Raw genomic sequence first — 72089 nt, forward strand, 5'->3', positions numbered from 1 at the left:
TAAAGTTGTACCAAGAAGAGTCCATAGAGTACGCCAAAAGTGGCTAATAAACTTCATGTCTCTATCTGATACTATGCATTAAGGAACACCATTCAACCTTAATACCTCCCGGAACAACAATTTGGCAATCGTTGTGGCATCATTGGTCTTATGATACGGGATGAAGTGTGCCATCTTGGAAAACCGATCCACAACCACAAAGATAGAATCCATACCTCACTGAGTTCTAGGCAGCCCAACACAAAATCCATAGATAGATCTTCCCATATTGATTCCGGAACCAGTAATGACATAAGCAAACACGCATTGGTGGCATGTCCCTTAGACGTTTGGCAATCCTCATATATCTCTATAATGTATGCTATACCTCTCCTTAGTCTTGGCTAATAGTAACGGGAACTCACAGCTTCAAAAGCCTTATCCCTTCCAAAGTATCCCCCAAGGTTCCTCCATGAAGATCTCGGATCACTCACTCTCAGATAGACGTGCACGGTAGACACAACTGATTTCCCTTCATGAGATGCCCATCTGTGAGCACGAACTTTTCTAACCCTTATGATGAGACTTTATTACATACGCACCATATTGTAGGTGATTTTTACGTCACATCTTACGGGAACACGAGTCAAGATCCGAACAACGACTTCGGGCTGTAAAATTGCATTTTTTAAAAAGTGGTAGCCAATCAGCTACACCCATTGCTGATCGGAGACCGGTCTTTAGAATCCAAAACTCTGTCGTTTTACATACAACAATGGTTGAAATTGCTTCTACCACGTCAGTAGCCGATCGACTATAAGCATCATTGGTCGGCTACCACCATAGCCAGTCAGCTACGAGAATAATTTCTAGCAGTTTAATTTCGAACCTTAGGCAGTTGTGTGCCTAAAATCAATAGAAATAGGCAGAAAACTACCAGAGTGTTGGAATATTTTCGGCTTTATGGAAAAAAATCATTTGAGAGAGAAGAGAGGATTAAATATTGTTCTTAGGTGAAAAAAAGATAAAATCAAATGCCGGAAGTGCGTTTCTATGAAACTGCACTTTGAGAACTTCATCTTTGTTCTTCTGACATTTTCCAAACACTGTAATTATCAAAACACGATTTTCGAGTTCTTACTCTATAACATAGTTACAAACTCCATTCCAAACATATTTGGAGTGAGTTACTTAGATTTCTAGTTGCTTTTTAACCTGTTGAAGTCGGGTTCAAACCGCTACTCGAGTTCTCTGTTCGTTTGTGCAGAAATTCTACTGTATCACAAACTGGATAACAGCCTAGAATGTAATTTTTGAAGGGTTTTCAAAGCCTTTCCTATCATTTCCAATTTGAAGTCGGGATGAAGTAATGGTACGCATAAGCAAGGAGAGGCTTGCTAGTGTCCCGAGTAGTAAGACTATACCAAGGAAGTATGATCCATACAAGGTAACTAAGAAAGTGAGTGCCAACACCTATCATATACCAGGAGAGGCTTGCTAGTGCCAACGCCTATTATATAGCCCTTCCCAATTGGCTTCAGAAGATGTCAACTTCTTTTAATATGCGAGATTTGAGCTAGTGGAAACAGGATGGTCCTCTTGCAACTACCAAGGACGCATTAGGGTCCAACTCCTTTGACGAAGGGGAGAATGATGCATACATCTCCAACACGAGGGCAAGGAGTGGAGTCAAGGTACCTCACACGTCGTTTGCCAGTAGCCACACGTCGTATGAGGCTGAAGGAAATTAAGGGCTATGAGATTTTGCTCCCACACGACATGTCACTAGGGGCACATGCCGTGTGGGCATGAAGATTTTCCCCTCAAAGTTTTCGAGCTAATTCACACAGCGTGTGGCAAGACACATGTTGTGTGAACTTCAAAGGAACATGAAGGTGGGGGCGCTGAAAAAGGCCACACGCCGTGTGGCTAGGATCAGAGGCAATTCCGAATTTGGGGACAAGACTACTAACTTCACTATTTTGTTCTAAAATTACTGTTTTGCCACAACCTGAATTTACTGTCTTACTATTTAGGATTATTATCATAAATGCTATTTATCCCCTTTGTCCCATCCTTACCCCTTTATTTTCTTATTTGTGTTGTACCCCTAGTTGGGGTACTTAAGTCTTTTGCTTTGTTTAGGGAGAGGTATATAAGCCTGATTTTCTTTGTAATGAAGCATCTTTTCATGAATTAATCAAAATCAGCCTCCATTGGAGCTTGTTCATATTTTCTCTTGGGATTAACCCCTTCAAGCTAGGCTTGAGAACAATGACGGATCCATGATTTCTAAATAGGGGGGCTAATTTTAGCTCAACATTAGAAAAATATTTCCATGTATATATGAAAAATTAAAGGCAAACTATATAAAATTTTAATTCTAACAACAGATGAGCTACCAATATGTAGCAAACTTGTTCTTCGAGACCCCAAATTTTGGTTTTTGAGACCCGATTTTTTTTACAACAAATGAGCTACCGATAGGTGGCAAACCAATGTGTTAAAAATAAATAAATCCCCAAATTAAAAAGTAATCAACAAGTTAAAGAACCTACCATAAAAAAACAAGTTAAAGAACCTAAAAAAAATCTCCAAATCAAAACCCCTAAATTAAATCCTAAATTAGATCCCAAATCAAAACACCTTAATTAAATCCCCAAATTAGAACCCCTAATGAAAATACCTTAATTAAACCTCTAAATAAAATTAAGGTAACTCACAATCTAATTATAAAGTTAGTACAACCTAAATTAAAACCTTTAAATTAGTTTAACTCAAAATCTAAATAAAACAAATCTAATTTATTAAAACCTAAATAAATTAAAATAAATGAAAGAAAGAGAGAAAAAAAAGACTTATTTGATTGAAGGTGGTGAAAGATTGAAAAGGAATGAAATAGAAGGGATTAAAAAAGAATTTCTTAAACAAAATTAAGAGGGGCGAACAATACTAGAATTTAGCAAGAACAAAAAAGTTTGTTTTTGTTTTATGAATTTGACCCTATAAAGAGACAAATTCATAAATAAAGTGCCAATCCCAATGGGTTGGGCACAAACCCAACCCTAATCTCCTTCCCCTTCTCTTTCGAGAAGGAGAAGGAAAACACATCACCTAGAGAGGTTAATATTTGGATAATCTAAATTTTCTGGAGGCAGTGCCGGTGCCGGGCTGCTTCCGCCACTGCCGGAGAAGAAACTTCGGCACTGCTTGAGAAGAAACTCTTTATTGGTTTAAGATCAAAACCATCTAGTTCGTGTTATATCCATATCACCTTTTATAACCAATATGTCTTGTACTTATCAATTGTTCCATCTGCTTCCATTTTCTGTATGAAAATTCATTTAAAACATAATGATTTTGTTCCTAGAGGAAGGTCCAATAGTTCCCACACATAGTTATGCATGATGGAGTCAATTTCATTGTGGCTGACAAATGTTGCCACTAGTACATGTGGGCGTAAAGCTTCTGAAGTAATCATGTTCTTAGAACCGGATATATCTTTAGTTTCAACATTTTTTTTTGAAATTCAAACGGATCAAGTTATAATAAGAAAATACAATTTATTTAAACAAAATAGAAACGACAAAGATAAAGTTTGTTTATATTTGTAATTTAGTCCAATATGTCCACATAATTTTTTATTCAACATCTGAAATTATATTTTCTTCGCAAATGTAATCTGATATCGAAATATCCTTAGATGTGTTTAGTTGCTACTTTCAATGATCTGAAAGAAAGAAAACGATCAAACAGGGGGTCGGAGACCGGCGAACCCTCTCCGATGGCTAAGTCAATATAGAGAATATGTAACTTAGGAAGAATGTAGTAGTATTCTGTTATTTAGAATTATGTGCCTGCCTTCTTGGATTTGGCGTTATTTATAGACATTTGAGCTTGTGCTTGGATACATGTGTCATCATTAGATTGGTCCGAAAGCTAAATTCCCGCACTAAGTGACTTTGGCGTGTGTTTTGAGATCTAAGGTCTTTTCTCCTTGCTGCTTCAGTAAAAGCCCTTGGGATCCTGAGTGGGCCGGCTGATAGCATGGGATAATGGGCTTAAGTGAACTTCTCGGGGCCCATTCCATATTTTATACTATATCATAATCCAATCAAAGTATTCGTGTACGCTTCTTTGAAAAAAATAAATAAAGGGTTATCTTAAACTTATTAGCAATATTAATCCAAAAAGAAATGAAATACAAATAACCATAGAAAATATTATAAAACTGAAATTACAAGAAATCAAATTAAATTATAGAATTTTCTTAACCTTTAGGCGAACTGAAAGTCGAACAAAGTATGAGGCCTAATAATATCAATTTCTTAAAATATATTAGCCGCAATTGGCTATCATTTCATATGATACAACAAGAACGTGAGCAAACTCGAACCATGTATAGAAGTTATTACCGAAATCGGAACACAAATTGAAGAGAGGGAACAAAACGATTTTTTTTTTTCTTTTGGTAATGCATTGTTCTTAGTCTAACTTAAGAAAAAGGAAAATATAGTTGATAAAAGACTTGGTATTCATTTCTTCCCGAAAAAAAAAAAGCCATATATATAGGATATATGCTACGGTTTGAAAGAGCTGCAACATTTTAGATTTTAACTTTCAAAGTTTGGGTTGCAGCAAACAAAGACAAAAAAAGTTAGAAATGTTGCAACTTTATCCCACTAAATCATTGTTTTATATATATTTATCCAACACTTAATTATAGGACAATAGATCCCGAAACTAAAACTTCAAAGTCAATTAGCACTCTAAACTAGACCTGGCAATTATCGTGTTCGAGTCGTGTTCGTGTCGTGTCATTTCGAGTTCGTGTCAAAAAGAGTAAACCCAAACCCAACCCAAAAACTTTCGTGTCAAAGTCGTGTTAATCTATTCGGGTTAGTGTCGATTTCGTGTCGTGTTTTCGGGTTACATGTAATTTTGTTATGCGTATATATTAATAATAACTCTTAAAAATAGAAGAAGATTTGGTACTGTTTTTAAACATTTTATATCATTTTTAGATTAGTATGCTAACAATAATTATCGAAAAGTTCGATAATATCATGTTAGAGGGTTATGTAATGTGTTTATAACAATTTAGGAAATTCAAATTAATATTTGCAATTAATAATTATAATTTTATTATCTTTATTAATAAAGTGACATAAAAAAACATGAGAGAATATAACAATAATTTTCAATATCCGTGTCATTTCGTGTCGTTTTCGGGTTCACATATCAACACTAACCCAACCCAAAAATTAGCGTGTCAGTTTCGTGTCAACCCAAAAATGACCCATTACCTATTAAGCTCAACACTAACACTAAAAATCCGTGTCGTGTTCGTGTCGTGTAATCGGGTCGTGTGTCATTTTGCCACCTCTACTCTAAACTATCAAAATCTTCAATCAGGTCCCTGAACTAAGTCAAAATCAGCAACTGAGTCCTCACCCTATCCTAAAATAAAAAACTATGACTATTTGATATAGACTGCAATAATCTCTGTATTGGTTCAAAATGAGTTTAGGGACGAGTGTCTGAAGTTGTTCAACCGAATGATTTTTGATGAGGACTCAATTGATGATTTTTGTTTAAAATGGAGACTCAATTGATGTTTTTGGTTAGTTTAGAGACCTGATTGATAATTTTGATAGTTTAAGGTCCTAATTGACTTTGAAGACTTAATTTAGGGAGCTAAATGAGCATTATGCCCTTAATTATATTAACTTGTGGACTCTTAGTACTGTATATATTTTAGCGAAATGACTCATTCCACTATTTTGGGAATGAGATTCTCATTCCACTCCAACTCTAATTTCATGTGAACAAATAATAGCAACGTGAATCTTTCATTATCATATCCATATACTTTTTTACCCAACCAAACACTCCTTTAATATTACCAGCGGGAGAATTATGGCTTTCGGTTTATCCATAAGATATATATATTTTAATAAAGAGCATATACTTATTTATAAGGCACCAAAATTAGAGAAAGTCATATAGAGATGTTTACCCAATTCACAGTGGCGTTCATCTGATCCTAAATATTTGGTTATTCACCGTTAGATCTATGTTCATTAAATCTACATCTTAGGATGCTTTCAATCTCCTCCGTATGATTTTAATAAGCATAGATCTAATTGTAATTGACCAAATTCATTTGGTCATTCAAGGTCCACGTGAACGCTACTGACCCAATTCATCAGCTATATAATTGCCATATTCTACCAATGTAAATTAACCAAACTAGGAACCCATGATCCCAATCCAACTAAGAATCTGAAACCCAATACTATTCCGAATAGGAAACCCATGATTCAAGGCATTACGATAGTTGTGATATATATTTATATATAACCCACATGAATGAAGAACATAGAAAAATAAATAAAATAAATATTTGAGAATATAGATATAGAAGTACATGTATATACAATCTGAAGTATGGTAGGAAAGTACATAGATTTGTCTCTCCAAGAAAAAGATTCGTTTGATCTCTTAATTAAGGCCTATCACTATCTTGTCTTACAGTCACAAGTCACAGGAACAGGAAGGACACTTGAAATCTCACTTTCAAGCATGGAACGCGAGTCATTTCCGGGTCCCATTAATCGGATAATATAGCAAAATGGGTATCCCCAGAGAGAATCCAAAAATAGAATGCAAATAAGGGCTTGTCAATGGATTCTTCACCTTATTATCTTTCATTTCTGATAACTGACAATTTGCTAATACTTTTGAGTATCAAAGCAATGACGTTTTTGCTTGTTTGGGTACCTTTTGATAACGAAAGTTTTATGGAATCTTCTCCATTTAAAGCTTCCTACCACACACCAGATGGGCCAAACTCCAACCACCATAATATTGCACTTTCAGAAATTCCTCTCTCTCTGCAATCCTCATCTCACCATATTTTACACTTAAAACAGCTAACAAACCTCTTAATTTAATGCTCTTAATGTATACATTCTTTCAAATTAAGTGTTGGTTTTGTTCTCTTTTTTTTATATATATTGAACGGACACCTTAGAAATGTTATTTCTAAAATATAGCTTTCATAATATACCCTTCAAGTGGAAACGGAAACGGAAACAGAATTCGAACGCAGAAAGGCTACTAAACCATTGTCTGTGCAACATAGCTTTGTGTAGTTCCTTATTGCTTTTTCATTCTGAACGGTAGAATAAAAGTGTTTGGTTAGAATTGAGAAACACTTGTTGATAGCTATTCCAGAAAGGAAAATCAACTAACTTCTATTATCTACCAAGAACAACAAAGACTAAATATAAAGAGTTGAATCAAACAGATCTAACTTGATTAATGAATATTATACTCTTCTATTTACATTTTCTTTTCACAAAGATCATGCCATGTGATTTTTCAGAAGAATTAATTATGCTTACATCCTTGTTTACTTTTAGTTGTATCGCTTTTCAAATTTGTGATGTTTTAGCTATGATATTACCATCATTTTACTAACAGTGGCTTGACAGTGATGTGTTGAAAATTGCATATTCTCCCAAAATAAGCAAATTTCAAAGAATTATACAGTAAAGTCTCTATATATAAATACTCTATATAGGAATAACCTCTATTTTGTTATAAAAAAAAACTTGGTCCCAACTTGGTAATAACCTCTATAAGCAAACTCTATTTAGTAATAACCTTCCAATTGTTATACAAATAGTCCAATCACAAACGTATTGGTTTTACTGTACAAGTAAAATGCCTATTAGTCCAAATTAGATAGGAAAGGTTAAAATATGTTTTAGTTTTCCTTTTTATCATCTGAATATATGATTTTCATTTTTCTTTGTTTAGTTTCATCTTCTTTCCTCAAACGTGGAAGGACCAGGAAAAGTGAACAGTGAGAAAGGGGCTCAAGAAAGATTGAGATATGCATATCCATGTTTTCATCGTTCCATAGATTAAGCCCTGAAGAAAAGATATGCCCGAGAGATTAGATTCATTAAATAAAGGTTCCCAAATAGCTAGTACAGACTATTTTACTGTTCTATTGATATTCTTATACAACTCAAGCCTAGTGTTTCAACTGGCATTGCAGAAGTCCATAAAAAGATTATTGGTTCCATTTTGTTAATCTAAATAGCTTTGTCAGAATATATAGACATTTAACATAATATGATTTACAATACATCTGACATTTGGCACGACACATTTGACACGGTTATAATTTTTATTACATTTATTATCATAGGGAATATATATATATAACATAACACAAGATTATAAAACAACCTGAATTAACACCTCTACAATATATGTTGTGGCGTGGATGTCCATCTTATAATATATGTGCTAGATGTAACGACCCAAGCATGTGTTGGAATGGAAAGTCTGAGCATTGAACGATACTAAAAGATGTTGTAGAAATGAAGTCGATTTTACATCGGAAATTGAGAGAGAGTAACGGTGATATATTAGTAAAATATGTTTATAGATGTTTTTTAAAACCAGTGAGAATAAAAAAAGTGAGACTTGGAGCAAAGGCATGTTACACTACAGATATAGCAAGATCTAATTCAGTAAATGTAATCCTATCCACCAGATGTTGAAAGAGGAATTTTTGTTTTTTTTTTCTCCAAAGCCTCGAAACCCAAGCAAGTTCTGGAAAGAGGCGAAATTAGAAAGCAAAGATATCAGAAGCCAAATTTAGGGGGCAATTAATTGAATAATAATTAGGTTCAGATCTATGAATTTATTAGTTCATACCAGAATATATGAAAACTTGAAGATGCCAACTTAGATCATGCTCACGAAAAATGCAAATCTAGAAAAATTTCCAGGAATAAATTAATGAACAACAAGACTTTAAGAACTTTTCCTCAACTATAAAAACTCATTATCATTCCCTCTTGGAAATGGGAAAAATCTTTAATAAGATAAACCCTAGATTGTGAATTTGCTCTTTTTTCTTCTTCTCCTTCATTAGTTCCGACTAATCAATTCGAAGTTGTTCAGACATTTCATAGGTGGACCGGACTCGAAATCGAGATCCCTAGTTTAAACGAATTGAGCAGCTTACTTACAATTCAAACAAACCTCAATTGGTGCTGAAAATTTGCTTATAAATGAGGGGTTTCCTACACAAAACAAAACATAGGCTAATTAACATTTTGAAATTTGTCATATAAAAACCCTAACATTAACCTTAAATAAACAGAAAACAGGAAGATGCATATACCTGGCTCAATCACCAAGGTATAACCAGGGGGGACCTTGAAATCATTGAACTGGACCAAGACATATATACAGATGCTGTCTCTGAAAACCCTAGCAAGTCCAGGGAATTTAAAAAAGTTTAGTGCTTTAGGGTGAAAAAGGCGAATTCGAAGAAACCCAGATAAGCTTAAATCAAAATCAAGAAGGTGACATACCTCTTTTAGGGGATTAAACCCTAGCTCATGTACAAAAATCAAGGGTTTTTTTTTGGGTGGAAAATTAGGGTTTGAATCCGTGACACCAACAACAGGTGAAACTGCCAGATGATCTTCGTCTTCTTCCCGAGGGAAGGAGGTTAAGATCATGCTGGCAGCTTCAACTGAGAGTGATGCACGATAACAAGATTGAGAGTTACTTGCACTTCTTGTTCTGCTGCTATATACAACTGTGAGGGATAAAGGACTATAAATAGAAGAAGAGGGGAAGGGAGGGGAAAAGGAAAAAGGAGAAGAATATTATCCATTTAATTTAATTTCATTTCTTTTCATTGGAAGAGAATTAAGAAGTAAATGTTTTTGGTAGAGAAATGTTTAGGGGGTAGGAGGATACGTGTCAGGGAAAGCCTCAAGTTTATAGTGCGGTTTATGATAGGATTTACATATTAGCGCGTTACGATTCATTAACGATTCACTAAAAAGAGGTGTTTGGGGTGCTTTTTGGTGCTCTATGGATGCTCAATTCATTTTTTTCGGTGCTTTTGTATAAATAAAAACTGGTGCTTTTGTATAAATAAAAACAGTAAAAAAGTTACTGACGTTGATAGTTAAGAGCAATTTTACCCCTACGTTGGCAAATTGAGTCAATTTTAGACATAAAAATACATATATTTTGTTCATGTATTTTGAGTCAGTTGCATATTAATTTGTTCAATTTTTTTTACGTTTTTGTAATTTAATAATAGAATGAAATATTAATATTTTAAAATTTAATAAAATATTTGGATTTTTTTTAATCCAATTGATACAGAACACATTATAACTCTTTTTAAAAAAAAAAAATCACATGTATATATTATATCTGTGATCTATTACTGATGATTGATAAAATGATATACATATGCCATGGAGATTACAAGATTCATCACTGAAAAGACACAATTCGATTAATTAATTTCAAATTGACCAAACTTGTCAATGTTAGGAGTAAATTACTCTTAATTGCCAACATTATGCGTAAAATTGCATCATTTATTGCGTTAGAGGTAAAATTGGTCTCGAATGACAATTAGTGGATGCTCAACCTCGTCAGCCCATCCTTAGATCTATCTCTGTAAGACTCCAACAACGACCGTGGGAATTTATAGGAGTTTCACGAAAATCGATTCCTTAACGATGAAATCACGCTAAAAAAAAAAAAAAAAAAAAAATTAAAGTGAAAGAAATAAAATTGAAAGAGTGGTCCCAATTGAGAGGAAAATGAAATAATAATATCACGCCATGCAGCTTGTATTGCAGACAGGTAAGTGAGTATTTCTAAATAATATTGTAAGAGCATTAAATAACTTTTAAGGTTGGACCAATGGACCCCTAACCCTAAGAGTGGGGGGACCTTTCACCTCTTTACCTCTATGTGACTAACTTAGTGTTATTATAAGTATAAAGCATCAAACCATAAGCTAAAAGTATTTAAACCCCTATTAGCTAATTCTGAGGGGACCAATTTCCATTATTTATATTTCTTAAGATTCACCCTGCAAATCTTAACAACAGCATCTCAATACCAAGAAAAATATATACAGCCATAAAGTATGAAAATACATATAATAATGTTGTCAACTAATAATAAATTTATCTCGTATAATTGAGAGTCTAGATTAACTGTATTGCAATTAAAAAAATATAGATATTCTTAAATTTTTCATTCAGGCTTTGGTTTTTTTCAGTCGGAAAATAAACCTATTTCTTTGCGTTGTTTTGTTTTTTCTTTATTAATTACAATATTTTTTATTGATCTATAAGAGATTTGACAGTTTCTTCTTCATTTAAATTTTCTTAATTCTTTCTCTCTATATGATAGGTTAGTGTTAAAAATAAGGTCGTCTGAACCACTTAGACCCCGTCCACCTAGACGTTTAAACTTGAGAATCCATTTCGATTTTTTCCACTTAGGCCCTCTAACCATTTTTTGGTTCATTGGCCCTTTTTTCCACTTAGACTTCACTTGAGTTGCAGTCAAAATGAAAAACTTTTTTTTACTTTATTATAATTCATTTTTGAACATACATCGTTTTGAGTAAATTTTGTTTATTATTTTAAGATAATTTTGATTAATTGTGTCCTTTATTTGTTCCATGATATTGTTTAACACTTTAAGAAAATTGTTTCATAGTTTTTAAGGAATTATATTACTTATGCACATTATATTTTACTTGTTTGAGTTGTTTTAATGATATTATTATTTAAATATTGTTGTTGACATATTTTTAAAGATATATGTCACAAATATATATGTATTTTTCTAATATTAAAATTATTTTCTAATATTATTTTTACATAGTATAATACATATTTTAATTGTATTTATATAATAATTTATTTATTAAAAAAATACAAAAATACAAATTTGATTAATCATTGTTTCTATCCACCAGACTAGCAACTAACTTTTTACAACATTGTTTCCTCTTATATAGGTGGTTGTGGTCTCTTTCTACATGAGTGGTCGTGGTCTGTCTGTCTCTATAGGTGTGTTATCATATTTACATTCATAAAAAAAACAGAAGTGTTTTATCTATTGAAACATAGATTTGACTCATTAAAAGATCATGGAGTTATTCCTGGAGAAAAAGCTTTGAAATCGATCCTAGGTAACCTGTGTTTCTCGCTGTTATGCCAAAAACAGTGTCTATTATTGCTCTACAATTTATGATATGCAGATTTAAACTTCTCTCATGTAATTATGAATTGTAATTTCTTAATTACTTATGTCGAGATATATTATATTTCCTATGAATGAAATAATTACATTTCTTCTAAAAAAACCCAGATATTGCTTACGAGGGTGAGCTCAATGGTAAGAAAATGACACCTCTACATTGTTTAGATTCTCGTTTCTAGAATTGGACTGGAGATACCTTTCTCCCCCTAAATTTTTGTAGCTATAAAAAAAACACATATTTTATTTCGATATTTGCGTTGTTTTGCGTTTTTTTGCAATTTAAGAACGGATTTAAATATAAAATGCCTTTTATACTCAACGGAACATTTGGATTTTAAATTTTGTTGTCTAACCCATGCATAACACATACTGTATTTTTTCACATATATACACATGTTTTTAATCTATTACTGATTAGCGGGAATATAATGCTTAGAAATTTATAATTGAGAAGATTAACTCAACTTATCAAACATTATGTATTAAGAATAAAATTGCTATTCACCTACTATTTTTGCCATAAGAAAGGTAGGAAAGAAAGAGCATCTCAATGTATACCAAGAAAATTAGATATATTCATTAATTTCTGTGTTTTGATGTGAATTTAAACCAATTCCATATAAGCATCTTTGCTTGGGGGACTGATAATAGCTTTTTCTTTGCAAAATTTCCATTTTTTGGTTACTTGACAATTCTATCTCTGATTTCTGCCAGCTGCATAACTATCACTTGCTTATTATTAACAACTGATGCTGACAATTAACAAATTAAATACCTACCTTCTTCTTTAATTTTTTCAATCTTTTCTTATATATTGTCTCTTTTATACTTTTATTTCTTCACTTTTGTCATCTTTCTTCATATCTAACCAACAAATGCAAATTACTCTTTCTCTACAATAATTAACATTAATCATATTGCACTTTACTTTTACTTAGCACTGCACTTTGATTCTAATTCACATATGTATAATTTGATAAAAGTTTTTCCTTATGCTTATACCAGAAAAATAATGATAAAATGTAGGATTTTATTTTTTAATTTGAGCCTATAATCATCCGACTAATTACAGATTTGCCTAACATTTTTAGATATTATATGTTGATCTCAAAATCTGAATGGAATAGTTTTTTCTGTTATTATTAATTTAAAAATACATTGATAATCTCAACGATATCATATTTATTTGGAGGAACTTATTCCTTAATTCGGTTGTTATATTCCTCACAGCATCAACTATGATTAGGAACTTAATTATCTTAAATTATAACTTGAATGTCTTTGCTGCAGTGGCCAATAAACATTAAGCACTTTAACCTTAATTATACTCTTACACAGACCTAGCTAGCTTATTCTAGCTTTTGCTAGGGTTCATAGCTAATATTCTCAGCATATATTAATTATCCTACATAATTATATATATCTGCCTATTTCATTATTCTAATTTTGTTATATTATATTCCTTAATTAATTATTGATAAGTGTTCGTATGGTTAGTTTTTTCGTAGCTCCTATTGAAGATATAAATGTATTGTATATTTACTCTTGAATGATGTTTATAGAACATCTCTAGATATAAATAGATATAGAGAGAGTAGAGTTGAAGATTGTGTAGAACTATAGGGAGATAAGAGAGATAGTTGTAAACCCTAGGATAATATTAGTAAATATATATAAAAGATAAATAAGGAAAACTGATTTGTAATCATCTCTAATAGTCCTCCTCAAGCTGATGTCGAGGGCACATTTGAAGACGCGCACATAGTGTAGGGAATTGTGAACTCAATAGAGGTTTGGTGAGAATGTCTACGGCCTGGTCTTCAATCGGAATGAATAAGATGGAAAGAAAGTCATCAGATGCAACCGTTCACGAACAAAATGGTAGTCGAGTTCAATGTGTTTAGTATGAGCATGGAAAATAGGGTTGATGGTTAGATAAATGGCGCCAACATTATCACACCAGAGTTGAAATGGTCGTGGAATCGGGAATCGCATTTCCTGTAGAAGTGATTGTATCAAGAGAAGTTCAGCTGTGGCATTAGCGACTGCTTTGTATTCGTTTTTTTGTTGATGATCGAGCAATAGTTGGATGCTTATTAATGTTCCAAGAAACAAGACTTTTCCAAGATAGATGCAAAATGCTCATGTCGACCGTCGATCATCAGGACATCCCCCCAGTCACTATCCATGTAGCAGTGAACTTGTGGGATGGGACTGTTTGAAAAGAGTATCCTTAGATCCTGAGTTCCCTGAATATAGCATAGTACGCGTTTGACACTCATCAAGTGTTCGTCTGTAGCGTATTGGAGAAATTTACATTATTTGTTGACTGAAAAAGCTAAGTCCGGGCAACTTAGAGTTAGATATTGTAATGCCCCGACAATGCTTCGATATTCGATGCCAGAGGTGAGTGGAGTATTGATAGGCTCGAAAACCCTTATCTTTAGGTACGGTTTTTTCGGATAGTTTTGATTAGTTTTCGTTCAATAAGCGAGCATTTCTCGCACTTTTATGCATGTGTGCGTGTTATTTAGTTTTAGTACATATTTTATTTACTTTTATAGTTTCTAGCTATTTCTGATTGTATTCAGGCAAAATATTACCAAAATAACACACACGTGAACTACACCTTATTTATTTCGGCTAATGGATCCACCAAAGGTCGCACCAAATGGAGTTTTTACTCAAATATAATGACTAGTGGGTCAATTTAGCCTTTGGACTAATGTTTTTTGGAGTTTATGTGCGTGTGCAGGTTAAACGGGATCAAATTCGGGCTAAAATCGCATCTCGGGGACCCCCGACAGTCGCTCGGCGAACTGGGCATCACCAGCCCGTCGAGCTGGGCTGCGGGAATCAGCTAAAATGCTGATTCCTAACCCCACAACTCCACGATTTTGCCTCCGCTCTTCCACCTGCATTGGGAAACAAGTTAGACTAGGTTTTAGACACGAAACTACAACTATAAATAGGACTATGTAACATTGTATTAGATATCTTTAGTTTTGTAAAGAAACCCTAACCTCCACCCTTGAAGAATCCTCCTCCTTCCTCCGTCTGCCATTGAAAAACACCAACCTCCGTGCTCCAAGAGGATTATTCAAGGCTTCCATCCTTCAAGTCCTAGGAAGACGTCTGCACTGGTCGACAGGTTCCCTAAAAGGATTTCTTTCTCTTTTACATTCTGTTTGCCTCTGATCCATTCTATGAATCCTAGGCTAATTGTATCATCGTGAAAAATAACTTTCCATCTTTAATATTAATCTGAGTTTTATTTGTTCAATTGATTGTTATTGCTTTTCTAAGTCTTACGCTTTGCCTTTCTGGGTTAACTCATTCATAAGTCCAAATATCGTCTAGGCACATATTGCGAGTTGAATCTGACTAAGTCAGTGCCTATAAGATTGACAACCTTATGGAAGATTAAGCCCATATTTCTGAGCCTCGGAGCTAGTTTCGGCCTTACAAGGGAATCACGCATTAGGAACCATAGAAAGATAAGTAGGGTTAATCGCCTTAGGCACAAGTGACTCGGATTAGGTTAACAATTGAATGATAAAATATGATTGGAATTGATATTATCGTATCACCCCATATCATTCCAGGTTAATTTACCTTGCTAAAGATCACTTAGGAGTAGATTTAACTTAATTAGGAGTAGCTTTAATCTAATTAGGAGTAGTTTAACTTAAAGCCATCAATCTCAAACCCCCCATAGCCTAGATAACATTAGAAGCCTAGTAGTTTGGTACTTGTGGTATAAATTTTGTGGATTCGATACCTGGACTTGTCCATATTATTACTAGATAACGACGGGGTATACTTATCCCTTAGTGATTCTCTCGAGAGACCACTCGGAGGCGCATCAAGTATCATTTGTCTTGGAAAGGTTGGGTGTGGTATCCATAGGAGTGAGAGATGGTATGCAATCAGTAATTTTAACTCATGTTAGGATGTCACTAGCATATGTAGCCTGGGATAGGTGAATGTCCTTTATGTATTTTATTTCAGGCCCAAGAAAATATAAAGCCTTTCCTATTTTTCGGATGGGAAATTCACGTTCAATGACTTTGATTGTCTGATCAATCAGAGTGGAGTTGGTGCCAATGATAAGGATGTCGTCAACATAACAAAGTAGGAAGGGCTTGCCAGTTGATGTATGTTTGATAAATAGAGAATTATCAGCTGCGGATATATCAAAGCCAATATGTTGAAGGAAGAGTTTGAGGCATGTGAACCATTCTCGAGGGGCCTGTTTCAAACCATAAAACAATTTTTGTAGAAGACACACATCGTCGGGGTTGTTAACATCCTGGAACCATTGAGGTTGTTCCATATAGATGGTTTTAGTGAGCTTTTCATGTAAGAAGGAATTAGAGACTTCCAGTTGGTTAATAAATTAATTGTTTGATGATGTTAGTGTTAACACAATACAGATTATTGTTGCTTAGATGACGGGGTTGAATGTTTCCCTGTAATCAATGCCAGATTCTTGAGTGAATACTCGAGCAATAAGGCGCACTTTATGTCATTTAATATTGCCGCCTGCCTTGCGTTTCGTATGAAATAACCATCAACATGTCATAAGGCGCACTTTAGGTGGATAGGGAACCAATATCCATGTATCAAGGATCAATTTCAGTCTATTGGCCACCACCTTAGTCATACCTTTCATTAGCACATTACAAAGTGCAACGAGTCTGAGATCCGCCATCGCTATAAGAAGGTGTTTTTTGGGATAAGGAAAATATTAGTGATATTAATTAAGGTGGTTTGGAATATTGCCCGAATTCAAACATGTAGTACAAAAGGAGGAAATAGATATTCCAATGGTTTGCCAATGTTGTTGAAAGAAACCCAGATTAAGACTGTTAGGACCCGAAGCTCTGTCTGAATGCATTGAGAAGAGCGCCACCCTAACTTCCTCCTCCAAAAAATACCACGATAGCCGCTGTTTCTGAACCTGTGATAGACAGGTATTAATTGAATTAAATACCTCGGATCCTACTGTACCTTACAATGTGAACAAATTCCGAAAAATGATTCTAAATTTCTCCTGCTAGCCCAGTCGCCTATGAAAAATGATGTATGGATGTCGTGTTGAGGCCACTGTAATCGTTGTTCTTCCTTCGGGTATGGACAGATGCCTGAAAAAAATGGGAGTTGTTTTCCTTTGCCTAAAGCCATTTAATTTTTGCACGTTGTTTCTAATATTATTCTTGAGCCAAACAGATATTATCGAGTTCTCTACTAACCCTTTGGACCTCCACGACATTTTCTGACCTCTAAAGCTCCTCCAGACGGCTATGGAGTTTTAACGATTTACCCCAGAACTGTCTCTTATAGTCGAAGCCCCATTGATGAACCTTACTGCGGCACTGCATCAGTCGAATTCTCTCAAACCTGTTGGATCAGTCGTTAATAATCCTCCCCACATCCCCAAGCATTCTTATACCTAAACGAAATCGCAAATATAGGCCGACAGTCCGTCATTGACAATAATAGCACAGAGTGGTCCGACTAAGGAGTGAAAATATTCTGAATAATGGCCATAGGGAAAAGATCCTGCCAAGACTGAGAAGCAACATCCCTATCAAGCTTTTCCTCAATTAAAACTTGACTCTGTCTACTTTGGGCCCAAGTAAACAGGTACCCACAACAATGAACCTCTAATAATTCACAAAAACTAAGTACGTTAGTAAACCCTGACAATAGAGCAAATGGATGACCATGGCCTCCTCTTTTCTCAAAAAAGAATAACATGTCGTTGAAGTCCCCCATTACCAGCCAAGGGAAATTCGAAATGTACAGATCCTTTATACACTGCCATGAAGCAGATCACCTACTCCTCTCAGGGAAACCATAAAAACATGTGAATCTCCACCTAGGTAGATTCTGAAATGCAACTGTCACATCAACGAAATTTGAACCAAATTTTACTAATTGCACCTCTACATCCAAGGTCCATAAGATGGCAAATCCCACTCACCCTCGGACACTGTCGATAGCAAAAGCCCTATCGAAGCCCAATCTGTCTTTAACTTGTAAAACTGCATCCTTACTGATCATGGTTTCCATAAAAAATATGATGGAAGGTTTGTGGGTAAGAATAAGCTCTCTGAGCTCCCGAACGTTCCCAAGGTTACCACACCTCGGTAGTTCCAACTTAAGATTTTCATGGCTTTTGGATGACCCATTCATTAGGGTCTGCCGATATCACTGTTTCAGTTGTAACACCCTCTATGTCACTTTTTTCACTACTCTCATCAACACGTTGTTTACGCTTAAGATCTATCATGGAGTGAACCTCATCCTCCCTTTCAACTTGTTCTTTCAAATGGTCATGTGTTTGCTCCAGCGCAATTAGCGACCCTTGGCCTACTGTCATGGAGACTGCTTGAGATGTCAGAATAGGGGAGTTGTGCAGTCATGGTGATATATTTTGTGCAAAGCGACTGGGGGTAGCACGTAGAAAAGGATCGTATACTATTTGCAGGTCTGGATCGTTCAATGCGCGAAAAAGGGCGCAATCTCGGGCATTTTGTTCAAGTAAACCACAGAAAAAACAAAAATGTGGGAGTCGTTCATACTGTAAATTGATCCAGACCCATTCCTTTACCAATTTGCCTAGCTTTGATCTGCGCTTTTGGGGAACCTTAACATCCAGTAGAACTTGAACCCGTAGATATTCGTGGAAAGCTTCTGAGTAACCCGAGGACTGTACGTAGAACAGGTCCCACAAAACTTCCACAAGCCATCGCAATCTTCTCTGTACGGTAGCCCACAGGCGAGCTATGTAGCTGTACCCAGAATGCAACCTCATTCAACTCTAAACTCCGAAGGTCCTCCAGACTATTCACTCTTTTGACAAGCAGTAATTTATTTTCAAAAGACCACGGACCTCCATTCAGAACTGCATTGACATCGAAGACATGATTAAATTGGAATAGAAGTCAGCCTCCATGTAGCTCCACCATCGACAAGTCTCCCACAAGCTTCCATAGTCTAGACAACGTAATTTTCATGCGCTTGATATTAATCGGTCTACCAGTCACGAAACAGCCTACACAACTCTAGTGGAGATCATAATCAGGTAACGAGACCTCCTTTGGAATAACTACAGGTGTGGCTTCCTTATCTGCCAGCGATAATTGAAAGCAGTTGTTTGCAAGCTCCTCCATTGGGCAGTCGGGTAGAATACGGAGGAAAAGCAGGCTACAGGTAACCGGCGACTATAAAACAAATACAAGAGAGACCAGTGAGAATTCCGATCGAGTGATGCACCGGTACGACGACTCCCGATAGAAAGGAAGGAAAAAGACAGAGACAGCTTAAGCTTAAACCCCAAGGTAGGGTAAAAACAGTGAAACCCTAGAGTCGGATACATACATTTTTATATTATTTATAAAAAAAAATGGAGAATTAGGATGAGTCACCGCTCTGCGGAATCCTTTTAAAGCAAAGGATTAAAATTTCTTTCATATGTTTATATTCAGAAAAGAGAGTGCAGTTAATAGCCACGTATGATATCATATACTTGTATAACCACGGGTTTAGGGTTACTTAGACACGGTATTATGTTTACTTTTCTAGTTAATAAGGTGTTTATAGTAAATAAGGATCACTAAAACCACAAGAAAAGTAGAAATACAAATTGCATAATGGCATTTTGATACAAATAAAATTGAAGCACATGATGCCACCACATATGCCAAAGCTCTAAGACAGACATGCAACTTGAATACTCCTTTCCTTCGTCTGAGGCCTATGCTTTTTAATACTTGATAGATAGGGAGAAATAGGTGTTTTGGTGATTATGTTACCTAAAAATTTAAAACCCTATAAAAGCGTAGCTTACTTTTTCAAAAAGAAAAAATAAAACCCTTGACTATGATGTTTTGGCCCTTTAAAGAGGGGGGGCTGTGCTATAGAATGGTCCCTTTTTGGGGCCATTCATTGTAAAAGATTGGCAGAGTAGTGACTCAACTATAGAGGAAATGTTTTACTTTCTAGGTTGGCTGATTTACACATAAAAATTACAGCATATGAGTTTGTTGAATGGCAATGGATAGTACCCGCATATATCCGACACTACTCGATTCTAATGGGACTATTCATACCATGTATAAAAGGGTATGATATCAAAATCATTACATGTGACGAGTATGGGGATATCCCTAGGATGTAAGATTTGGGATTCAAATTTCAACCTTATTTTTTCCAATCATTAAACTATTTTATTCTTATAAGGTTCAATTTGTTCAATTTTTAAATTGATGATTTATTAAATTTATATTGTGTTCAATTTGTAATATTTTTTGTTTTATATATCTTAACGGTAAGAGTACCCGTGAATTAAATGGGACGGATGTGGAATGCAAAAACTATATCAATTAGGATAATGAGACCGGTACAGATAAGGGTTTGAAATTTGCACTACCCATGAGTACACTATCTATTACGATCCCCAATCTCCAGAACATAGAGACTCCCAAAACTCCACTCGCTTCCTTTCCCATTTAATGTAAAAACAAAATATACTTGGAATGTGGAAAACTCATCTCATATGACAGGACCATATCATATGATGATATATGCCTACCTGCGATTACAATGAGAAAAGGTAGACTGCTTTTATTTTTTATGATTACACAAGTTGATGCTAGCTATATCCTAGGTGAAAGGTAGATTTATCCTTAACAGATTCAAACTTCAATGGACCATGTCATTTCTACTCTCCATCCCATCAATATATGTAAGAATATGTCTGCAAGAAGAGACATTGAATACTGTTGATATTTTTCGTATATATATATACCCTAAATTAATAAAATGTTTTAATGAATAAATATATATTTAGTAACTTTAAACCCTAATAAATAGATACATAGTAGAATTATTTGTAGTCAAAAGATGATTCCGAAGAAGACTATGCTAGAGATTGTATCTGATTTGCGTCCAATTGCTCTTTGTAATGTAATTTATAAGATTATCTCTAAAACTTTGACTAACAAACTTAAGCAGGTCCTTCATATGATTATTTTACCGTTTCAGAATACTTTAAATCAACTTACAATTTAAATTTTTTAATTTAAGTGGTTATAGGACTTAACTAGAATATTTAAGTTGTATTATCAAACAAACTTAAAACCAATAAACATTTGCTTTAAAAAAAAACAATATGCCACTTTATTAATTTTAAACGCTGAAAATTATTATCAAACAGGATCAAGTGTTATTACAAAGTAAGAGAAAATTTGGATTAATTAAAACATACATCCCTTCAAGCGAGTTTAGAATATCTCCAATAAGCTCTTAGTCTCTCTTTAAAAATAATATAATTAATTTAGCACCAAATCACACAAGACATTAAATGATTTAATCAAAAAAAAAAAGAGAGAATAATGAGAAGATTGAAGAGGCTCTTAATTATATGACAAATTAATTAAGAAACTATTGGAGTTAGATTTGAACATAAACCACAAAATTAAAAACCCAACAAATGAGCATGTCTTTTTAAATTAAAAACCCAACAAATGAGCATTTTAAAGACGTTCTTACAAGACCAATAAATCATTTTCAAAGACTGCATATCACTTTAAATAAATGTAAGAGACCAATGTGACAATTTCAAGCAAGCTCCAGAGACTAGAGAGACATCTCAGAAATTCAAAAGGTGAATCAATTTTTTTGAGTCAAGTTCGCAAGAGCTGAGCCTTAATGTAATAAGACTTTCTCCTTTCTCTTTCACAAAGATAAGTTGCTGCTTAAACCCTCGCATCAATATCCACAATACCTCTGGATATTAAAATTATCGGCACCACTGTTTTTTACTTCATATTGTCCGATGGAAGTTGGAACCCCTAAAAGCTATGCCCTTGAAACAAGTAATAAATTAATAATGATTTTTTATGTAATTCTTTAAAGTAACAAGGAAAGAAAACTAACATATAAAGTTTTGCTTAACTGTTCATGAACTCAATATATAAAGTTATAAACCACAAGGATAATAGAAAACGCCATCAATTGCTCTAAACCAGTACAAATTAAAACCTTCTACACTTAATAGGAACACCAAACATGAACCAAGCAAGTGCACCCCACGATACAATCGTGCAGTGAGCCAATCGCAAAAGATATTAATTTCAGTATAAAAAAGCTTCACTGCCTCCAAAACATACGGATGAATGAACCATAATCCAAAGTTGCAGAAAATAGCTAGAATTATTTAGATAATCTATACTTACAATGGAAAATACACCTTCATGTCAAAGCACCGCATAATCCGAAACACCACTACCTACCATATGGCATATACAGATGATCTAAAAACTGATTATAGCGGCAGGAACTGCCAATTTTGTATCTAAGAAAAGCTTACAGAAGATACAACTACAACACAGTACAGACTTTAAGAGAAGCAAAACATTTGACCCTAAAAGTATTAAATATCAAATAATTAAGACATTTCTAAAGCTACAAAAAATTTGGATTTGGAGTGAGTTGTTACCTAAAGGTTAATCAACAACTGTTCCTAGCTACTTGAACTGGAGAAAGCAGTGGTATGTGAAAGCAACAATTCATAAATTTCTGCTGCTTTAGGGCGATTAGTTGGATTGCTCTCAGTACATCGATGAAACAAATCAACAAGGAACTTCAGAGATTCTAGTTCAGCCTCGGGTCTTGCCACATCTGACACAGACTTCGCAGCTGCAGGATCATTCGGTGATATCAATGTCTGAAGCTCATCAGGTAGAGGTGGTCGTTTGCTCATCTGTACAGTTCAAGAGCACAGTATTTAACTGAATATCATGAAATCAAGCACTGGTATGCAAAATATTAGCCCATCAAAATAGAAAGGTGTGTAAAAGATCAAGAAAGAACTACATCCACATCATGATTTCATTTTATCTTCACTCATTCATAGAATAACTTCCTAAAAGGAGACGCACCTGAAGAAGTTCATTGATGTGGAATTCAGATAGGCCGTAATATGGAACTTGCAAAGTCAATAATTCCAAAAGTAGGCATCCGTATGACCAGATATCCACTTCCTACAACCAAAATATAGAACCACTTAATTAACACATTTAAAGCTCTGTTAAACCAAGGATGTAGATTGTCTTAAATATCTGCATGTAAACCTCTTAATATGCACCACCAAAATAAGCTATTCTACCACAATTAATAAACTTTTGCATCTAAAAACAGAACAGGATGTGGTCATTGCCAACATAATTTAAGAAGATTGTATAGAGCTATGTTGCACGGAAACTCTTCTTCACTAGCTAAATTTTCTCTCTTTCACTCCATTCTCCTTAATCACAGGAATGGAGTGAAAGAGAGAATAGCAGGTTGATCTCCTTTTTTTGTGTTTTACATATTTCTTTCCTTCTCTTTTTTGTTTTTTCTCTTTCTATATTAATCTTAGCCGTTGATCATATAGGTATCAAACATCTGAGATCAGAACACCTTGTTCTTTTTTAAACCCTCAAAATACTGTACTTGCACCTAGGCGCACCTCAGACAAGGTAACAGGCTACAAAAGGTGCACCCCAGGCGCGCACCTTATGAACATTGCTCACCTCTGAGCTACTGAGGCAATAAGCTCTGAGCGTCAATAGCGCCTTTAACTACGATTAAATTTTTTCCAGAAAATATAATAGTGATGTATTTACGGCATATATCAAAAGATAAATAAAATACATGACTTTGGTTCTACTGCTTCAAAATAGCATGAGTCATGACTGTCAAATTCTCCTTGCAATATCTATCTATTACTTCAAATCATGGTTCTCAAAGCTAAATTTGAGTGACATGAGCTAATAGATTATATAAAATTCCAAAAATTGAACCCTCCATATGACTTTGGTCTTTCTTTTACTTTATAAAACTTGTAAAACAAACTATTCATACTATGGTAGTGAAAATGTAAATCAAAACATTAAGTAAGAAAAAAATATAAAGTGAGAAACTGTGAAAATAAACTAATATCTCTTCAAGGACATGAAAAGCATCATACCAGACCATATCGATTTCGTTCATGCATTGCACGAAAAACCTCTGGAGCCATCCAACGAGGTGTTCCAACACAAACATCAGGAGGTGGTATTCCTTTATGACCAATGCAACACGTGTGAAAGAATGACCTAAGAGGCACAGCTCTGTCAAAGTCACTGAGCTTCACAACAGGGATTCCATCAGTGCGATCACAACCTAAATCAATCAATATGTTTTCACTTTTCACATCACGGTGAATTATGTGCCTTGAGTGCAGCTCTGACAATGCACATGCAACATCTCGAGCAATACATAATGATAAATCCACTGGTATATTCTTCTCGCCATTTTCTGACATTTTCTCTATATATTTCTGCAGCATGAAGCAAATAATAATCAACAACGTATATATAAAAAGAAAGCCAACAACCCCATGACAAATTCAACTGAAGTATATAAAAAAGAACCAAGTACCTTTAAAGAGCCCCCTTTAACATGCTCCATTATAATAGCAGACTGCAACATCTGTTGCAGTGGTTTTCCGTCTTCAGAAAGAATCCACTTTGAAGATATCTGGTGCCCGTACATTTCAACTATGCAGGAATGTTGCAAAGCACCCAAAATTCTTACTTCACCAATGCAACTGTACTCAAAGTTCCTGATCTCTTCCACTGAAGTCCCATGTGTCTTTAGGTTACGCATCTGACCAATGGAAAAGCATGTCAACAGTTGGCAGGCACAGATAGTTGCGACGAAAAAACAAAATGAAATATTATCATGGCAAACAACTGTGAATGATGAAACAAAATTTAATCAGCACCAAGTACAAAAAGGAAATAACTGGAACAGGGTAAATTATTAGAAGCACCCGGTTCTCCATGTCAAATGGAGGACCTCCCATACATATTTTGACACGTGTAACACGGACCCACATACATTATAAGAGACCCCACTATTTTAATTATTACGTGGGGTCACACTACACGTGTCCAAATGTGAATTGGGGGTCTTCCGAATGACATGGAAGACCCGGTGCTTAATATAAGAACTCCTGGAACAGACTACTTTAGGAAAACAAAACTTCTGAATGCAAGGATTTTTTTTCAGATAAAAAGCAATAAAAAAAAAGTTAGCATCGGATTATCACCATAGGCAGAATATCATTCAACCAGACGCTAATATCAGCAATAATTATTCAGTAAAGAAAGAAAAGAAAACATTGCAGTCTAGAAACAATGCAAGCCTGACCGAGAAAATAAATAAATAAAGCATACCTTTGCTACAGCTTCAAGAGATCCAAGTTTGCATTGCATGATAGTACTAGAAGCCGTCTTTTCCAATTCATCACAAGGGGTGAAAGAAGTGGTGGATAAACCAGGGCCAGGAAAGCTCTCAGTTGAAAGAGCGACTCTAGTTCGGCTGAGTGGAATGTACCTGAAGCAAAAGGCAAAACCATGAGAAGCATGATCTAGAAACTTGCAGATAAAATACATTTCAATAGCTCTGAAACTACTGAGACTTCTATACCATGGATAATTATAAACCAGCAAGTTACAACAGAATTGGTTGCCTAATGATAACTATGAAGCCTAATAAAACTGTCACATAATACTTAACCTTCTTCATAACCTACACACAGAAGTCTTAGGTGGTCTTTGATAAAACTTAAAATTAAGTGCTGAAAAAATAAGTACTGAATTAAGTGATGAATATTATAAATGCTTAAAGTATTAAATGATATGACTGTTTGATAAATACTAAAAATAAGTACTGAATTTAAGTTGTGTTATCAAACAAGTTTAAAACCAATAAGCACTTAATGTATTAATTTTAAGTGCTGAAAGTCGTTATCAAACAAGGCCTTAAACTCTTCCAAGTATTGATCTATGATGTTCATTTTGAAGGAACCAAATCAATATTCTGTATATTAGATAAATAAATAGATGAATGGAACTCCATAAACATCCACCTTTAAGCATAATCCACCATAATGAACACTGGTAATGACAGAACTAACCTGCAAAAATACTCTGCATCAGTCTCTTCTCTTATATCAAGAGGGCGGCATGCATCAACCAACATGCGAACCCACAAATCACCTTTCTTGATGAGAATGGAGTTCCAGGCATGTGGTGTGAAGTCCAAGTAACCCCTCACAAGTTCACATGGTATTGGTGGCTCCATCCGATCACATAGATACTGGAGCAATTCCAAGTTCTTTTAGATATTATAAACAAAAACATTATCCAAATAACATAAATGTTGACCTACTACACAGCTATATTTGCACAAAAAGACATTACCTTCATTAGTAAGGCTCTATGCCTACACACGCCAAATGGCAAATTCCCTAGAGGAACAACAATGGAATTCCTTCTTGCTTTAACAGAATGTAAAGATTTCTCACAAAGATCAAAGAGTATATTATGTTCTGTGATGCCCGAAACCTGTTTTTCAGATGCATTCAAGCTCTCATCATTGCCCGTTGAACATGTGCAAACAAATGGCTTATCATAGTTTGAACCAGAAACAGCTTTTCTTGCCCTTTGAACAGTAAAACTTTTATCACTACCTCCGAAATGATCAGATACAAAAAGTGCAAGCAGTGACACAATATGCAAATTATCAACAGAACCCATGTTCCCTTGCTTGACAAGAACACTAAATCTCTTCAACCGGGAGACCAAAGCCTGAGCAGATAGAACAGTTGCATCTAATTTTTCATCCTTCTTTCTGAACAAAACAATAAGCAATTAGCTATAGCCTTTCACATTGAACAAGCATATGCACAAAAAATAAGAGAATGCACTTGACATTATAATTATATTGAAAAAAAAATTATTCATGGATAAAATTACCTGTCCAAAAGGATCACCTCGCGCGAATCAAGAGGCAACAGTTGTTCGTAGCTGTTCAGTGGCAAAAAAGGCCTATCACGCCCTGCATCATAAAAGCCATCTGCAAGCCGGTCCTCAGTGCCACAAAATGATATGTCTCTATACTTGCGAGACAAATTTGAGCAATCTCCCGTTGGTTTCTGATACTTGCAAGGTTTTGGATTATCAAGATCCCTATCAGAGTGTCTTTTTGACTTGAAAACAATTTTGGATTTCTCTGAGGATGATCCCTTATCTTCATTACCATTTGCCTTTCGTACTGACACTAAATGTTTGTCATGCGCACAACTTTCTTCTTCCCTATCTTTATTTATAGATTCAAGGTCACATGAGCAATTTTCCATGTGAACCCTATCTTTAAAACTGATTTGCTCATCCTCAGCTCTAATTAGTGAATTTCCAGCTTCACTAGAAAATACTTCTTTTTCATTGTCATCATCCAGAACTATATTGTCTGATGCACCTTCTTCACAAGTTTCAGAACTCAAATCAGGTTCATCTGATTTGCAATTTTGACTTCCCTTTTGTGCCAATAAATCAGCTCGGCACTCACCCTTCCACTTCCTACTATTGTTCAAACGTTCTTGACGAGCTCTTTGTTGCATATAATAACGCCGTTTCCACCGCTTACTTGATCTTCGTGCTGCATAACATCTGCTGTTTGATGAAGACCCACTTATCAGGCTTGATGTAGCATTATGTGGCCCTACAATAACGAAGATAAGGAAGTTGGTATGGAAAAACCATGTAGGAAAAATGTTGCTTCCAAACAAGTTCACAAAAAATGACCTAAGGCACTAACCGTTCGAAGAAGCATTTTTTCTGTCAGTCTGAATAGAGATTTCATACACATCCATTTCAACCGAGGAACTGTTCAAATCATCATTAGACATGTTCTTTCCATTGCCTTCCAAATTGCAACATATCCATGGAGGTATTTGAGAGCAATCGAGAAGCTTGTTGTACTTCAAAAATAGGAATGAAGAAGATTGATAAATCAATTAAAATTTTGAAAGCAAACATCAATATGCAAATACAAGATAAAGAGTTACACCCACAGAAACAACCATCTTTAGTGAAGTTCTCAAGTTACTGAAAGAAACAAAAAAAAATCACCTACTGAGGACAAATAATTCAACAGTATTCACAATTCAAAGACAATATGATAATAGAATGCACATCATCAACATCTGAACATTTAAGTGATAGAGTGACCTGACATTATCTTTCATTTCAAAATATAGGAGACAAAAAAAAAAAGAACATATGAAGAATCATCAAACGACAACTTCAAACGAGATAGAAAAAACTTAACAAATTGGATATACTTATAAGTTCCTAAACAAAGGTCCATAGATAGTATTGAAACAAAATGTTACACTGGAGCGCAAAAGGGATTATTCAGAAAATATGGCTGCAATCTAATTAGAGATATGGAGCTAAGAGGGAACCAATAGAAATTGCTAAAGTTGCTCAGTATAAGATTTAAGTTGAAGTAAAATGACCAGAACCAATAACGATTCTTATAGATGGAAAACAAAAGAAGCAACTTATTTTAGAAAAATACCAAAAGTTTAAGCTACCTTCAAGTTCAATTGCATAACAGAAGATAATAATGATGAAAAGTGAAAGCACATAACACTCCCCAAAACCTTCCGTCAAACAGAAGCTCTTGTTTTGACATAGAACAGTACCTGAAGGTTCAAGTACTGAAGGTTATTCATTGAGCAAAGCTGAAGAGACCCCAATGATGTCAACCTATTATTTGAGAGGTCCAAGTTCTCTAATCTTTGCAATGAGGAAAAACTCGAAGGCAGTTCCACTAATTTATTATTAGCAACTTTTAATGATATCAAGACATTTAAATTACTTATTTCAATGGGTAAAAATTTTATTTTGTTGAATGAAAGGTCCAGGTACTCCAAGTTACATAAGCAGCCAATTTCTGGGGGAAGATATCTGCAGGACGAACAATGTTACCAAACTTTAGTTAAAACACTTGAAAAAAAAAAACACACACACAAGAAAAGGCATGCTATATTGTGAAGAGCCGTGTAAAAGACACAATTGTTCAGATAGCTAGTGATGGAAGCTTCTAGAGAAGATGCTCACAGCCTAAACCAATTGAGCAACATCTTGAATAAAGGCATTATCGCATTCCACATTTGCTTGAAACATGGTCTTGAATAAAGGCATTATGGCATTCCACATTTGCTTGAAAAAACTAAGCTTTATTTGTTATTATTATTCTTTTGATACTGCTTGTTCATGAGTATGAGTGCTTGTGGGCGATCTTGGTGAAGAACAAAATTTTGTATATGGGCAACACAAAAGGCATGCAGTTTTTCTAATTGATCACTCATATCATCACTTCAAGATAACTATATTTCATATGCATTTCATTCATTTCTTTACATATTACCACATTTGACTGTTAGCTATTTGTCATCGAGTTGAATCTAGCCCTGATTGATCACCTCGGAGTTACACAGTGTGATTCTATAAGCTATGTGAGGTCCCTTTACATTTTTAAAATATCTACCTCACAATTCAGTTTTGACAAAATAATCTAAAATACTAGAAAACAGAAACAGCAGCACTTGTATTTACAATGTTCAAGGTTTTAAGAAAATGAAATAAAAAAGGCTCCTTAGCTCCTAGAACATGTTAATTGTTAAATCCATTCCATTGAACAATTCAGTTGCTTTTAGCCATTCCTATAAGATATACAAGAAACTTGCAATCTTCCCGAGCACACACAGAAAAATATGGTGCAAAAGTATCTCAGCTGCTCAAGGCCCAAGATTAATGTATTAATACTATACAATGTAGACATCTATCCCCAAGGCACTGCTACAGTTTAAAAGACACAGTACTAACCCCGGAAGAAAAGAACAATAATGACTATTCGACTGAGTTTTAAGTTTTAAGGGAGCATAGTAATGTAGAGCATCTTAATATGCACTTTCACTACCCAAACGTTATGGTGCATGAGTTGATGTTTAGTTTCATCACACAAGAATACAATAAGATCAGCCAATGAAAACTTTATCTTAATTCATCCAATTAATAAGGATAGCAATTAGTTCGCCTAGTACAGCATAAAAAAAAAAAAAAAAGGCGGCCCGGTCGCATTACGCGTCCCCGCTGAGCGAGGGTCCGGGGAGGGGTCCCACCACAAGGGTGTATTGGGGGCAAGCCTTCCCTTGCCAATTTAATTGGCAAGAGGCCGCTCCTAAGACTCGAACCCGTGACCTCTGGTCACACGGCAACAACGTTTTACCGTTGCGCCAAGGCTCGCCTAGTACAGCATAAAGCAAATAAAATGTCCAAGCATTTGAAGTTCAGTTTCTTAGATTACTAACCAATTCAAAAACCACTTACATGCTTACCTTATGGAAAAATGACAAACAGAAAGCTTAGTCAAGCACTTCAATCCAACAATCTCACTCAAAATTGTAATGACCGAGGGCCTTGGCGGAGTTTTCGACAGTTCAAGCTCCTTTAGCCCCTTCAATTTATTAAAACCAAATCCATCCAATCCCGGAGATGACACTTTTACTTGCAACCGTTCCAATTCCACTAAATTTCCAAATTCCGCGGGAAACAAATTCAATTCATTCCCAAAGAACTTCAAGGTTCTCAGTTTCCTCAGCATTCCCACAGAACTCGGAAACAAACTAAATGCATTCTTATATAAATACAAACCCTCCACAGAATCATCAACTTTCTCCAATACATCGAACTCCAACCTTTTACCCGTAACATCGAGAACCAATTCGTCACCCACATAGCTATCCCGTATATTGGTTTCCTCAACATTTTCCGCCGCCGCCGAAGATGATGAGTCAGCTTCTGTCAGAGTGGAATTCGGGGATAGAGGATTTTCGCGGTTATTGAGGGCACTTGAATTGACCTCAGCGGAATTGGAGGGCTGCATTGATAACCACGAAGCGAATTCCGATGTTTGCGCAAGACAAAACCCTAATTTTTTGATGGAAAAGATGGAAGAAGGGTTTGTCGTAGCGACGAAGAAAGAAAATGATCCGAAGGCGAAAGGGCTGTTCCGGAAAAGGAAGGCTGAGTGATGTAAGCAAGAGAAAGACAGGAAATCAGCGGGAAAACATGGAATGAGAAAAGGAAAAGGAATCGAGAGGAGCGGTAGAATTGCAGAAACAGGGAAAGAAAAACCGCTCCTTTTTCCCGAGTTAGAAGAGAAACCCTAGAAGCTTTACACTGCAGCTATTATTTGAAGGGAAAAGAGGCGAAAAAGAAATTGAATGGCTTGGGCCGTCAAGGTTTCGGACCGTACACACATTACCAGTCGCGGCATGTTGTCGTGTGAACAGTGAATGCCTTGTTTGTTAAAATAAAAGCCGTAGAGTGGACAAAGTACCAAAAAATCAAAATTTATGCAGTTAAAGAGGATAACGCGCCCAGCGCGTGCCAAAGTAATTGAGTGGATTGATAGGCTCGGATTTGGGTGTGATTCTGCTTGCGTGATTCTGATCGTTAAACGTCTATTATATCGTGTGAATGAATTATTGAAATATGATCAGCAATTGCAATTGCAATTACAAGAAAAATAGGTTAGGTGGCATAGTGCAAATTAAGTTCAATTATTTACTTTTCAAATTAATTTATTTTACAATAATCAATCTCAAAAAAAAAAACTTAAAGCATCTAAAAAAACCCTTAATCCATTTTCTTAAAAAAAAAAGTTATGATGTGGTATAAAACAAATCAAAACACGTAATAATATAGGGATTCGGATCCATCAAAACTTTCATAGAACGTTCCCCGTTAAGGAAAACTCTCATGCGACTAGAACAAAAAATTCTCCCCATAAAACACTTATCCTAAAATAATACTTTTAAAAGAAGAAGGATTAATAATATATATGGGATTCCTAGAATAAGAGGAGCTTGACAGAAACCTTATAAATAGACGGATATAATCATACGCAATGGTACGTTAACACTTCTATCTCTCAAACAGTTCATACTCTTCAATCCTTCCAACACCTATAAACTAGAAAAGGATGAAAACAACACTGACAGTAAAAAAGAGATGTATAAAAATCATTAGGACAAAGATAAATTCGGTACATACGTCGGACCTTCGGCCCTAACAAACACATGTACACCTTTGTCTAGGGAGATACAATGCTAACTGATGCCGAGAGGATCTTGTATCCCTACCTCCAATCAATATGGAAGCAGCGGAGATCCGGTGAATCACATAAAAAAATTCAGAAGGATCATGGAAGCAACAACAACTACAAATGCAGTCCTATGTCGCCTCTTTCCTATAACTCTTAAAGAGTCAACAGCCTTCTAGTACGAGCTCCTCCCCGGATCTATCCATAACTTCAACCAAATGGTGGAATCCTTCGTGGATCACTTTGTGATTTCCATACCAGAAGGAAAACAATGCAAGATTTGAATAGAATGCTTCAGAATGAAGGAGAAACACTTGCCTAATTCACCGAGCAATTTCAAGCCTTAGCCATTAGTGTCAAGGAATTTAGTGTGGGAGGAGCTATTGATGCCATACCGAGCAATTGACGAAGTCGAGCGTTTTAACAAAGCATCATAACCTTCAGGCCCAGAGACTTTCAAGAATTGATGAAAATGGCGAGAAGTTACCCACAGTGGGACAAGCCAAATCCTCTACTAAAAAGGAACTAGGCTTAAATAATGACAAATCATTGGGCGATAAGGAGCGAAAGGATGGAAATCCACAAAAGCTACGGGAACAAAGAAACAAGCCTCATGTCACCTTTAAGCTTACATACCTTAGACATTAGAGCTGAAAGTCCCAAAGTGGTACTTTACTCTGAGGAAGATAACAAAGACAATGTGAGAAAGGAGTTGGACATGGCCGAAGGAAAAAGATAGATCGCATCAATAAAAATGGAAGCATACCAACAACAAATAAAAGCAATTTATGATAAAAAAAAGTTACCCCTATACAGTTTCAGACAGGAGAGCTCGTCTTATGCAACACCGAAGCATCATAGGCAAATGAAGGGAAACAAAAAATGGGAAGAAACTGGGAAGGCCCATTTCAAATAGCCAAATGTGTCAATGCACATACATACAAGTTAAAATGAACGGATGGGAAACCAATACCTAGAACATGAAATCTGGTTGCACTAAGGAAATATTACCAGTAAAGTTGCTAAACCTTTCTGCAGATTCACCATTAGTTGTCATTTTCTTTCTTTTATAGGAAAATTTCAAACCATTCAATAGAGGTCATGTAGTCATATTGTCCTTCGGCAATTTTAAAAATTAATAAAATGATACTGACAATCACATTCTACTCTTTTGGAGTTATCTCTTGGAATTCCTTAATCGACTATATTAAAGGTCAATCCTACGTATGCTAAAAGGATTTCGATCAAAGGTCTTAAGTTGAAAAAAATTCCAGAATAAAACACTCCTTCAAAACAAAATTAAATGAAGTCCTCCCACATAAACCCAAAATGGGACCATTAAGCAACAAGCTATAAATCTCGTACTGTAGGCACCTTCTTTGATGTTAAGAATGAAAGAAAACATGAATTAAAAAAGTATCAATATAACATGCGAATTGTTTTTATATATAACAAAATTCTTTTTAATACAAGAGAATTACACATTATATAAAACAAAGTCTAAGAATCGGCCTTGGGCACAGAGGCATCAACAATAGGAGGAGAGGCAAAGGCATTCCCGGCTTCCTCGGTAGAGGAATCAGTATGCTGAGAAGGAGAAGAAAGGGCATTCACAACTTCCTTGGTAGAAGTAACGATAGGCTGAGTAAGAGATGATTTGGGGTCGACTAAAGGCTGAGACACATCAATAGGAGGAGGAGCTACATAAGAGACCACCATATGACCCTCTTCATCTGACTCAGTGTCATGTTTATTGTATAGCTCCATGTCACCACCATCCAGTAAAGGAAAAGTAGGATCAATCTTGGGGTAATAAACTTTATCATCCGGAGGGAAAACATTTACCCAAATCTGAAGGTCAACCTCCGAATATTGCTCATTGATAGTCCTTATCATCTTTACTTGATAATGATTCAACATTCTCAAACCTATCTGCCAAGCCTCCTTCACAGCTCGGTTCTTCTACCACATCAATTCCTTCAATTCCGCCCTTGATAGAGCAAGGTCTTTACCTTACCGTTCAGAAAAATGCCTCCATCTCTAACACTCACCCTTCACCTCCACAAGCTCATCTTAGTAAGATTTCAAACTATGGCTGAACATTGGCTGATTGTGCTGAATAAGAGGCATAAATAGCATCCTTCTCTTTAAGAAAATCTAGATGCTTTGACTTTGCCTCCTTAACCGAGTAAATATACCGCTCCAATTGATGCCTCTTAGCCTCAGCTTGGTTATGCTCCAATCGATGTTTAGCTTCAGCCTCCTTTGCCTTGCGTTGAGCAACCTTTACCATTCGAAGGTCTTTTTCCAAATGACCCTCAACCTTATCCTCCTATGTTGGGCACCCTTCACCGCCATGAGCTCCTATTCTAAAAGGCGGATAGTAGATTGGGCAGTTGTAACACTTACGGCTTTCAATAAATCTTCCTTCTTAACTAGCTCCTAGAGAAGGGCACCAATCTTATTCTCTTGTCTGTCCAGCTCTTCTTAGGTTTTCTTCATCGTTTCCTCAGCTTAGAGTTTGGTAGATATTTTGCGTCGCTCCTCCAACTGAGCAATCTTCTGGTTGGTAGTTTCAATCCTATCAGAGACCTCATAATTTAAGGACAAGGCCTACCCAAAACAAAGAAAATGTTAGAACTAAAAATACAAAATAGAGCATAAAGACAAAAGCATAAGTGTGGAAAAAGGTTAGAGCTAACCAAGGCTTGACGGCTGTTATTCAACTAAATTATAGCCTAATATGTGGCCTGAGCACATCTCGCGCTCTCTAAAGGCACTTTAGCCTACTGGGTAATAGCATTGGCAATCGTCGGATACTTTAGTCGAGGCCCGAAAGGATATATGGCCTTCCAAAGCTAGAAAACACAAATCTATCAAGATACAAAAAACTTAGCAAAAAGATACAACATTAAAAAAAATACTTATATTATAAGTATTGTATTTAGTGAATAGGTTGAACTCTTCCTGAGCGACAACCACCACCTCGAGAACCCACTCGGGCCACATGGGAATAAAACTGGGTACAATTCCCGACCCTTGAGCAACAAGGGGCTGAGTGTTGGTCCCTTATAACGTGACAAGTTAGTTCCAAGGGGGGATAGGAACTATTTAAAATTTTGTCCGTTAAGGTTGACTTCTTTTCTTATGAAAAGGTTTACACAGCGTCACTAAGTAGATTCAAGACACAAGCTTAGTCAACTTGTGACTAAGTCTGCTTCTTTACTTGAGTCAGGAAATAGCACTTAGAGTCTATTCCTGAACTCTGAACTCAGCTTCTTAGTAAACTTAACTCAGCGTGAGTTCTTTACTTAGTCAGTTTTCAGAGCAAGCAATATATATTAAGGGAGTTTAAGGGTTAGAAAGATATTACTCAGCGGACTTATCCTGGTTCGGCCTCTCCGCCTACGTCCAGTCCCCAGAACTCGTTCCGAGCTTTTTGAATTCTCTACTGAGCTCTTTAAAGGTAGAGCACGAAACCTTTTACAAATAGAAGCTGAGTATAACAAGAGTACCTTCCTCTATACCTCTACTCACTCCTATATCTACGATGAGTACTATAACTGAGTACTCAGCCTCTCCTTTCTATTCTTCTAGAAATGATAAAGTGTTTGTCCTAAACAACGATTGCTAAGACACTTTAGATGATTGGAAATCACTCTAGACTTTTACACAATAATATGGAAATTGATGTAAGGTATTTGCTTTGCTTTTCTCATAGAATCTTCGAGTATGAATTTGGTCAGCGTTTCGACTACTTGAAGTTCTGCATCGATTGAAGCAAATGAGAGGCCTATTTATAGTGACACTTGAGGCACCGGTGATTTCGAATTTCAAAATAACCGTTTGAGCCAAACGGCTTCCTGTCACTTTCACTCAGTACGTGCTCAGCGTCTTCGGCCAATCAAATTCTTGTATCTTCTGTCTTCGTCAGTGCTCAGCAGCTTTTCATCAGATGAAACAGAATGTTCCCATATTTATGGCAAAGTCTTCCAGACAGCTTCTGCGCCTTCTGAGCTTTTACCAAAAGTAGAAATACTTTGTCTCCAAGTTTATTCTGTTATGCCGCTGACTTGTACTTCTTGTCGATCAACTCAGCAGCTTCATTCTGAAGTTGTTAGTAGAAGGCTTCTCGATCCTTCTCTAAGCTGAGCTGCCGTTTTACTCAATACGGGTGCGTTTTAGTCATCCGGGGCCGTAAGGTCTTGATCTGTTGACTTTGGACTTGACTTGCACTTATGGGCTTTTGGGCCTTCTATCTTAATGTCTTTAAAGATTAAATAACTCAACATTGAACAAACACATTAGTGTGAATAAATCAAAGCATTAGATTTTAATGTGTTAGAATATTTTTTACATAAATAATTTTTTCAAATCAAAATCATGTGGAAAGGTGTTTCAACACTAAGGGGGGGAAGTCTTGATAAAATCGGAGTTCTTTTCTTGGTAGTGTAAGTGTTGTATGCCCTAGGCCATTCCTTTTGTATATTATACAGGGTGAATTTTGTATCCAAATGGCAGTTAATAAAATATGTATTCATGTGTAATTATTTGTATTGTTTACTTACTTAATGAATATACATATTAGTCCAAAGATTATTTACAAAGAGATAATATTATTAAGAGTTAATAATAATGAGATATATTTCTTTGGTAAAATAATAATCTTAAATGTTCATAATCGGTGGATAATGAATTGGACACTCATCTATCCTTAGATTATCACCTCTGTTTATTTTCTCGATTAGTATGAGATATTAATCAGAAACAGAAAATCTCATTCTGTTTGATATGTTGATATCAGAATAAATATGTGGACATTCGAAGAGGCGAATGGTTCGAACTGTGACGTTAGATAATAATTGCACAAAGGTTTACTCCTAGTCAACATAATTATTATCTAGGTCATAATAGTGCATATAGTCCTTTGACTTGAGGAAACTTAGTTGTTCTTGCGCAGGTAATTATAGTTTGTTCCTGCTTTGTACTGGGATCTTAATTCTGGTAATCCGGCAGCGAATCGCTATAGTTAGTTGTGTAGTGTAACAAGAGTTTGCTAATAGAGGATTCATTACTCTAAGTAAATAGAGATAAATCCTAAGATAGTTATTGATTGGTTTTTTTTTTATGGAATGAGTTCCTGGCCAGGACAATAAGACTCACCTTATGAGATAAGTATCAAGGAATATTTCCTTGATGAGAGTCTTATTTTATCAAAGACTTAATCAATATTTCTTAGTATATTGACAATTAGAGCTTGACACTTTGTGACTCTAGTCAAGATCGGGATTTTTAATGAAAGGACTTTAGTGCATGGAAATTATGATCGATGGTTCATAATTAGTTTAATTATGAATTTACTTCAAGTAACTTCATTCCTTAATTGGGACGTCATGGCGTAGTGTGTTAGCTAGAGATCATGACCTTTAGAGGACTATAAGTATATATAAGCTAAGCTTATATAGGATACACTTGTAGTACAAGGAATTGGATTCCTAACATAATTAATAAGTGTTATTATTATGCCTCTAATGCCAGTTAAAGATGAACCTAGAAAGTCACACACTTATAAGTTGTCTGCATCAAGCTTTAGTTAAATTGATTAATTACAAGTGTTTTAATTAATTAATTGACACAATTGAATATGTCAATGGGATTGACAAAACATTCTAACACTGTTTGATATTCAATTAAAACGAGGAAATTATAATAATGACTCTTGCTTAATTTAAATTGATGTCCGAATACAATAGTCAAGTGTTGACTGTTGGAATTTAGAGGTGTTTTAAATTAACCTCTTTAAGATATTATTAAAGGATATAATAGTAATTAATTAAGTTGTTAATTAATTATTATTATATATATTATAAATTAATAATAATATAATAATAATTATTATATTAATTTATTATTATTATTATATTAATTTATTATATTATATATATATATATATATATCACATGCACTCGGACGTGTCCTAGTGCATGAGCTTTGTTTCAATCCACCTGGATTGAAACAAAGATACATATATATCAAAAAGATATATATGTACATATACAAGGAAGTGAAAGACGGTTTTTTGCGGTTTAGAAAATCGGATCCGGAATCAGTTTTCGATTTTGAGCAAGATTAATCAATTTCTTCGAGGCTTGATCTAATCGACTTAGTGGACTGACTAGAGGCTTCACCAGTAGAGAAGCTTTAATACCCGATTGGAATCTACAAGAGGTATTTTTCCAATCACGTAGTATAAATATCAATTTGATTATTGAAGAACTTAATGATCTTGGTTAAGGATTTGATGTCAGACATCGGATGTTTGACTGTTTATCAGAGTGATTGGATCACACTGATTGTTTGTTTAGGGAAATTTTTTGAAATTCGTCTCCTAAATACCAACATGTTTCAACATGTTTCCGCTTCAAATCCTTCAAGTGGTATCAGAGCCATCTAAGTTCTTTTATAGTTAATTGATGTTGTATTCTCTTGATTGATATAATTATGGATTGTTGGGGTTTTGCTTTTATTATTTTGCTCTTGTTGTAATTTTGGAGCAAAATTGAAGAAACGGCTGTAGACACCGAGTCGGAGGACCTGTGACGAAAACCTGAAAACAAGACGGTTGAAGCGATTGATTCCGGAAGTTTCGAAAAAAATAAAATAAATAAGTTACAGTGGGTCGCTGTTGTGATATGCGTAGTGCGAGTGCTTAGCGGCAGCCGACGCGCGTTCGACGACAGTCGGACACCCGCTCGACGACGCAAAGCGCGCGCTCGACGCTCGTCGGACGCACACATCCAACCATGAATAGCACGCACTTGACGTCCGAGTAATGCACGAGCTTGGCAACGCGGGGCGTGCGCTCGTCGACCACGGGGCGTGTGCGCCCGGCAGCGCGAAACACACGTTCGGCGGTCACAATGCGTGGGCGCCCGACGGCATGGAACGCAAGCCCGGCGGTCACGAAACGTGGACGCCCGACGGCGCGGAACATGAGCTCGACGGCCGCGGGGCATGCACGCCCGACGGTGCGAGACGCGCCCCAGCGGCCGTTGGGCGAGCGCCCAACCGCGTCGGGCGGACGCCCAACGACAGTTGGGCGCGCGCGCCCAACCTCGCGTTGGGCGCTCGCCCAACGCGAGGTTGGGCGGTAGCCCAACGCAAGGTTGGGCGGCCGCCCAACATGCTTTGGGCGGCCGCCCAACCCTTTGGGCGACGCCCGATTTTACTCGGGCGTCGCCCATTGGTCCGGAGACCCGTTTGCCTATAAAAGGCACGGATCCCCATGCATTTGGGGGAAGAGGGAATTTTGAGAGCTTTCTCACTCTAAACATTTTTAGAGAGAGAAAGTCAATTTTTTGGAGAAAATATTTTTTTCCCAAAAAAATCCTAATTTTCCAAAGTTAAATTTTTACTAAAAAAACCGGAAAATCACGACTCGTGGAATCAATCGGCTTCGACTGTCAGATACCGAACTTGAGGTATTATCCGAGGACTAGACTCGTTTTATTTTATTTAATTTATTTCTTTTCCTTTATTTATTTTTATGTTATAATTTTATTTATTTTGTCATTTATTTATTTATCACGTTTTATTTAATTTTTCGTATTTATTTAATTCCCGTCTCGTGTTGAATAAAATTCGGTTTTGCTTTAAAATAAAAAACCTCGTTTTGATATCCCAATACGAACCGTGATCCGATAAAAAGGTAGTTCGGGTGTTAAAAACGTTGTAATTATAAGTTTTAATTTAAAAGAATCTCCGAATAATGTTTTAAAATAAAAACGTCGTTTTAGGAACTTCCGTTATTGACTATGATCCATTTTTTGTAGTTCGGAAATCCAAAACGATTGAATTAGACTTAATTTAAAGTTTTTGAATAAATCTGGAAACAATTGGAGTGCTGCTGTAATTTTCCGTTTCTGTCACTAATTGCGGTTTACCGACGGATTTTCCGTCGGTAAATCTGCCAGAATGTAAAAAATACTGTTTTAGTCTCTCTTTCTCAACTTTTAAGTTTTTGATCCTTGGTATACATATATATAGTTATGTAATATATATTTTTAAGCTATTTTTAAATACTTTGTACATATATTTACTTAATGTCTTCATATGTCTTTTCTTTCATCAATTTGGTTTTATAAACTATATTTTATATATTTTCTATTTAATTCATTTAAACCATATTGGGTATTATTTTAGAAGATTATTCATTTGGGCATTTTGGGTAATTAATTAGAAGGTGTTTTGAGGATGATTAGGAGTCATTTTGATATTAATGTATACTTGGGAGGGTTATTTCTTATATACTTATTATGATAGTTATTTTAGGGGGTATAATGTTTATTTTCAATTAATTTAACTTAATAAAATATATGTGTATATATAGATTTTTCCCCTCATTTCATTTAAGCTAAACATTAATTTCTTATTTATAACTTATTTCCTTTTTTGGCTTTTGATTAGAATGGCAAGTTATCATACTTATTAAATACTTTCATCACTATTTTCATTCATCAAAGTTCATTATTTTCTCTATATTGTTTTAATTACTTATTTTGTCACATATGTATATGTATATATATATCTTTTTCCTTTTCTTCTCAAAATTCTTATATGTATATATACATTATTTGGGGGAAAAATGTTTTGATTGATTGAGTTTGGGATTCAATTTATTATTTATTGTAATTATGACAAGTGGAGAATCCATTAAGGAAAAGGGGAAAATAAATCACAAAAAGAGTTTTCAATTTAATTATTTAAGCTAATGAATTTTTAGAGGTTCCTAATGTAAATAAATAGAGTTTTCTTGACATTTCAAATCGTTTCTCAAAACAACACGTTTTAAAACCTTAGTCCGTTCCAACGACGGATTAAGCGAACATTGTAATTAAAATCGTTTTCTTTGTGAATAATAGAGTTTTGAATCATTTTCTTAAAGGATTTGTACAAAAATAAAATTGACTTGTATGTTTAACCACGTTTTCTTATTAAAGGTTTTTTTTATCTCAATGTTTTCAAACACTCGAGTCGTTCCAACGGCGATTCGGGTGAATTTCATCAAACGGGGTTTTAAAACGCACCTAAATCGTTCCAATGGCGATTAAGGTGCGAACCATGTAAATAAACTCGTTTTGGGGAAATAAGTTAGTGTAGAATTAACTCGTAACACGACATGTAAATCACATTGTAAATAAACCACTTCTTCCTTTCTCCCCTCTCTTTTATATTGAACTGATGTAAATGGGTGATTCTTTACTGATGTAGCTTTTCAATAATGTATGCTCAAAACGGTTTCTAAAAAGAGAAAGAAAAGGGTTTCAAATGAATTTTAAACTTAAAGAAGTATACGATTAGTCCGTTATCGCCTAACATGCTGAGTAGGAGGCCAGTGGTTCATAACCGGGCGATGTCGGGGTGTCTAGTAGCCTTTCTCCGGAAAGGAGCTAGCCTTCTCGGCTCGTACCTAAGTTTCCCGAACCCACACCGATCTCCCGCAAGGGATCGGTGTTCATTTTCCCATTCGTGGGTGGCGACTCTTCCATATCTCCGAGCTCCGGTCCTGCCGAGCAGCTTGATTCCACGATTGGTTGCTTTCGGCGCCAATCACCGCTTACGTCGCCATGAGGTGTCCACCCCCCGGTCCGCCCGGGAGATTAGGCCACGGCACCTCGTCTAACAAGTGGCGACTCTGCTGGGGAAGCGAGAAATTTGATTCCGGAATGCGTGTATTAAGCCCTTAACGAGGACGGATCGTTTTACTTCTTTTCGTATGCATTCATGTGCATTATTGCAAACCCTTTGGGTAATTTCCGCGAAACCTCTAGAGAGAGTCCATTCGTCGCTCGAAAGAGGCTAGTGTAAGTTCCCCCTTACAGTAAGGCGCCAAAGGATCCCCATCCATTCGTTAGGGGCGAATTTGTGCGGTCCTATGAGGTCCCGCGGTCAGCCGTGTCAGCATATAGTAGCCTTAGAAGTTTCCATAGGATTACCCGTTACTATTTTTGATGTGATAAATGAATCAATTTGTGTTTTCAAACCGCCACGATACGTGTCTAATCCTAAAGTAGCTAAAGAAAATGAGACGATGTGTTAATATATACTCGTGAATCGACATACTAATTACCCTAAAACATCGAAACAATTTGAACTAAAGACGACTTAGTCATCTCATATGAATGAACATGTGCGACCCGCCTTGTCCCTTTCGGTGTCCCGACGAAGGCACATGTTCAGGAAATGTGTTATGACGTAAGCACGTATTAGTATGAATCGGTTCGGTGTTAAGGATAGTTACATCTCGATACAAAAGACTATATTAACAGTAGCCGTTATTCACATTCTTTAAATAAGTTAGGATAAAACAAGATCATGACGAAACGAAAATGAAGAACATTTCTATTTCGAACGACCCTGTCGTAACGTGAAAAGTTTCGCACAAGTAGCCCGTCCCTTCCGAATAAAAGACGAGCTTTTACGTTATGCCTCGTGTCGTTCTTAAGAGAAATGGATGTGTCCGCAAAGGCGACTAAGAAAATAAAAGAAAAGAAAAAACTAAACGACCAAAACCATTCCGAGTCTACGATATATTTCAATCCCGAGAGTAGTTAAAGAAAATAAACCAATGCCGTTGAATACGTGTCTCGAACAAGTATATACCCCGTTTAAAACTTTGAAGCCGAATTAAGCCAAACCATATAATTGCTCCATATGGACGAGACTGCGGGTTTTGACTAACGACTCGATCATTTCAACCGTTACCAAAACTGCAAGAAATATGGCCCGATATACGTGTTTGCTTAATTCGCGCCTAAAGGAAAGAGAACGGTGATATCCTCGCCTCGAATAAACATGCGATTCAACGAAACGTTGATTTTCTATAACCACACTAAGGTGATATATCCCGTAGATCGAAAAGAATAAGAGATTGTTGTTAGCCGAAAGAGTACCGTGCGCTCAAATAAGACTAGCCGTCTTTTCGTGTAGCAAAATGAGCAAACGAATCCTCGACGCTAAGAACAAACACGTTACGCGATGAGTCTGTTCCCTAAAATAAAATCCAAAAGTGATTCCATCACTAAATAAACGCATGGTTACGTCTCTCGATAGATCCAAAAAGATCCCGTTGTAATCCAAAAATCGAGACACGAATCCACGTGAATAAAAAGGGAACGAGTCATTTGCAATAACAAACAATTGGAATAGAAGAATAACTCGTACCACGTTTAAAAACCGAGATGTGCTCAAAGGGAGTCAAAACCCGAATTAATGCGTCTCGCGAAAGGACAAAAGACGAGTTATTCTGAAAGGACAATCCAACTTGGTCGATTTCTTAGTCACTGAACGTGGATACGTCAAAAACGAATTGTATTGTCTGATGGGTGATTTACTTTTCCGCAATAATCGACGGCATCACGCGTCCCCTGGACCGCAATGTGAGCCAAAAACCAAAATCCTAGGAAAGAGACCTGGACCGACGAGTGTGTGGAGGAATAAGGGTGGAAGAGAGATGTTGTGATACGTGTAATTAGACTAACGTTTGTTCTTCTTATCTTATATATCTGTAAATAAATAAACGCACACACCACGAATCATGCATATAAAATCATGCATGCATACTAATGGATACCGTTCGCGCAGACGTCATCATTAAGCGATTGTGGTACCGAGAGAGCAGTCGGCTAGTTAGGCAGTTTGACCAGTTACAAATTGACAGTTCTAAATCGGCAGTTGTGGCTTCAGAATCATCTTCTTCCGAGTATACTCAGTCTTCCGTCAATATGTCTGCGACCGACGAGAAAGTGGCTGAATTGGAAAATTCTGTGAACAATATCAATGATCAGCTGGCCGCAATCTTGGCCCAGCTAGCTGAGTTAGCACTGAAGGACAACAAGAGTGGTAGCAAGCGTGCTGAGAATGAGGTGAACGATGGCCCTCGCTTTGGGAATGAGGAGGGTTATCAGGATTATATCCGAAAACAGTTAGAGAAAAAGAAAGCTAAGGAAGAGGAGTGGAAGCAACACATCACACAGGAAGTGCAGGACTTGCACGGAGGAAGCTCCGGAAGTCAGGATTTCTATAACTTGAAGAATTGTTTGTCGGCAACAGCTTTGCCTTTGAAATTTCGGCTCCCTGACATGAAAAAGTTCGATGGAACTGGAGATCCCACCGCTCACATGAATCAGTATGTTGCTGTAATGAAGCACACGATCCTTACTGAGGATCAAGTCCTAGGGCTGTTTAACACTTACCTAGAGGGGGCTGGCCTCACATGGTTTCATGCGTTACCAATGGTGACAAAGAAGGATTGGAAGGAATTAGCGAAGTCATTCATCGCTCAGTATAGCTTTAACACCATGCTGGAGGTCACTTTGAAGGAGTTAGAGAGCACTAAGCAACAGGCTGGGGAATCCTTTTCCGATTTTGTGAAAAAATGGAGGGCTAAGGCCGCAGTGATGAAACAAAAGCCGCTCGAGCAGGATCAGATCCGAATGGTGGTTGGCAACACGTTGCCGTATATTAAGAATGAGTTGCGGTATATGCCTTTTACCGATGTCAATCAGATGTATAGCTGTGCCTTGACCGTCGAGGGGGATGGAGAGCCAAAGAAAGCCTATACCAAATGGACGAAGTCTGGATATGGTGCCGGAGGACCAAGTGCGAGTACAGAGTCCGCTGTAGTGAAAGTGCTTGATCTTAATGCTATCGAAAAGAGGCAGTTCGCCAAATTTGATCAGACCTACGCAAAAGTTTTCGAACGATTGCAGAAAAAGGGGCTGCTGAAAGCTCTTACTCATTATAACAAGACACCGCCTCCTCCACAGATACAAGCTAGGGGATATTGCGAGTTCCACAGCAATTATGGGCATACAATTGAGAATTGTGAGAGATTGAAACACGAAATCCAAGATTTAATCGAGGAGAAAAAGATAGCTGATCCTTCGTCAGCGAACCCTTCCACTAGGCGTAATCCATTGCCTAATCATAAGGTAAGCATGATCGGAATGGGTCTGACAAAACGTGTAGTGATGGAATCCTTCGAGGAGAATGTAGAGGAGTTGTTGGACTCCGATGAAAAGAACAATGTGGGAAATGGTCTATATGTGTCCTTCCTTGGCGAAGAACAGGAGAATGAACTAATGGATGAAGGGTTGGACGGTGGAGCACCGTATGATGAAGATAGTGCCGAAGAGACCGGGGAAGGGTCATCTCGGACTATTGTGCAAGAATTGGGTCTGTTTAGTGGTGGAGAAAACCCCGAGGTGCACTTGCGTGAATATATGCGCGACATGTTTGTTGAATCCTTCGGGGTAGATGAGATTGCTCAGTGGTTCCACCATTCGCTGATAGGCGTGCCTTTGGGGTGGTTTCACTCATTACCCAACTCTTGCAAGTATGATTGGGATCAATTGTCAGATCTATTTCTAGAAAAGTATCAAAGAGCTGAGGACATGACTGCAGAGCGCTTTGCGATGCAGATCGGACCTATCAAGCGTCCGCTACCGAGGGTCAGTAAGTATAATGGCAACAAAGATCCGATGGAACACCTTCACTTCTACTTGTCGGCTATGGCGCCCTTGGGTTTTAAAGAGGAAGAGATCACTAGCTTGTTTTGCAATTCGTTGATGGGTGAACCATTAATGTGGTACATGTCATTGCCGATGTATGTTAAGACCGATTGGGCGGCAATGACGAAGAGGTTTATCAAAGAGTATACGGTATGGATGTTGGCGGATCAAACCCCGGACTCCCCCTCTTATGAAACTCCCAAGGCAGTGTTGGCAATGCCTAGGTATGGTGGATACCAGGATCCTGTTGAGCACGCGAGGTTATTCCGCAATCATATGTATAACGCCGGATTTCCGCAGGGTGAGTTGCATGAACATTTTCCGGAAACCTTGATGGGTGAAGCCTTATTGTGGCATCATGGTCTATCAGAGGAAGAAATGGGTCATTGGGTACCGCTTATGAGTGCCTTTGTAGCAAGATATGAAATGTACATTCCGTGGACGGGATCCCTGGACGATCTGGATAGGATTAGGCAATTCCCCGAGGAACCGTTTGTGGATTATGCTAGAAGGTGGAGGCACCGTTATGAGCAGTGTCATGAAACAATGAGCGATAAGGTGCAGCTTATGTGCATACAACGAGGTGCTATTCCGTTGGCCGCCAGAAGGATGAGCAGAGTGTCCCTCCGGGATTATGATGAGTTGATAGGTTGGGCCTTGTATGGATCAGCGGATCCCTTTTACTTGAATCCGAATGTTCCTCACGTCATGGATTTAATGGTTGTGGACATTTGGGAGAGTTCTCCGGACGAGGAAGATGCCAATCAGAGGATTCCTATTAACATTTGGGACGAATCGGATGATGAGCCGGAAATCGCGGTAATGACGAGATCAGGTCGTGTGGCCGAGGGAAAGGCACCTATGATAGAAACTGAGATTGGAGAAGGGTCGGCTCCTAAGCCCGATGACCAAGTTCTGGAGCAGTTGAAGAAGACACAAGCTAAGTCTACAGTCTGGGAAGTTCTATGCCATTTTAAGTACCATCGTGAGAACTTGATGAAAGAATTGCAGAATCTGGTTATTTCCACCGATACTGAGCCGGCAGCGCTAGTAGGGGCAATTATGGCCCGAAAGAAGACTGAGATCACATTTACTGACGAGGATCTCCCAGAAGAGGGGAAGGCTCACAATAAGCCTTTGTATATCCGAGCGGAAATTAACGGAAAGAAGACTAGTTGCGTGATGGTCGATGATGGATCGGCCATTAATGTTTGTCCTTTGAAACTCTTGTCGAAGTTGGGAGTGGAGAGAGGAGACCTGACAGCCTCTGAAACTGTGATTAGAGCGTATGATGACAGCCGTAGGCACATTGAGGGAGTCTTCAAGGCCAGGTTGAAAGTAGGGCCGCATGAAGAAGAAACTGAGTTCACCGTGCTGGATATACCGGTAACCTTTGCTGTACTGTTGGGACGCCCTTGGTTCCATAAGTTGGGAGGTGTGCCCTCCACGCTCCACCAAATGATTAAATTCCCCTTCGGGGAGGAGATAGTGACAATTAGAGCTGAGAAATTGAGCTCGGTGGCAGCATTGGGAATTGAGCCTCAACTTTTCTCCGGATTCCAAGTCTCCGGGATTTACGAATCAAGCATGACCACCGATGTGGTGAAGATGATGAAGGGAGGTTTCATCCCAGGAATGGGATTAGGAGCACACCATCAGGGGTTGCCAGAATTTCCGGACTTTAAGAGTCAGAAAACCCGGAGGGGTTTGGGATATGAGCAAGGAGGTCCATCCAACGCAAGTGGCGAAGGAAAAGTGGGCCTAAGGAAGTACTTCGTGAACGAGGGGCATGGAAAGGCGTATTCAGGGACCCCCGAGGCATGGACTAGCACAGAAGGGAAGATTCTGCCGGGGTTCGAAATCTTCAATGATGTTGCCGACTGGGGCAAAGGAAAGGCGAGCTGCTTTGTCGAGGAGATTATGATGCTGGATTTGAATGCCGAGGAGCAAGTCATCACCGTTGAAGCAACTGCAGGAGCGGGAGATGAGCCTAGTACCTCCAAAATTCATGAGAAATTCGAAGACCCTGATGATGAAAATTGTATTACTGCTTTGTTTGAATCAGATGATGTAATCACCCATGCTATCAATGAAATGAATTCTGATTTTGCTTACTTGCTTGATGTTGATCATGATCATTCCATGCATTCTCATTCATATAACATGCCTACATTTGAAATCAATGCAATAGAAATGTCAACTTTCAATCTTGGTACGGATGAAAATCCTAAACTTATACAAATTACTCAAGAATTAACTATTGAAGAGAGAAAAGAATTTGAGAGAATAATTAAAAAATACGAAATTGTATTCGCATGGACATACGAAGACATGCCTGGAATTGATCAATCTATCGTAACTCACCGCATTCCAACTTACCCCGAAGCAAAGCCCGTAAAGCAGAAGCTCCGACGTATGAGACCCGAATGGGCAGATAAGATCAGAGAGGAGGTGAAGAAGCAGTTAGAAGCAGGATTCATCGAAGTGATCGACTATCCCCCTTGGGTCGCAAATGTGGTGCCAATCGCAAAAAAGGACAGCAAAGTAAGGATGTGCGTTGATTACAGAGATCTTAACAAGGCATGCCCCAAGGATGAGTTCGCATTGCCTCATATCGACGTATTGATCGACAGTGCAGCGTCAAGCGTCTTACACACGAATGTGGATGGTTTCATGGGCTACATGCAAGTTCAGATGGCCGAAAAGCACAAAGCAAAAACCTCGTTCACAACCGAGTGGGGGATATACTGTTACAGAGTAATGCCGTTTGGTTTGAAAAATGCCGGGGCAACTTACCAGCGAATGGCCACAGCACTGTTCCATGATATGATACACAAAGAGGTAGAAGTCTACGTGGACGATATGATGGTCAAATCAGAGACAAGAGAAGGGCATTTTGCCGCGCTCGAGAAGTTTTTGGCCCGAATTGCAGAATTCAAGCTAAGGTTAAACCCGAAGAAGTGCTTTTTCGGCGTTTCGTCGGGGAAAATCTTAGGCTATGTAATCAGAAATAAGGGAATCGAGGTGGATCCTGATAAAGTGAAGGCTATACAGGAGATGCCGGTGCCGAGAAATGAGAAGGAAGTGAGAGGGTTTCTGGGGCAGGTTCAGTATATCAGTCGGTTCATAGCGAGACTCACCGCAATCTGCGAGCCAATCTTTAAGTTGCTAAGGAAAGACCAACCCGCTACTTGGAATGATAAGTGTCAGCAAGCTCTAGAGAGCGTCCGGAACTATTTGTCTAATCCGCCAGTGCTGAGACCGCCTAAACTGGGAAAGCCGCTTCTCCTCTATGTAGCAATTGAGGAGCGATCTATTGGGGCAATGTTGGCTCAAGAGGGAGACACCGGTGTGGAGCACGCGGTATATTATTTGAGTAAGAAATTCCTGCAGTACGAGCTCAAGTACAACATGATCGAAAAGACATGCGTGGCAGTAGTAAGGTTGACAAAGAAACTGCGGCACTATTTCCAATCGTATAAAGTGATCATTATTTCTCGGATGGACCCCGTGAAGTACCTATACCGAACTCCCTCCTTGACGGGGAAGTTAGCCAGATGGTTGTTGCTTTTGTCCGAGTTTGACATTGAATATGTGACGAAGAAGGTTATCAAAGGGAGGACCGTGGCAGAATTTCTGGCCAACCAACCCCTGAATGTAGAGGAAGAAGAGATAAGCTATGATTTCCCCGATGAGCACTTGAACGCAATCGAAGTTATACCGTGGAAAATGTTCTTCGACGGAGCAGTTAATTCGAATGGAGCCGGAGTAGGAGTACTACTTACCTCACCGGAAGGAGAAAGGATCCCGATGGCCAAGAAGTTATCCTTCCCTCTCACCAATAATATGGCCGAGTATGAAGCGTGCATTTATGGTTTAGAGTCATTAGCGGCACTGGGAGCGTCATATGTCGAAATTTGGGGTGACTCAAAGTTGATCATCAAACAGGCACAAGGAAACTGGGAGGTAAGAGAAGAAAGACTACGTCCGTACCTCGATCAGCTAGAAGGGTTGGCACAAAGATTCAAAGAATGTCGTTTCTATTATATTCCTCGAGCACAGAACCAGGCGGCGGATGCCTTGGCCACTTTAGTGTCAGTTTGGGACAATCCCCGGAACCTTGCTTCGAAACCGTTGGTATTGAGAAGATCTCACAAACCGTGCTACGAAGGAGTAATGCTGTTAGGGGCAGATGAAAAACCGTGGTATTTCGATATCGTGAACTTCATGAAAGATGGAACATATCCGGCAGAGTCAGAACCTAGGGATCAAGCTGTGATTAGAAGGCTATCTCGTCAGTTCGTCATCCACAACGACTTGCTTTACAAAAGGCACATGGAGGGATTACAACTAAGATGCTTGGATGCGGGAGAAGCCCGCGAGGCAATGGAATCAGTACATTCAGGAATTTGTGGAGCCCATATGGGGGGAGCAGTACTAGCTAAGAAAATTATTAGGCAAGGTTTCTATTGGCTCACCATGGAAAGAGATTGTAACGAGTATGCAAAGAAATGCCATGATTGTCAAATCCACGGCGATTGCAGTCATCTTCCGACCATAGAACTACATGTGCTAGCACCTATTTGGCCATTCGCTGCTTGGGGCATTGACATCATCGGCGAAGTAAGGCCTAACGCTTCAAATGGACATAAGTTTATTACTGTCGCCATCGATTATTTCACCAAGTGGGTAGAAGCAGAGTCGTTTAGCAAACTGGGATCCAAGCAGATGAGAAAGTTCATTGAAAAACACTTGATCACCAGGTTTGGAGTGCCTCATCACATGATTACGGATAACGGGGTCCAGTTTCAGGGGGAAGTAAGGAATCTTTTTCGAGAGTATGGCATTGAACATCACAGGTCTTCTCCGTACCGCCCACAGGCTAATGGAGCAGTAGAAGCAGCTAATAAGAACCTTAAGAGGATTCTCGTAAAAACGGTGGAATCACATCGGAATTGGCATGAGCACCTCCCACTCGCGTTGTGGGCTTATCGCACGACAATTAGAACCTCAACTGGGGCAACGCCATTCTCTTTGGTGTATGGAACAGAAGCAGTCTTGCCGATTGAGATCGAAAAGCGATCATTGAGAATCGCAGTGGAGGCAGAAATTCCCGAGGCGGAATGGGTGAAGAGGCGATGTGAGCAGTTGGCTTTAGTTGACGAAAAAAGGATGGAAGCGCTTTACCATGTACAGTTATACCAGAGAAGAATGGCTCGGGCTTTCAATAAAAAGTCAAGACCAGCCCTATCAAAGAAGGAGATTTAGTGCTGAAACAGATCCGTGTGACGCACACCGACCCAAGGGGGAAGTTTAGGCCTAACTGGGAAGGGCCATTCGTTGTGAAGAAGATACTAAGCAAAGGAGCGGTGAAGTTAACTACAATGGACGGTATGGAATTCTCTGAACCTACCAACCTGGATAGGCTTAAGAAATACTTTTCGTAAAAAAAAAAAAAAAAAAAAAGAAAAAGAAAGAAAAATTCCCGATAGGTTGAAAACCCGCAAAGGGCGACCTATGCAACAATAAGGGAAATCCCAATGGGTGAAAACCCGAAAGGGCACTCATTTAAAAATTTCGGGATAGTAAAAGGAGAGGAGAAAAATCACCGGGATCCGAAAACCGAAAGGCAGGTCCTGGTAACAATAGTTATGACTTGAGCAATTACAAAAACAATGTATAAGAGACTAAGTATTTCTGTTGTTTGTAAATAAATAAAGGCATGAATATATTTGACGAGAATGATTGGAATCATCATAATCTACTGAATGCATGGTAATATGAATCACGAGTTATACATTTCCTATCCTACTTTTCACAAAAAGCCTACCTACTATCCACCCCACTCCCTATACATCAGCTATACAGCGGGGAAACTCCAATAAAAGCTACAAAGCAATAATGAAAGCTACAAAGCAATACATAACGAGCCTAATACGGAGGGAAATCCCAATAGTCCTCAAAATCTCTCAAGTGTGATGCCCGCTCCGCAGATAGTGCCTCCTCGGCAGCTCGCGCTCGCTCATCAGCAACTCGTGCTCTCTCATCGGCGACTCGTGCTCTCTCCTCGGCAGTGAGGCGTCCGATCGACTCATCGCGTGCCCTCTCCTCGACGGCAAGGCGACCCTCAGTCTCTCGTCGCATCATCCCTGACCAGTGGTCATTTCTCTCCTGATACACCTGACCGACCCGGGCGTCGGCCTCCCGCACTAACTCGCTCTGCCTCCGCTCGTGGGCATGCAGATCGCTCTAGAGCAAAAGAAAGGAAAAACAGATAAAAATAAGAAGCAGCGTAGGCACGAACATAAATCATACATACATGCATACATTCCACTACACTAAAGTAAAATAATGATACATACCAGGTGATCGGTGCAGCGCAAGCTGAGGCGATCTCGGAGATAACCAGACAGCCCCACGTAATCCGTGCAGGTCTCCCTCGTAGTCAGAGAAGCATCTGAGGGATCAAAGGGGACCCTCGAGGTGAAGATAGGAGGAACTGTCTCAAATCCCGCATAAGCTGCCCCAGACTCGTCATAACAAATCGTGGCAAAATCTCGCCCGTAGTCTGGTAGGGGCACACCTAGGGAAGACCTCTCCTGTCGGGCAGCGCTAGAGGACTCGCCGACATAGTAGGGCTGCTCGCACACAGGCGTCTGAGCTCGAGTGCCGTCGAAGAAATCGGATAAATGGGCACTCCTCCAGGATCCCTCCTGCAAAAAACACACAATAAAAACCTCTAAACATCTCATGAATGAAATGGTAAAATGAGAAGGGGGCGGAACCACTTACCGGGACCTCCTCCTAACCAAAGACTGCCGCGACAGCCTCCCTCGAAAATACATCTGCCACCGGATCCACCTCCATCGCTGCCGCCGGGGCATCCCTCGCGCTCAGCAGAGTAGATAAGTAAAGCTCGCGGCCCCCGGCGTGAATCCACACCGCTCTACCAACAAACCGACGGGTCAGGTCCTGACGAATGGTCGATAGGGGCATGGTCCGCACCGCGAACATAGAAATGGGAATCTCACCCGGTGTCCAGTGGGCGTCACTAACTCCGGTGATGCCTCGGTCCCCCAAATACCATGCCCGCACGCAGGGGCCGGTGAGCACACACTGCTGCTCCTGGATCATAGATACATACGTATAATCGGGACCGAAGTCGATGTCGTCCCACCTGAACTTAATCTAAAAAATGCACGAAGAGAAAGTCAGAAAGACTCAAACAAAAATCTCGCACGACTAGGAAAAATCTACCTGTCTGAGGGTCAGCGAGTCGATCCAATCTAGGAGCCGCGGCACCATCCGACTTCTCTCGGCGCTCAAGTCAAAATCTCTCCATTGGTGACGACGACCCGTGAGATTACTAGGTGCACAGACCTCCGATTTGCAGTCCGTTTCAGCCTGCATTTCTCCCAGATAGCAACCAATATTGTCAAGACATGAACTTCAGACCACAGTCAATTTTTACAGAACAGTGACACTAGTCAAAGTACAAACGACAGTCAACAGAAAAACAATCATTAGTCTATATCAGTCCAGACCAAAACACGTTCCCATTAAACCTCCAGGACACTAGCTCCAGTGAGAAAATACAGACAACGGTGTTTTAAAAGAATTCAGAATCGTTAGAAAGAACCTTTTTGCCCTTGAGCCACCTTACCTACGGTTCACGACCAAAGTAGCTTTTTAGCCATCTTACCTACGGTTCACGACCGAGGTAGCTTTTTAGCCATCTTACCTACGGTTCACGACCGAGGTAGCTTTTTAGCCATCTTACCTACGGTTCACGACCGAGGTAGCTTTTTAGCCATCTTACCTACGGTCCACGATCGAGGTTGCTTTTGAGCCATTCTTACCCATAGTCAACGTACGCTAGATTTCGAGAGAAAAACATCCACCGACGGCCGATTCAGAGGCGAGGATGGAAAGAATCGGAGAACGACACCGGAACGCGCAGCGCGAAGGTCAGGTATGCTCGCTCCTACTCTTTACGTGTCTTTTACTTTTATATGTTTTACATTGCATGTGTTATGTTAGCAAAAAACGTTTTCAAAACACACACATCACTGTCAAAATAGAAAAGTAGGGGCAACTGTAGACACCGAGTCGGAGGACCTGTGACGAAAACCTGAAAACAAGACGGTTGAAGCGATTGATTCCGGAAGTTTCGAAAAAAATAAAATAAATAAGTTACAGTGGGTCGCTATTGTGATATGCATAGTGCGAGTGCTTAGCGGCAGCCGACGCGCGTTCGACGACAGTCGGACACCCGCTCGACGACGCAAAGCGCGCGCTCGACGCTTGTCGGACGCACGCGTCCAACCACGAATAGCATGCACTTGACGTCCGAGCAATGCACGAGCTTGGCAACGCGGGGCGTGCGCTCGTCGACCACGGGGCGTGTGCGCCCGGCAGCGCGAAACACACGTTCGGCGGTCACAACGCGTGGGCGCTCGACAGCGCGGAACGCAAGCCCGGCGGTCACGACACGTGGACGCCCGACGGTGCGGAACATGAGCTCGAAGGCCGCGGGGCATGCACGCCCGACGGTGCGAGACGCGCCCCGGCGGCCGTTGGGCGAGCGCCCAACCGCGTCGGGCGGACGCCCAACGACAGTTGGGCGCGCGCGCCCAACCTCGCGTTGGGCGCTCGCCCAACGCAAGGTTGGGCGGCCGCCCAACCCTTTGGACGACGCCCGATTTTACTCGGGCGTCGCCCATTGGTCCGGAGACCCGTTTGCCTATAAAAGGCACGGATCCCCATGCATTTGGGGGAAGAGGGAATTTTGGGAGCTTTCTCACTCTAAACATTTTTAGAGAGAGAAAGTCAATTTTTTGGAGAAAATATTTTTTTTCCCAAAAAAATCCTAATTTTCCAAAGTTAAATTTTTACTAAAAAAACACAAAAAACCGGAAAATCACGACTCGTGGAATCAATCGGCTTCGACTGTCAAATACCGAACTTGAGGTATTATCCGAGGACTAGACTCGTTTTATTTTATTTAATTTATTTCTTTTCCTTTATTTATTTTTATGTTATAATTTTATTTATTTTGTCATTTATTTATTTATCACGTTTTATTTAATTTTTCGTATTTATTTAATTCCCGTCTCGTGTTGAATAAAATTCGGTTTTGCTTTAAAATAAAAAACCTCGTTTTGATATCCCAATACGAACCGTGATCCGATAAAAAGGTAGTTCGGGTGTTAAAAACGTTGTAATTATAAGTTTTAATTTAAAAGAATCTCCGAATAATGTTTTAAAATAAAAACGTCGTTTTAGGAACTTCCGTTATTGACTATGATCCATTTTTGGTAGTTCGGAAATCCAAAACGATTGAATTAGACTTAATTTAAAGTTTTTGAATAAATCTGGAAACAATTGGAGTGCTGCTGTAATTTTCCGTTTCTGTCACTAATTGCGGTTTACCGACGGATTTTCCGTCGGTAAATCTGCCAGAATGTAAAAAATGCTGTTTTAGTCCCTCTTTCTCAACTTTTAAGTTTTTGATCCTTGGTATACATATATATAGTTATGTAATATATATTTTTAAGCTATTTTTAAATACTTTGTACATATATTTACTTAATGTCTTCATATGTCTTTTCTTTCATCAATTTGGTTTTATAAACTATATTTTATATATTTTCTATTTAATTCATTTAAACCATATTGGGTATTATTTTAGAAGATTATTCATTTGGGCATTTTGGGTAATTAATTAGAAGGTGTTTTGAGGATGATTAGGAGTCATTTTGATATTAATGTATACTTGGGAGGGTTATTTCTTATATACTTATTATGATAGTTATTTTAGGGGGTATAATGTTTATTTTCAATTAATTTAACTTAATAAAATATATGTGTATATATAGATTTTTCCCCTCATTTCATTTAAGCTAAACATTAATTTCTTATTTATAACTTATTTCCTTTTTTGGCTTTTGATTAGAATGGCAAGTTATCATACTTATTAAATACTTTCATCACTATTTTCATTCATCAAAGTTCATTATTTTCTCTATATTGTTTTAATTACTTATTTTGTCACATATGTATATGTATATATATATCTTTTTCCTTTTCTTCTCAAAATTCTTATATGTATATATACATTATTTGGGGGAAAAATGTTTTGATTGATTGAGTTTGGGATTCAATTTATTATTTATTGTAATTATGACAAGTGGAGAATCCATTAAGGAAAAGGGGAAAATAAATCACAAAAAGAGTTTTCAATTTAATTATTTAAGCTAATGAATTTTTAGAGGTTCCTAATGTAAATAAATAGAGTTTTCTTGACATTTCAAATCGTTTCTCAAAACAACAAGTTTTAAAACCTTAGTCCGTTCCAACGACGGATTAAGCGAACATTGTAATTAAAATCGTTTTCTTTGTGAATAATAGAGTTTTGAATCATTTTCTTAAAGGATTTGTACAAAAATAAAATTGACTTGTATGTTTAACCACGTTTTCTTATTAAAGGTTTTTTTTATCTCAATGTTTTCAAACACTCGAGTCGTTCCAACGGCGATTCGGGTGAACTTCATCAAACGGGGTTTTAAAACGCACCTAAATCGTTCCAATGGCGATTAAGGTGCGAACCATGTAAATAAACTCGTTTTGGGGAAATAAGTTAGTGTAGAATTAACTCGTAACACGACATGTAAATCACATTGTAAATAAACCACTTCTTCCTTTCTCCCCTCTCTTTTATATTGAACTGATGTAAATGGGTGATTCTTTACTGATGTAGCTTTTCAATAATGTATGCTCAAAACGGTTTCTAAAAAGAGAAAGAAAAGGGTTTCAAATGAATTTTAAACTTAAAGAAGTATACGATTAGTCCGTTATCGCCTAACATGCTGAGTAGGAGGCCGGTGGTTCATAACCGGGCGATGTCGGGGTGCCTAGTAGCCTTTCTCCGGAAAGGAGCTAGCCTTCTCGGCTCGTACCTAAGTTTCCTAAACCCACACCGGTCTCCCGCAAGGGATCGGTGTTCATTTTCCCATTCGTGGGTGGCGACTCTTCCATATCTCCGAGCTCCGGTCCTGCCGAGCAGCTTGATTCCACGATTGGTTGCTTTCGGCGCCAATCACCGCTTACGTCGCCATGAGGTGTCCACCCCCCGGTCCGCCCGGGAGATTAGGCCGCGGCTCCTCGTCTAACAACGGCAAAATTGATAGATTGTAGAATTTATGGTGCGGGCACGCTTTAGGCAATTTTCAGTTGTCTAGTTTGTATTTTGTCTGCTGTTATAAAATTGAAATGTGATTAAAATTATATATTGGCCTTAAATGTAAGTGTTATATTTAGGAACAATTGAGGGTCAATTGTACGAAAAGGGTCAACTATGTAATAAAATCAATTTTGATTTTACTACATAAATATATGTAATTTTATTAATTACATGTTCAATTTTATCCAATCCATAATTATACCAATAAGATTAGATTAATGCTAAGATTGATCACCACAAGGCATGTTATTGGATAATGTGCAAACATTAACTAATAAATTGAATTAAGTGTTAATTCAAGATAAATTTCTTTTTATGCAAAATTGCATGTTAGAAATTGAAATTGGTTAATATGCAAAGTGAGACCTTAAGTTAAATTTAATTTAACTGCAAGACCATAAATCTTCCAAATAAATATTAAATCCGATAAAGATACAAGAGTTGTATCGAGGCTCTCCACTGGTGCATTAATACACAAATAGTTTGTGTGATTAGTGTGAAAAATTAATTCCCATTGAATTAATTTGTGGTTTACATTAGGCAATTAACATTGTAAGAATGCCAATGTGAAGCTGAACAATGTTAATTCGGGCTTAATATAATATGCTGATCTAGTGGGTTGGATTTATCTAGTGTTGAAATCCAAGAATGTCAAAGGGAAACTGAGGATTAAAACACTAGGAGCTAGAAAAGTGTTAAATTGAATTTCACAGCATAGTGCAAGGTGATTGACAAGTGTTGTCAACTTATGAATTTATTAGTTATCCCAAGAATACCAATGTGAAGTTGAGGGAGAACCTAATAGAATTTATAAGAATTCGATTTGTCCACTAGTAATTCATTCCAAAGAATTATCGTTTCCTATTTGGAAGTATAGGATTCGCCAAATTAGTGGGAAACCATTATGATAAAAGTCCATGTCATATTGGTTCGTTTAATTCACCTTAAATATATAACTGACTATCAATCTTTATTTTCTGCAGTTACTCTTTGATTCCAAACATGTTATCAACACCTCTCCAATCGATATTAGACCGTAATAGGCTCACAGGGCCGAATTATGTAGACTGGCTGAGAAACCTTAAGGTTGTGTTAACTCAGCAACGTTTATTATATGTAATTCTAAAGCCTAAGCCTGCATGCCCTAAAGAGGATGCAGCAAAAGCTTTACATGAGACATATGATAAATGGGTAGATGATGATACCCAGGCCAAATGCTATATTATTGCTTCTATGGATAATGAATTACAGAAGCATTATAAGAATATAGCAACATCTTTTGAAATCTTATCGGGCTTAAAAGACCTGTATGGTGAGACCAGCAGGACTATGCGATATAAGATATCAAGTAAGCTCTTTAGGATGAAGATGAAAGAAAGCCAGAATGTTTCTGATCATGTTGGAGAAATGATCCATTTAATCCAATCTTTAAAAATTTTGGATTTTGCAATGGCTCATGAACTCCAAATTGATCTTGTGCTTTCTTCGCTCCCACGTTCATATGGAGGTTTTGTTTCAAACTTCCAATTAAACAAAGTGGAGTGTACTTTGGCCCAGTTGCTGCAGAATCTAGTTATTCACCAACAGAATGTGGTGGACCAAGATAAAAAGAAAGATGATGTTGTAGTAGTGGCTGCATCTTCTTTTAAAAGGAAGGGTAAGACCCAACCTAAAAAGAAGAAAAAGAAAGTTCAAAAGACCACTAATACAAGTCCATCATTTGTGAGGCCCAAAGCCTCAACACAACTTAAAGGTGATGTTAAGCAGGGATGTTTCCAATGTGGAATGGAAGGTCACTTTAAGAGAAATTGCCCAATCTTTCTGAAAAGTTTAGAGAAGGGTAAGGGTGCAGCTTCTGCATCAGGTATTTCTCTTGATAATTATTTAAATGTTGATTTAAATAATGATCTTTCTTATAACTCATCTAATGCCTGGATTTTAGACACTGGAGCAACTTCTCATATTTGTTCCTATGTTCAGGATCTGGCAAATAGAAGGTTGTTGGAAGATGGTGAAGTGGAACTCACACTGGGAAATGGTGCAAGGGTTGCAGCCAGGGCAGTGGGAGATATTTCACTTATGTTAGACTATCATGTTTTGTTATTGAAAGATGTATTGTATATACCAGGAGCATATAAAAATGTAATATCTGTATCTAGTTTGACAAAAAGGAATTATGAATTCCGATTTTGTAATAAAGCTTGTACAATATATTTTGATAATGTGATTATCGGTTCTGGTGTTTTACATCGTGGTTTATTTTATGTTGATAAAAATATACCAAATAACAAAAATAAAAATAAGCAAGTTTTGCTTGGCAACCTAAAAGAGATGAATAATAATTCCATTGATAAACAAGTAGAATTTAATTCCAAATATTTGTGGCATCTCCGTCTAGGACATATTTCTAGTAATAGACTCACTAAGTTGGATAAGATGGGAATTTTAAAAAATCTAAATTCTCAATCGGATTATCCAACATGTGAATCATGTTTACAAGGAAAAATGACTAGAAAACCATTTGTGGGACAAATGAAGAGAGCCAATGAAATATTAGAATTAATACATTCTGATGTTTGCGGGCCATTTAGTGAAATAGCTCGTGGAGGTTATCACTACTTCGTAACCTTTATTGATGATAAATCAAGATATGGTTATTTGTATTTAATGAAATACAAATATGAAGTTTTTGAAAAGTTCAAAGAATTCAAAGCCGAAGTAGAAAATCAAATTGGGAAAAATATTAAATCACTAAGGTCAGACCGAGGTGGTGAATATATGAGTACTGAATTTAATGATTTCCTCAAGGAAAATGGAATTATCTCTGAACTCACTCCTCCTTACACACCACAGCTAAATGGAGTATCTGAAAGGAGGAATCGGACTTTGTTGGACATGGTTCGATCGATGATGAGTTACACTGATTTGCCTATCTCATTCTGGGGATATGCAATTGAGACAGCACTTTACATTCTCAACCGTGTTCCTTCTAAATCTGTTTCTACCACACCATATGAAATATGGGCTGGAAGGGCACCAAATTTAAATCATGTTAAAATTTGGGGTTGCCCTGCTTATATAAAAAAGCAGAAAATAGAAAAATTAGAGGAACGGTCTACTAAAGGCCGATTTATTGGATACCCTACATCAAAAGGATCTATGGGTTATTATTTCTATCTCCCTGATGAACAAATTATTACTATCAGTAGAGATGCCATTTTTCTTGAGAAAGAGTTTCTACAAGAAGGTGGTAAAGGTAGAAAGATTTTATTGGATGAGGAATCATCTAATAAAGAAATCCAACAAGCTGAACCAATACAAATTGATCAGCCAGTTGAGCCTACCAAAACAACAGATATCATCACTCCAACTCTTAGGAGGTCTGAAAGGGTTTCACATCCTCCTGATAGGTATGGTTTAATTGTTGACCACGAACAAGAGTTATTTGTTTTTGGTAGTACTGACCATCCTGATGATCCAGTTATTTATGAAGAAGCAGTATGTGATACTGAATCTTCGAAGTGGTTAGAAGCAATGCAAAGTGAGATTGATTCCATGTATAAGAATGAAGTTTGGGAACTTGTTACTCCACCTGAAGGAATTGTTCCTATAGGTTGTAAGTGGGTATTCAAACGCAAACTGAATTCTGAAGGAATCGTGGATACTTATAAAGCAAGGCTTGTGGCGAAAGGTTATCGCCAACGGGAGGGAATTGATTTTGAAGAAACATTCTCTCCTGTAGCTATGTTTAAAAGTATTCGAATAATCTTATCTATTGCAACACACTTTGATTTTGAGATTTGGCAAATGGATGTTAAAACTGCATTTCTCAATGGATTTCTTGAAGAAGAAATCTATATGGAACAACCAAAGGGTTTTATATCCAATGAAAGTTCTCAAGTGTGTAAGCTTAAGAGATCTATTTATGGACTTAAGCAAGCTTCAAGGAGTTGGAATAAGAGATTTGATGAAGCCATACAGGGTTATGAGTTTGTCAAAAATCTTGATGAGCCATGTGTTTACAAGAAGGTTAGTGGGAGAGCTATCACTTTCCTAGTCTTGTATGTTGATGATATTCTATTAATTGGGAATGACATTGGTATGCTAACTAATGTTAAGGTCTGGTTATCCTCTATCTTCTCTATGAAAGATTTGGGAGAAGCCGCCTATATTCTTGGAATTAAGCTTTATAGAAATAGAGCTAAAAGAATATTAGGACTATCTCAAAAACTCTATTTGGAGAAAATTCTAAAGAGATTTAGAATGGAAGACTCCAAAAGAGGATTGATACCTGTTAGACATGGTTTGCAACTCTCCACGGAGCAATCACCTGAGACTCCAGCGGAGAGAGCAGAAATGGCCAAGATTCCTTATGCTTCTGCTATAGGAAGTCTAATGTATGCTATGTTGTGTACAAGGCTAGACATTGCATTTGCTGTTAGTCTAACAAGCAGATATCAATTAAATCCAGGTATGGCTCACTAGATTGCTGTTAAGGCTATCTTTAAGTACTTGAGAAGAACTAAAGATATGATCTTAACATATGGAAGAGGTGATCTGTTAATTGAAGGCTTTACAGATTCTAGCTTTCAATCAGATAAGGAGAAGCTTATATCCACTTCAGGATATGTGTTTACATGTAATGGAGTTGCAGTTGTTTGGAAGAGTTCTAAACAAGATACTGTAGCTGATTCCACTACTGAGGCTGAATATATTGCCGCCTCAAGTGCCGCTAAAGAAGCAGTGTGGTTGAAGAACTTTATCACCGAACTTGGTGTGGTTCCTTCTATTGTTAGTCCAATCCCTTTATATTGTGATAACAATGGAGCGATTGCACAATCCAAGGAACCAAGGTCTCACAAGAACTTCAAACACGTGCTTAGGCGGTATCACTTAATCAGAGAGATTGTTGGACGAGGAGATATCTCGGTGCAGAAAATAGCATCAGCTAATAATCCAGCTGATCCATTTACTAAGCCAATGACTCAGTCACAGTTAGACCGTCATCTTGAGAAGATAGGTCTTAAATATTGTACTGAATGGCTCTAGTGCTAGTGGGAGATTGTAAGTGTTGTATGCCCTAGGCCATTCCTTTTGTATATTATACAGGGTGAATTTTGTATCCAAATGGCAGTTAATAAAATATGTATTCATGTGTAATTATTTGTATTGTTTACTTACTTAATGAATATACATATTAGTCCAAAGATTATTTACAAAGAGATAATATTATTAAGAGTTAATAATAATGAGATATATTTCTTTGGTAAAATAATAATCTTAAATGTTCATAATCGGTGGATAATGAATTGGACACTCATCTATCCTTTAGATTATCACCTCTGTTTATTTTCTCGATTAGTATGAGATATTAATCAGAAACAGAAAATCTCATTCTGTTTGATATGTTGATATCAGAATAAATAAGTGGACATTCGAAGAGGCGAATGGTTCGAACTGTGACGTTAGATAATAATTGCACAAAGGTTTACTCCTAGTCAACATAATTATTATCTAGGTCATAATAGTGCATATAGTCCTTTGACTTGAGGAAACTTAGTTGTTCTTGCGCAGGTAATTATAGTTTGTTCCTGCTTTGTACTGGGATCTTAATTCTGGTAATCCGGCAGCGAATCGCTATAGTTAGTTGTGTAGTGTAACAAGAGTTTGCTAATAGAGGATTCATTACTCTAAGTAAATAGAGATAAATCCTAAGATAGTTATTGATTGGTTTTTTTTTTATGGAATGAGTTCCTGGCCAGGACAATAAGACTCACCTTATGAGATAAGTATCAAGGAATATTTTCTTGATGAGAGTCTTATTTTATCAAAGACTTAATCAATATTTCTTAGTATCTTGACAATTAGAGCTTGACACTTTGTGACTCTAGTCAAGATTGGGATTTTTAATGAAAGGACTTTAGTGCATGGAAATTATGATCGATGGTTCATAATTAGTTTAATTATGAATTTACTTCAAGTAACTTCATTCCTTAATTGGGACGTCATGGCGTAGTGTGTTAGCTAGAGATCATGACCTTTAGAGGACTATAAGTATATATAAGTTAAGCTTATATAGGATACACTTGTAGTACAAGGAATTGGATTCCTAACATAATTAATAAGTGTTATTATTATGCCTCTAATGCCAGTTAAAGATGAACCTAGAAAGTCACACACTTATAAGTTGTCTGCATCAAGCTTTAGTTAAATTGATTAATTACAAGTGTTTTAATTAATTAATTGACACAATTGAATATGTCAATGGGATTGACAAAACATTCTAACACTGTTTGATATTCAATTAAAACGAGGAAATTATAATAATGACTCTTGCTCAATTTAAATTGATATCCGAATACAATAGTCAAGTGTTGACTGTTGGAATTTAGAGGTGTTTTAAATTAACCTCTCTAAGATATTATTAAAGGATATAATAGTAATTAATTAAGTTGTTAATTAATTATTATTATATATATTATAAATTAATAATAATAATATAATAATTATTATATTAATTTATTATTATTATTATTATATTAATTTATTATATATATATATATATATATATCACATGCACTAGGACGTGTCCTAGTGCATGAGCTTTGTTTCAATCCACCTGGATTGAAACAAAGATACATATATATCAAAAAGATATATATGTACATATACAAGGAAGTGAGAGACGGTTTTTTGCGGTTCAGAAAATCGGATTCGGAATCAGTTTTCGATTTTGAGCAAGATTAATCAATTTCTTCGAGGCTTGATCTAATCGACTTAGTGGACTGACTAGAGGCTTCACCAGTAGAGAAGCTTTAATACCCGATTGGAATCTACAAGAGGTATTTTTCCAATCACGTAGTATAAATATCAATTTGATTATTGAAGAACTTAATGATCTTGGTTAAGAATTTGATGTCAGACATCGGATGTTTGACTGTTTATCAGAGTGATTGGATCACACTGATTGTTTGTTTAGGGAAATTTTTTGAAATTCGTTTCCTAAATACCAACATGTTTCAACATGTTTCCGCTTCAAATCCTTCAGGTAGTAGGGGTTCTTTGGATACTTTGGCGCTAAAGTTTTTCCAAAGCTCGAGTCTTTGATTTTTTTGGCCACGACAGTTTTAGACGCCCCCTCAGTAGGCCTTTTTAAACCAATGGAAGGCACAACAACTTTCTTAGGCTTACCACATCCTTCTCAGATGCCTTATTTTTCAAAGAACCCTTATCCTTCGGAGCGGGTTCATCCTCAATGTCCACCACTTCTACAACCTTCCATACATTTTTTGGATAATAAGTTGTTGTTTTTTACGCAAACCTGGCTACCCACGAATCCCCTAACACAAAGCTGACCAGAGGAGTAGGATCCGAAAGCACCTCCTAAAATTCAAAAGGTGCGACCTGTTGAGTAGAGGCTTGCTGAAGTAACTCTTTTGTACATAGTAAAGAGTTAGATGATAGAAGATAAAACGAGAAGCTTAAAACAAAGACAAACCTACAAGCAGCATAATCTTTAACTCTTTTAGAGGATACTCCCAAAGAGCTTGATATGGGAGGAGTGGAGCCAACTCCTAGAGAAGAGGAGGAGGTTGATCCCTCATGAAGGTCAAAAGAGGACATGTCACCTCTTCGAGCTTTAACCTCTTCCCTCACATTAGTTGTCAACCATTTGGTAGCTTGTCGAGCTAATAATTTTTCGAGCAGATAAGGCATGTTAGAGCCTACAAGCATAGGAATGGATAAAATAAAAAAATAAGATAAAAATATTATAAAAATACCTTCAAGTAAAGCTGCTAAATAATTCCCCATTGGGAGATTGAAAGAGGAAAAGGATATTATTACTGATATGATTCAACAAAGCCTCTTTGGTGAAAGATAAGCCCATATTCACTAAAAGATCATAAGTAGTATCACGTCCGTGTCCAAAAGTTTCAATCTTTGTATCCTGATAGAGGTTATAACATATGTATAAGTATATATATTTTGAAGTGTTAATTATTTATGCTTTTAAGTATATTATTAGGTTCAATTTAATGTTTTTAAATATAAATTAAAAGTTTTGGGTAATTTTTATAAAACGCCATCAACTAAAAGGATCAATATAAACATTTTCCAAATTCCATAAAACACACACGTGTAGAATAATTGCATTTTATAAGTTAATTAGATAATAATAATAATAAAAATAATAAAAATAATGAGAATGATCCAACTTATTTATATGTGTCTTTGCTTGGTCATGACACATCCAACATTTTTTCCTTATTGTCAACATAATCATGACACATATGTTAGCTTCACATAATAATAATAATAAAAATTTATTAAAGGTTTTGTAAATATAGTGTAGGATATATACAGATATAATTCATGGATTTGGGCTATTCTTTCTTACCACCTAGCTCATCTTCCTTTCTACTTCATCACCGTAGAACTCTTCACGAACCATTAATGGATGACGCCGGTGACATCTCGGCGACCGAAAACGACATTTCGGTAACGGTATTTTAAGCTCAAATTATTTTAAGTATGATTTTGAGTAACGTTTAATTCTTGCAATTTATTTAAAATATCAACAAATTAATTATAGTTGTCTAATGTAGGGTTTAATCTTCTAAATATATTTAAAAGATAGTTATTCCTTAGATCTTTTGGTAGTGATATATATTTAGCATACATTAGTTAATTAATGGTTTTTACAAATTACTGAGTTAATGAATAAAGCCATTAGCTACTCAACCAGAGATGGGAAGCATACGTATTAAGCTAAATTGAAGTAATAGAAATATAAGGAGGTGTTAGTAAATTCTTCAAACATATTTAAAATAGTAAAAATTAACATTAAATAGACACTTAGTAGTGTCACGAGTCTAACTGAACCTTTGATCGGAATTAATGATGTCAGTTCAAATTATCAAAATTCGAATATTTATATTTTCAGACAATCACAACGAATTTGAGGATAAAAATTAGTGTGAATAGATTTATGATAATATAACGAGTTTAACGCTATATTCGGTCGAAAATAGCTATTCCGGTCAACAGATAATAATAGTTTTAAAAGTATTTATGTGATTGTGAATACTTTTGATTCTAATTGTTATTTAAAATATTTGAATACTTGTTATCTTGCATTTTCATATAGTTTTTAATATATTTTAATTATAGTAATCATGCATTTTAAGATAGTTTTTAATATTTTATAATTATTTTATGTTTAGTTTTATGTTTTAAGAGCTAATGCTTGTTCTATGTGTTTTTAGGTATTATTTGGGGCAAAAATGCAATTATGGAATCATTATTCAAGTAAATAAAGTTGCACAGTTAGAACTCCTTCTAATTGGTGACCTCGTAGCAGTTGAAGAATGAAGACTCATGACTCTTTAAATAAATCCTTATTGTCATAAATTCCTAAAATAACTATCCAAGGAATGTTATGAAAGTTAAAAAGTCTTTTGAATGCTCAAGAAGGCGTTACACTACTCAATGCTCCCTTTAATTACATGAAAGTTAAAAAGTTGCAAAAAAGAATTCAACTCTTCATATGTTTAAGAAGTTAGAGCAAAGAATTCAATCCTCCATTAATCTTCTCTTTAATAACATTAAAGTTGGAGGTTACAATGAATGCATGAAGGCATGTGTAACTATAAATACCTACATTAGGAAGCATGAAACCAGACCTGGAACAAACATGGAACAGGCCTCATCACATCTTTTTTAGACTTTTTGTAGTTTTCTTTTTGTTCATTTTCGTTCTACCTTTGTAACTGATTCTAGTTCTATTTCAAAGTTTATTCTCCTTCATCTTTTCTTTTCTTTTATTTAATTATGTTTTCTATTAAATTTCTTGTTTTCTTTCCATCTACCATGAGCTAAGTCCTCCATAGCTAGAGCTATGGCGGATCCTAATCGAAGTAGATGATTTACTTGCAATCCAATTTCAAGTTTATAATTTATTAAATAGAGAATTAAACTATGGAGCTTAATTTCATAGTTAGATATCTGATCAATATTTAGCTAAATTATAATTAATGATTTTGGTTGACCGACACTAAGATAATTAATGGAACTACATAGTTTAGACCTGCGTCTATGCGGTGCGGTTTTTCAGGGTTTAGTTTCTCGACTTAATTTTGGGGTTATTTCAGAGAACTTAATGCTTTCATTATACCTTTATTCTTGACTGGGCCAAAGCTAGGATAATTGTATGTGAAATAGGATTAATCTTGACTAGACCAAAGCTTGGTTAATTACTTTAGGAAATAATCACCGTCTCTAGATTAAAACTTAAGAACTTGGATAGGATTGAGTGTGGATTATATACATTAGGTTAGGTGAAGCCTTGCTCTAGTGATTTACATCATATTTAAATTCATTTTATTTCCCTTCTTTGTTTACTTTATTTAATTGTTTTAAATTTATTAGTTTAATATTACAACCAATTCAAGTTTTGATTGCTTAGATAATAGAAATTCACAAAAATCAATAGATATAAACACAATCCTCGAGGGAATGATACTCTACTTATTCTTTATTACTTGATCACGATGGGGTGCACTTGCCCTTAGTTTGGCACGATACACATTTCGTCCATCAATACTCTTGATTTGGATTGGAAAATGAATTTGACTATTTTACACGAATTGTTTTTGGATTGGATTGAGAAAGCTGTTGCGGCTATTGTTGTTATTATTTATGTGATTTGGATTGAAGTCCAAATATGATTTTTATGTTGTGATATTTTGAAAGAAAGATAAAATGGTTTTGTTCATCTAGGATTGCCCGGGGTAGGAGTTGTAAGTTGTAAGACCATACCTAATGGCGGTATGGCCAGAGTGCACGGCTAGTAGTCCTAACGTTAGGCAAGGAACGAGATATGAATGAGATATCTCGATTATTGATATTGTTGATGTTATGAGAAACTACACGGGTGGAATTCAAGGATGGACACACATAAATTTTGTATTACGCTTTGACAATGGTTGATGATTTGAAATATAATGTTTTACGTTTATTTGATTACGAGTTGGTTTGATAAAACGATTATGAATTGGTTTGATAAAAACGTTTATTTGGTTTTAATTCGATTTGATAAAACGTTATTTGATTTGAGTCGTTTTGATAAAATGATATATATATATATATATATATATATAATTATATCGTAGTAAAATGAAATATACAGTTAAATGATTAGCGTGTCAATCAACATATCAATTAATTAAGAGAACTACTTAAAATTGGTAGAACTACGTGGCTTTGATTCCCGATTGAAAGATTAAAAGACGTACGGGATACGTAGGAAGCTTGATAGAATTATCAAGTCCAAGCCAAATAACTAAATAAAATTTAGGTAGTCCGAATAAATTATTATCTATTAGAAAATAAGTTTGGGTAGAAGTTCGTTATTATGTTTTCTGATTATACTCGATGCCGTTTTGGGTCGGGTGTGACAAGTAGCCTCCTTTTTAATTGACATAAGCTCCAATACAAGCCACTTCACCTTGTTTATAGGGTCCTCATTATAGGAGGGAATAAAGGGGAATCTTTCGGGGGTACAAAGCTCCCTTTACTGGCCTCCCACCTTCATCTTTTAAAGAAAAACCCCAGAATCAGTTGGGTTTAAATGCATTGTTACTAGAGGTCTTATTTCGTATAAAGGACTTTCAGTTTGAAGGCAACTTCGAGATCCACAAAGAATCATCAGCCTTCAGCCTCATGAAAGGAGTCCATATACAATGAATTAAAGAGCCGGTCAGCTCAATATCCAGATCTTTATTGGGGTTTAGTGTCCTATAGACAATTGTTCTAGGATACAAACTTAATATAAATGAAGTGTTCTTTATATCATTTGTTTTAATGAGATATATGTTTTATAACTATATAAAGGCAATCCCTTTTAAGAACTAAATAAAGTCTAAATAAAAGGAAATCCGTAAGTTTGTTTAAAGTGATTATAAAGTGTTCATACAAGCATGAAGTGAGACGAAACTTTATAATAAACTAATAAACTTAAAACCACCCCAAGTCAAGTAATATGTTCAGGATTGACATATCACTGTTGAGACTTGCATGTAACAATGTCTTATGTCCCGACAGAAAGCTGATCTCACAACCTTCACATATACAGATATCTGGACAGTTACATGGATCCGATGAAAAGAAGTTCATTAGGATTGGGGACCCGACTTGAGATAACAGGATGGGTAGATTCATCCTTGTCACCTATTCATCTTATTGGTATTAATAGGTATAAATAATCCTCAGACTCAAAGGAATGTTAATTGGTCATTCTGGATTACGAAATGTGACGCTTTGATCCCGTTGTAACACGATCATTAACAGAGATGACTCCGGGGTGTGAACAGCAGACGTTGGGTATCACAGGAAGTAATTGCAGGATAGTTATACATTGGATTGAGCATTTATCACTCCCGATAAATGGGAGATATGTCCATGGATCGCTTGTGGAAGTCTTGATTCTAAATCCTTGCAAGGTGATAGCTTAAGATTGAAATGCAGATTTCTCTTAACCTATCTAATTGGAGTTGACTCGGCCTGTACAAGTAAAACGAACGTCTCGCTATATGTGACTTGACATTATCCATAGTCATAAGATTCAGTTCAAGGACGTAGTTGATAAAGGATCGAATTATACCGTAACTAATACGGAAAGGTCAACGACAGAATCAACCTGTCTTCTTATAGCTCTAGGGAAATGATTACGGACTTGCTAATCACATACTTTGTACATCATTCCGTTATGCAAAGATTAAATATAATTCTTTGAAAATTAATTTAATAGTTGTATACGGCTAGAAGCAATAAGAACCTAATGGGTCACACATAAGACTTGGAACCCAAAAGAGAAACAGATGTTAATTAATTGACGGAAGCCCGACTAAGCCCAATAGGGCCCAGTAACTGTGGGGGGCGATTTTTATGTATATTGGATACATAAATAATTAATTTGATTTTATCAATTCTAATTAGATTGGGATTGTGAATTAAATTAATTAAAGGATAAATAAGTTAGGAGTTTTAATTAGATTATATTACTCCCATTATTATCCAATAAGGTTATTATTAGTATCTTTATATTTAGATATATTAATAGATAATAATTAAGAATTCTATTCCGAATTAAATTCTTATTCAGTAACCTAATTCTATCTAACTAGGGATTAGATACAAGAGATTATAAATACCCCCTACCTAGTGATTTTCGACACACACTAGTCTCTCCCGCAGACTGAGAATTTCGACCACTACAGTAGAGGACGGAATTCCACCAATTGCTTTCGAATCAATTGATTTCATCTCTTTCTTTTTCTCCTTGATCTTGTGTTGATTAATTAGAGGCAATCTATTTTGGTTGCTATTCATCGGTTGATTTCTAATCGTTTACTTGTTCATTTTGTTGTGTTCATGAAAGAAGAAAAACAAACAAAAGGGAGAAATTCGTTCTTGTTCCTCCTACATCAGATCAGTTCACGATTTCGCGGATTCCCAGAGATTGAACCGTCGGATCGCCGCAATGTCTGGACATGAGCTTCTAGACATATTCTTCCACGTTTCCACCGTTGGGATTGTCGATCGGAGGTCTGGAAGGTCCGTTCGGGTAGGGGCAGATTGGTAGACAGTTTCCATCTCTTTTGAAGTTGTGGGCACTTCGTTTGCAACGGTAGATTGAACTCCAAAAGGTTTTTCCTTCTATCCCTCTTTATATTAAATAACGATTAACGGATCTTGAGTTAATGGAAATATGTTAAAATTTTTATATTTCCGCTGCTATACATTAGCCTATTTTCCTTCAATCTTTACACACTTTCACCAACTCAAGCAAGTCCATCTAGCCATTCATAAAGAGTTGAGTAGGACAGATACTAAACCCATTCAACACATTGATGATGCTTGAAGAAAAGGGGAACCGAACCCTATTCTCTAGAAATAGGCGGTAATAACCCAAATATCCTTCCGGATCATTGGTTATCACTTGATCAGAGTCAGGCACATCGAAACCCAGATGCTCGAACTTATGATATTAGGAAACTAACTCTGTTAAATAAATGTCATTTAAGGTAGAAGGTTGTTCAAAATTCTTGGGCTTGTGAATGATACTATTTTTAGTATTATTAGAATTGGAAACATCCTCAATTTGTGGCTTCTTACGACCCATTACAAAGCAAATGAAAGACTAAAAAGTGAAAGGAAGAAGGAAACTTAGTGAATAAAAAAGATAAGATCGAAGCTCAAAACGTATAAGAAAATGGGAGAGTTATAGGAATTCAAAAGGCAGCAGAAACAATTATAAGCAGACTTTTTTTTTGAAATAAGGTAAACTTTATTAACTAAGATCAGAAGCGAGAATGTCAAAAATAATCGGTGGTGGACAGGCCCACTCACCATGAACAGATCTAGATGTAACAACCTTAACTAAGCTATGAGCTGCTAAATTCGCTGAACGTTTTACATATGAGACTGAACATGAGTTCAAGGCTCTTAACAAATCACAACAATCATTCACTACATCCGATAAATAAGATAATTGACGTTTTTGCTGATGTATGGAACTAATAACCACGAGACAATCTGATTGGACCTCCACATGGCTGAGGTTTAAATCCTTAATCCAGGACAGAGCCTCTCTTACCGCCATTGCCTCTGCCAACGGGGGATCCGTGACATCCACAAGGTGCCCCATTTTAGCAGCAAAACATCTACCCTGATGATCCCTCAGTAGACACCCATAGGAGCTGAATTTATTCTGGTCATCCACACATGCGTCAATATTGCACACATAGCTTCCTTCCGACAGTTTCTTCCATTTTGCGATTACGACCGACTGTGGCTGGGGGTGTTTTAGATTGACGATTTGAGCTTCTCTCCAGTCGTGCAATTCCGATAAGGCCATACGGTGGATTTCCTCTGGCGTCTATTCCTTGTTATTCCAAACCTTATCGTTCCGCGCTTTCCAAATACTCCAGCAAAGCATCGCTACTTCATTTCCCGTCCCTGGCGCCCCTCCGATGCAATTTGAAAGCGAGAAGATGAGATCTGTGACCGTCGATACCCTATTGTCCTGAAAGAAGATTTTCCACACTCGGTAG

At 37.0% G+C, this 72089-nt stretch overlaps 1 protein-coding gene and 1 long non-coding RNA gene across 6 annotated transcripts; both read right to left on the reverse strand.

Moving 5' to 3' along the window:
- Positions 1-7166: 7166 nt before the first annotated feature.
- Positions 7167-9621, reverse strand: LOC136219668 (uncharacterized). Of its 3 annotated transcripts, none has more exons than XR_010684240.1 (4): positions 9384-9621; positions 9191-9279; positions 8245-9089; positions 7167-7920 (listed from the first exon to the last, which is right to left on the reverse strand). It is a non-coding gene; the product is annotated as an uncharacterized lncRNA (long non-coding RNA). The 3 variants fall into 3 exon arrangements; XR_010684241.1 differs by lacking the exon at positions 7167-7920 and having other exon boundaries at positions 7927-8613; positions 8719-9089; XR_010684239.1 differs by lacking the exon at positions 7167-7920 and having other exon boundaries at positions 7927-9089; positions 9384-9620.
- A 12037-nt stretch (positions 9622-21658) lies between these two features.
- Positions 21659-31287, reverse strand: LOC136219669 (uncharacterized). 3 transcript variants are annotated; one of them, XM_066007157.1, is made up of 12 exons: positions 30395-31287; positions 28697-28961; positions 27805-27967; positions 26964-27708; positions 26409-26838; positions 26123-26304; positions 25380-25539; positions 24580-24807; positions 24128-24478; positions 23058-23159; positions 22616-22879; positions 21659-21982 (listed from the first exon to the last, which is right to left on the reverse strand). In XM_066007157.1, exons 1-11 carry the CDS (start codon positions 30940-30942, stop codon positions 22640-22642), a joined length of 3414 nt encoding a protein of 1137 aa, XP_065863229.1. In that variant the 5' UTR covers positions 30943-31287; the 3' UTR covers positions 21659-21982; positions 22616-22639. The 3 variants fall into 3 exon arrangements, with proteins under 3 accessions (XP_065863229.1, XP_065863228.1, XP_065863227.1); XM_066007156.1 differs by lacking the exon at positions 21659-21982 and adding an exon at positions 22137-22405; XM_066007155.1 differs by lacking the exon at positions 21659-21982 and having other exon boundaries at positions 22427-22879; positions 30395-31286.
- Positions 31288-72089: the final 40802 nt, after the last annotated feature.

Source organism: Euphorbia lathyris, chromosome 2 (assembly GCF_963576675.1).
Source record: "Euphorbia lathyris chromosome 2, ddEupLath1.1, whole genome shotgun sequence".
Classification (NCBI taxonomy): domain Eukaryota; kingdom Viridiplantae; phylum Streptophyta; class Magnoliopsida; order Malpighiales; family Euphorbiaceae; genus Euphorbia; species Euphorbia lathyris.

Excerpts from the sequence above, each read along its gene's own strand:
- LOC136219669 (XM_066007157.1), bottom strand. The coding sequence starts at position 30,942 with ATGCAGCCCTCCAATTCCGCTGAGGTCAATTCAAGTGCCCTCAATAAC. Across the intron at positions 28,962-30,394 it reads GTTTGTCATTTTTCCATAAG|ATATCTTCCCCCAGAAATTG; the intron begins GTAAGCATGTAA and ends TTCGTCCTGCAG. Across the intron at positions 27,709-27,804 it reads AAAAAATGCTTCTTCGAACG|GGCCACATAATGCTACATCA; the intron begins GTTAGTGCCTTA and ends TCGTTATTGTAG.